The sequence below is a fragment of the Mustela erminea genome, chromosome 9, assembly GCF_009829155.1.
Source record: "Mustela erminea isolate mMusErm1 chromosome 9, mMusErm1.Pri, whole genome shotgun sequence".
NCBI lineage: Eukaryota > Metazoa > Chordata > Mammalia > Carnivora > Mustelidae > Mustela > Mustela erminea.
Window position 1 is genome coordinate 90,563,696 of NC_045622.1, and position 72,089 is coordinate 90,635,784.

At 35.8% G+C, this 72,089-nt stretch overlaps 1 pseudogene; it reads left to right on the forward strand.

Moving 5' to 3' along the window:
- Positions 1 to 4,431: 4,431 nt before the first annotated feature.
- LOC116599857 lies at positions 4,432 to 4,676 on the forward strand (annotated as a pseudogene).
- The last annotated feature ends 67,413 nt before the right edge of the window (positions 4,677 to 72,089 follow it).

The following is a 72,089-nucleotide window of genomic DNA, read 5'->3' on the forward strand; positions in this document are numbered from 1 at the left end:
CTTCTCTTCCCACAAACACAGGGAAGTGGTTTTCAATATTCTCTAAAGAAAGAGAAAATTGACTGCCATTGCCTTGACATGACTATAATCAGCAAAACAGGTAATGTGGAGGCTCACTGCACAATTCAAACTTTCAAATTTACAACCAAGTTAGAAATTTGGTGAAAGATATTTGAAACTTGAAATGTTGAATTGTTATGACTAGCAAAAAGACTCAGATTAACAATCAATATTTTAAAAGATTAAAGTTATTAAACTTGGGTTTGTGCTCCCTAGACAATGAAAAAACTTTACTCTTTTCAAAGGGTCAGTAGAAAGCAGCGGAAATAAAGTGTCATTTGTAATTAAAATGAGGGATTTGGATGTTGTTTGAGGATAAAAATGCAGTACCCATCTCTTCAAAATAACTTAATTACAGAGATCATACAGGGGATTAACTGAGTTTTCAGGACATTCTTTCAGAGAACAAAATGACAAGAATGAAATATTGCAGATGTGCAGATAGTAAAAATGTCCATGGAAACAAATTATCCATTGATAATCCAATTACCTGTTGTTTGCAGATCTCCAATCTGTTAATTATCTCCATTTATTTTGAATCTGCTTTCAGCCACTGGGATTCATTATGGTCCATTCAAGTCTCTGCCATAATCAACACTTTTTACTCTTTTTTTTTTAACATAAAGAAAATGGTCTATCATTTCTTCACAACTTTGATTTGTAGTGTTTTCCATTCCTTCAAATTGTTTTGGATTAGTATTATGTTTCTTTAATATGAAAACATGGTCAATCTGAGTCTCAAATGGAACATCAGGTACTGAATGTATTAAGCTAGTATTGGCATTATTTATAGAATTCCGTAACTGTATATGGGACTTTATAGAACACATAAAAACATAACCATCTCTCATCATGTTAGTATCCATTCTCATTTTAGTTCATATCACCCTGCTATTTCTCTACATCGGTGAGGCATCATTAAATATTCATGACATGACACTGAAATAGTGCAAATAAAATGGAAAGAACTGAGTTGATTTCTCTTTTTTATTCACTCACACGATCTTTGCCATGATTGTATAGGCTGTCATTTTTGCTACTCTTTCTCCTAGGCTACCCAAAAAAGGCACCATGGGAATCTTGAAAACATCAGTGCAGTAAGTCTAGGAGATCTATATGGCCAGAATAAATAGTGCCATGCTACTAAATGGAAATGATGTTGAAAGGAATATACTATTCTCTGTAAATGAAGACAAAACTACTACATAAACCTTTAGTTCTTTTTCCCCCTCACCAGATATGTTTTTTGTTGTGTCACCAGTTTGCAATATGAGTGTCCATGTTTCCTAGTTCTAATCCTCAAAAAGCAGATCTGGGGAATCTAACTAACACATCCAAACCTGGCCCAGTTAGTCAGGGTTCTGCCAGGAGATGTAAAGTACAAGGGGTTCATCTGGTATAAATGTGACAGCAAAACTCAATCCTCCAGTAGAAGGCATCAAGTGCTCCAATGGAGAAGCATATAAAAAAGATACATGGGCCAAACATCTTATACTACACTGCCTTGGGGATTTTGTGACTTTGCACATGCTCTTTCCTCTGTCAGTGATGCTATTGTCATCATGCATGGCCAACCTTCTTCCTTTGCTCTTCAAGGGTGAAACCAAATACTGTTTCCCCTGAGATGACTTCCCTCCTCTCTAGTTTCTGTGTTCACTTGGCAGTTTGTTCCATAAACAACCATCACTCCAGTAAGGTCACATTTGTTATGAAAATCCCAACTAAGAGACAGAGATGTCCAGAATGGATTCATAAGCAAAAGCTAACTGTCTGCTATCTACAAGTGAGAAACTAGAAATATAGAATACATGGAAATGTGAATGTGAATGAGTAGAAAAAGATGTAATGTGAAAAAAGGAAGCTTATGAAGGCTGAGCTGGGTGAACTTAGGAAGTTTACCTCACTGAGTGTCTGTGAAAGTAGGATGATGATAGTAACAACCCATTAAATTTTTGTGATACTTAAATGCATAAACATGTAAAATGCTTAGATCAGACATAGTTCTAAAAATGTGGTTGGAGGGGCGCCTGGGTGGCTCAGTGGGTTAAAGCCTCTGCCTTCGGCTCAGGTCATGATCTCAGGGTCCTAGGATCGAGCCCCAAATTGGGCTCTCTGCTCAGTGGAGAGCCTACTCCCCACACCCACCCCCGCCTGCCTCTCTACCTATTGTGATCTCTCACTGTGTCAAATAAATAAATAAAATCTTAAAAAATAAAATAAAAATAAAAATAAAAATGTGGTTGGATATTTTATTTTTGGCTTAGAAAGGGTTATAAATGTTTTCAGAAACTTTTGTATAAGAAGCTGTGGAAACACAAAGATGATGTGATTTTGCCTGTAGTTCACTGAAGGAATTCAAAGGAGAGGTCAGTGTACACAAAACTTGGAAGAACACTGGGAATATAATTAGTAAACAAAAGCAGGAATAAAAATTCAGGGTGTGAGTAAAACATGTTGGAAAGTAGATGGTGTGTTTGGGGAACAGTAAGTGGTTTGTATAGCTAGAAGATTACAAAAAAAAAAAAAAAAAAAAAAAAAAAAAACAGTGAAGGGGAGAATGGAGATTAGATTGGAAATGTAGCATGATCTCCTTGGCCTCATTGAGGTTCAGACCACTCTAGTATTAGGAGATTGAGATCTATCTGGCAGCTATAGGGGTCTTGTCTCCTAATTTCTCACACTTTAGCTATGTGATCCCTGGAAAATGATTTAAACTCTCTGTGCTTCAGGTTTTTTTGTTGTTTCAATGATTAAATTAGATAATGTGAAACATCAGAATATTTGTGGAATAAGTATGAAGCCATCACTTAGAAAGTTTCTACATGTAAAAGCTGGAGAAAATCATCTAGCCTCTCAGACTTTCAGGTTCTTATATGTAAAAAAGGGAAAGTAGCAAGAAAATATCACTCCATACAAAAACAATATTTGTAAACTATAGTGTGTTCTAATACCAACAAAATTAATATACCATTTCTTGAATACCTACTAAAGTGCTATCTACTGTACAAAATAAATAAAAATATACATATGTTCAAAAATGTATATGTTCCCTTATTTTTTCACCTATTCTCTACAACAAGGTAACATAAATTTTATTAATTCTATTTTAAGAACGAAATTGAGGCCAAAAATTTCATAAATTTTCATAAGCTCATGCAAGAAATTTAAATATCTTGGTTATTTCAAATTCCGTACTCTGCTCCATTTTATGTTTTCAGATGATTGTTATTATGAACATCACTTATTTTCTATTTATATTCTGATTTTTTATTCTGTTAATATGTCTAATACTGTGAGAAAAGAATTGACTGAACAATGATATTATATAAGTAATGTTCTTAATCTAGAAATAGTTCTTTATCTGTAATTTACTCGTGTCTCTGTTTAAACAAAACTAGAAAGGACAAACATTTTTGAATGCTAAATACAGTAAAAATTAGATAGATTTACTTCCTAAGGAAAATGCTTCAAGAATGCATTGAGAAATTCTCAAAGTAATAACCCACATGAAAATAAATTAGCATATGATTAGAAGCAAAATGTCCATCTCTACCTCTGGAAAGTCTATCAGACTATGGCACCTGAGCTTTTTATAGCCCCTTGGCAAAAACTGAGACATGTAACATATTATGTAAAATCTCCCATTCTGGACAACCTTGAAGTATACTGTAGTGATATAAAGCTACCGAATTTGGTCCAAAAAAAAAGGACAAACTCACTATTATCTCAGGAGAGCCACTGACTCTAAAGATCACACTGAAAATAATTTCTCTAATTTTCATTCATAATTATATAACCAGACTTTTTTTCTCTCATGTGTATTTTCAAAAAAATCTTCAGAAATATCTTCACAGTCTAAGAAAAGTCTATTTTTCCTAGTAGGAGACCCAATTATAGTTAGTTATTAGAAGATGGCATGCCATGGTAGGTACAGACTGATTAAAGTGTGTACACTGTAAATTCTTTCTTTCTTAAAGATTTACTTATTTATTTGAGAGAAAGAGAGAGAATGGTGGGGGGGAAGAATCTTCCAAGCAGACTCCCTACTGAAGCGTGGAGGCCACCAATCCTTGATCCATGAGATCAGGACCTGAGCTGAAACCCAGAGTCAGATACTTAACTTACTGGGTCACCCAAGTGCCCTGACAATGTAAATTTATATGAGTTGTCTCCCCTAGTATGTGATTACCAGTGCTTCCAGATGCCAATCTCAAAGGGTGTTTCAAGCATCTTAAATTTAACCTAGGTATCAAAAGGAGACAAGCATCCTGAGGAACAGTATAAAGCAGAACCAGAAAAGACCCCCGGGCCCACTAGAGCCCACCTCCACTGCATCCCTACATCCAGAGCCTATGTCTCTCCAATGCCACTATGCCAAAGAGAAAGGCTAAAGGGGATGCTAAAGGAGATAAAGCCAAGGTGAAGGATGAATCACAGGTAAGATCTTCAAAGCCAGAGCACAAGACTAAAAAACCTCTGCAAAGAAGAGAGAGAAGATACCTAAAGGGAAAAAGAGGAAACATGGTGCTGACAAGGATGGGAATGACCCTACAAAAAGTGGAGATGCCAAAACACACTAGACACAGAAAACTGAAGGTGCTGAAGAAGCCACATGAAGTGTGTGCATTTTTGATAACTGTGTACTTCTTGTGACTGTACAGTTTGAAATACTATTTTTTATCAAGTTTTTGAAAATGCAGAATTTTGCTTTACTTTTTTTTTTTAAGATTTTATTTATTTATTTGACAGACAGAGATCACAAGTAGGCAGAGAGGCAGGCAGAGAGAGGAGAAAGCAGGCTCCCCACCGAGCAGAGAGCCCAATGCGGGGCTCGATGCCAGGACCCCGAGATCATGACCTGAAGGCAAAGACTTAACCAACTGAGCCACCCAGGTACCCCAGCTTTACTTTTTTTTTTAAAGCTATGTTGTTGGTATACAGAACAATTTATTGTTATTTGGAGGGGAAGGGCATATATCACTAATAGAATATCTCACAACTGAACTGATGTGGGGGAAAACAGTTACCCCTTCTAGTTTTGAGAAAATTCCTCTTGATGTTGACAGGCATTAGCCACCTTGGAACAAATTCCTTGTGGTGTGGAAAAGGGAAAATTCTTCTTCTTTTTTTTTTTTTTTTTTAATGTCTTCTTTTCCCTCTCTGTCTTCAGCATAGACTTGACTCCCTTTAACCCAGATGCTTGTTGGAACCTGACCCCCCAAAATGGTTCCCAGTATATCAAGCAAACTACCATTGAGCCTGATGCCTTCTAAGACTCCCTTTTTAGCTTGTGGGTCTTCAGATTGCTAATGCTGCCGTTAAGTCAGAGTCAACTTACGAAAAGTTGTTGAACAATATTCTAAGCATGAAATGTCAATCCTCACTCCAAAATTTCCGTATTCATAACACAACATGTAGACTTCACTAGGATTTATAGTGGCTATCTGATTTTAGTAGTCCACTGAAGTATGGACTTTGGAAGTTTTATACGGTTAATGATTGTTTCCTGGTATCCTGCCTGAACTACCATGGCTGTTTATGAAAAGTATCTTTAATAACTCTGGATACAGTTTGGCTAGGGAAAAAAGCAAAGAAAACAAAATCCTTGGATTAAAAAGTACTATTCTATTTTCTCTTGGTTTACCAAGAGCACAAAAAAGAAAACCAAGCATCTCTGTAGTTTTTCACCAGGGTATTTAAGAACATCTCTTTAAGATATGTTGAAAACCACAAGCTCTTTGGAAATAGTGTTTTATTACCTACTTGGTATTTGATATTTGAAGTCTCAGGTTCTTAACTGAACTTTATTTTCCTCTTTGTCAAGCTTTGTTGGAGCTGTGGAAATATTACATAAGTTAATTAAAGTAATACCTTTGAAACAAAACTTTTACCTTTATCATGTATTCCAAACTTATATCAATATGAAGAATATGGTGAGTATACTCTTTCTACAGGATGCTCAGTTCAAAGGACAGGCTACCCCATAAGGTTATTTTCCCTTGACTAGTGTCATTAGATGATTTACTCAGTCAGTTGTCAGATGGTACTTTATGCCAAACAAAATAAAATAAAAATACAGTTAATGATGCTATCATTTATAATATAACAAATTATTATTACTGATCTTCCTACCTCCACCTCTATTAATTCAAACTACTAAGTTCTTTACCTCAAGAAATGGTGAGATTGGGGCACCTGGGTGGCTCAGTGGGTTAAGCCTCTGCCTTCAGCTCAGGTCATGATCTCAGGGTCCTGGGATCGAGTCCTGAATCAGGCTCTCTGCTCAGTAGGGAGCCTACTTCCTCCTCCTCTCTCTCTCTCTACGTACTTGTGATCTCTCTCTGTCAAATAAATAAATAAAATCTTTTAAAAAATGGTGAGAGCATGAATACCCAACTTTTGTATCAACATGGACAGGACTGGAAGAGATTATGCTGAGTGATATTAGTCAAGCAGAGAGAGTCAATTATCAAATGGTTTTACTTATTTGTGGAGCATAAGAAATAATATGGAGGACATGGGGAGATGGAGAGGAGAAGGGAGTTGAGGGAAATTGGAGGGAGAGATGAACCATGAGAGACCATATATGGACTCTGAAAAACAATCTGAGGGTTTTGAAGGGGTGGAGGGTGGGAGGTTGGTGTAGCCTAGTGGTGGGTATTATGGAGGGTACATATTGCACGGAGCACTGGGTGTGGCGCATAAACAATGAATTCTGTTACACTGAAAAGAAATTAAATTTTAAAAAAAAGTTTAAAAAAAGGTGAGATTATTTTCTAATAATTGGTTAATATGCAATATTCATTGCAGGGGAAACTAATTGATGTACATTTTTCCTGATTTTCCTTTGTTCTGTGATGAGGATAGAATAGGCAGTTTACCAATATTTTAGATTAAATTGGATATCAAATTAAATACCAATTTATAACTGAATTTTAGCTGTAGCCAAAGTATACTGTAAATCCAGGTCATGAACGATAGAATAAGACATCACCAATTAACAAACGTGGGAAACATTCAATTTAGGTAAATTGAGGTAATCAGATGCAGAATAAATTTTGTCTTTTTCTTCTTCTTTTCCAAAAGAAGTAACTGTACCTACTTCACTTGCACTTGGTCTTTGACTAATGTGTCACTGTGCATCACATTGTCTTTGTCTCTGTAATTCATAATATGAAAATTCATTTATAGCACAAAAATAATGGGCACATTTTACCTCTAATTAAGATTACTCATCAGTTCACACCTACCAAGAATTCTACTGTGCTTTCAATTCATCACTGCTTACATTAATGTACCTAGTTTAATCACAGCAATGCCAGGAATTATTCCATCATAACCAGAGATGTACTAATTTATTCTTCTCAAAAAAGAAAAATTTTAACATTGAACATTTGAAAAATTATATGTGCATATGTTTAACAGTACACATGTACAAAATATACATGTGAAAATTTTGAAATTTATATGTGCATATGTTTAATAATATACATGTATAAAATTTATATGTGCATATATTTAACAATACACATGTATAATAGTTTTTGTTATCATGCAATCTAAGAAGAATGTTAGAAAGTATGTTTGCTTTCACACTGAGAGTAAATTCATTTCTGCTTCAATATTCTATTAATACGGGCATAACATAAAGCCTGCGGATTTTGACACAGCCAATTACAAAAAAATTCTCTATTAAAAAGTTCCTCATCCTAATCTCCCTTACCCCCTTATAAAGTGAAGAAATAATTTGTAAGTACATAAGCCACAAGTCTTGGTTCAAGAATTAGTAAAAAATAAACACAAGATCTCTCATTCTCTTCAGAAGATAATTTCCTAAATGGGTATCTTCTGAATGTGTGCTTATCAACTAAAGTGCTTAGTGATTCAGACTAAAATCCTATGGTAATATTTGGAGAAAGACCATTGGAAAGTGTTGCCTGCTTGTCTTCAATCCAATTTAATTCACAATTGGGCTTCATTAGTATCCTACAGTGCTGGCTCCAAGTTCTGCTGTTTGAGAATTAGAGAAAATTACAATGAGCTTTCAACCTAAACAGTAGTACAGAGATTCTCTACCAACTCCAGAAAAGGTTAGCATAGAACCCTGTAAAGTCTACGACTAGTTTAAACACTGAGTTTTTCTTGTTGGAGTGTTTGGTGTATCGTAGTCAAGGAATATGTTTTATGCAAAAGAGATTTTAAAGATTATCTTGTACCTTCAAGCATATTAAAATCAAAATTGGGAGAGTATATATGTCTATGTGTGTCTATTTGCAGTTGTGTTTGGGTAATTGGATGAGTCACACATTTTCAAACAAAACACATTTTCAGAACAAAATTCTATATGACGAACATAAACATAAGTAAATAAAACCTCTGTGTGGCCTAGAAGTTTATAATAGAAATAAGGAATTTGGAGAGAGAAACAAAGGGTAGATAAGGTTTGAGATTAACCTTGAGGGTTGTACAGAAGTTGAACGGGTGATGAGAGGTATGGAAAGCAGGGTTCTAAAGATAACCCCTTAGCTATCCATTCTCTGTTGAAGCTAATACTAGTCAAGGTACTTGCTATGAAAAGATTTTGCAGATGTAATTGAAGTCCCTCAAAAATGACTTTAAACTACTAGAGATTATCTGAGTGGGCCTGACCCAATCAAGTAAGCCCTTTACATGCATAATTTTATTTTGCTGAGGGCAGAAGTCAGAAAGATGTACTCCTGCTGTCTTTAAGGAACAACACAGTTATGTTGTGAACTTCTGAAGGACAACATCTAGAAGCTCAGAGCAGTCCCCTGCTAGCAGCCAGCAAGAAAATAGCCATATACCTGCAGGGGAATTTCATCTTTCAATAACCAGTATGACTAGAAGAGGATCCAGACCCTCAGATGAGGATCTCAGCTCAGCCAACACCTTGATTCACCCTGTGAGATCTTAACAGAGGATCCAGATAGCTGTGCCCAGACCCCTGACATGGAAAACATGAGATAATAAATGTATTATCTGAAGTTGCTGAGTTTGTAGTAATTTTTTGCTACATCAATAGAAGCTAACACAACAAGGATACATGGGAATAGTCAGGAGATGAGAGGACTCTAGTACACACACACACAGGTGTATGTATATTTACATGTATATATATATTTATATGTATATATATATATTTGTGTATATATATACACACACACACACACACACACACACACACACACACACACACATATACATTTGCCTGGAGTAAGGGGATAATAGTGGTAAAGAAGAGTAGTTCATTTCAGAGTACAACAATAGCTTACTGAATGTCAGACTGAAGTTTAGACTGTCCCCTGGAGAATCAATGTAGTATGGCAGTCTCAAGATGAAAATGGTCTACTTTATGCCAAGTATAACATACTTGAGGGTATAAGAGTGTGAAATAGGAGGGCTCTATGAGGCAAACAGGAAGACGAGGGAAGAGGACAAGTGCAAATGAGTGAGAAAAAAACAGCTGTTAGAACAAGAGAGTCAGAACAAGACAGGTCAGGAATTAGAACACCCAATCAATTGTAGGGAAAGAAACTGTGGAATGAAAAGCTACAGGAATAAAGAACAAACTGACCTGAAATATAGGGAAGAGAAAAGTAACAGATTCTTTGTGAAAATATTCAGGTACTCTCTGATAAAAAGGTACTAATAAGAAAAGAATTTGATATTAGAAAGTGCCTGGCTGGCTCAGTTGGTAAAGCATGCAGCTCTGGATCTTGGGGTCATGAGTTCAAGTCCTGCATTGGATGTAGAGCTTACTTAAAAGCAAAAAAACAAACAAAATACTTACTCTTCAACAGACATTGTTCAAAAATATGAAAAGGAAACACTAGGCAAACACCCTGATAAAGAGACTCACGTTTATAAGAAAGTGGAAAGAAAATGCAATAAGAGAAAGGAGGAACTTAGCAATGTACTTTAAAAGATGGAGTTAAAGTGGTAGGTTTAAACAATCTGAAAAGCTTTTCAATCCATTGTGAGTATGCACTAGGATTTTTATCTTTATGTATGGGTGAGTAGAGCCAATAAACGACTGGTAAAAATTAGAATTTCATGTTAACTGACATTTTCCTTAAAGTTTCTTGAAAATGTATCAGATTCTTGAATTGTCAAGGGAGGAGAAGAAAATTAATACATTTTCTTTGTTAGACTATGGGTTATCCAATTAGTAATAATTTTTTATACAATGGAGAACCATCTGGAATACAAGTAAGCTTATTGAATCCATGATAATAATTGAACATAAAATATAAGAGTATGCAAAAAGAAGTTTGCTTATATTTAAAGAGAAACCAGTCTTACAAGTTCACAACTAAAGCAAGTTCTTATTTGAAGTTATGTGAGGACTACAATTTTTTCACAAGCTCAATAAGAAAGAAAACAGACTCAGTATTAGGAGGTGCTCATAGAGACTGTTCTTATCACTTTCATATGACTGATTCTTATAAATTCCAAGTGAAATGTTATTTTTATCTTTTTCTTGTTTCAATTCAAGTTTTTTTGTTTGTTTCTGTTGGGTTTTGGGCTTTTTGTTTTGTTTTTGTTTGTTTTTTAATTCCAGTGTGGTTAACATACAGTGTTTCTATTAGTTTCAGGTGTATAATATAGTGATTCAACACTTCCATATATTACTCAGTTCTCATCACAGTAAATGTACTTTAATCTCATTCATCCATCTACCACACACCTCCCCTCTGGCAACCATCTGCTTGTTCTCTATAGTTAAGAGTCTATTTTTTGATTTATCTCTTTTTTTTACTGTGTTCATTTGTTCTGTTTCTTAAATTCCACATAGGAGTAAAATAATATTGTATTTGTCTTTCTCTGATATTTCCCTTAACGTTATATTCTTTTGATCTATCCATGTTTTTGCAAATGACAAGATTTCATTCTTTTTTATGACTCAGTAATATTTCATGGTGTCTGTGTGTATGTGTATGTGTGTGTGTGTACACATCATAACTTTATCCATTCATCCATTCATTTATCTACAGACACTTGGACTGTTTCCATAGTTCAACTTTTGTAAATAATTTTGCAATAAACTTAGGAGTGCATGTATTCCTTTGAATTAGTGTTTTCATATTCTTTTACAGAGGAGGAAGGATTATACAATGGGAAAAAGAGTCTTTTCAACAAATGGTGTTGGGAAAACTGGACAGCTGCATGCAAAAAAAAAAAAAATGAAACTGGACCACTTTCTTACACAAAAATAAACTCAAAATAGATTAAGCACTTAATGTGAAAGCTTAAACCATGAAAATCCTAGAAGAGAGTACAGGCAGTAATCTTTGTTGTAGCAACATCTTTTTTGATATGTCTCCTGAGGTTAGAGGGAAAAAAAAAGGAAAATAAACTATTGGGATTATACCAAAATAAAAAGCTTTGGCACAACAAAGTAAACCAACAAAACTAAAAGACAACCTACTGAACAGGAGAAGAAATAAGCAACTGACATAGCCAAAAACGGGTTAGTATCCAAAATATATAAAGAACTTCTGTAACTCAACACCAGAATAAAATAGTCCAATTTAAAAAATGGGTGGAAGGGGTGCCTGGGTGGCTCAGTGGATTAAAGCCTCTGCCTTCGGCTAGGTCATGATCTTAGGGTCCTGGGATCGAGCCCTGCATCGGGCTCTCCACTCAGCGGGGAGACTGCTTCCCTTCCTCTCTCTTTCTACCTACCTCTCTGCCTACTTGTGATCTCTTTCAAATAAATAAAATCTTAAAAAAAAAAAAATGGGTGGAAGACATGAACAGCTATTTCTCCAAAGAAGACATACAGATGGCCACAGACACATGAAAAGAGGTGTTATTTATCTAATTAAAAAATAAATTTGGAGAACTTAATTAACAAGTCTCTAAATTCACAATGCTAGAAACTGGGGCATCTGAGTGTATAATCTTATCATTTCTGACTCCAAATCTGAATCTGCTGTTCATTTTTTTTTTTATCTTACTCCCTCTTGGCATCTGTCCATTGGCATTCTATGAACTGGATTTTTTAACAAATGTCATATACATAGTTTGATTTAAGGAAATAAATCTTTCTCCCTAGCTATCCAAAAGTCTTAGAAAACACAACCAGGTCAAAGGAAAATAAACTGTAATCATTAAAATTGAGTAGTATTTCAGATGTACGGCACTACTATAAAGTGTATATCATATACTGGGAAACATAATTGAAAATGTGTACACACAGACTTTTGAGCTACAAAAATCTAGGTTGATATATTATCTTCACCATTTACTGACTGTATTACATTAGGCACATTATTTACCCTTTCTGTGGTTGAGATTTAAGTATACATTGAGAACTTAACTTAAATTCATAATTCACATCATATAGAAAGCTTACAATAATCACTGATTTATATCAATCTGAAATATGATTTAAAAACAAGAGATTGGGGGTGCCTGGGTGGCTCAGTGGGTTAAGCCTCTGCCTTCGGCTCATGTCATGATCCCAGGGTCCTGGGATCGAGCCCCGCATTGGGCTCTCTGCTCAGCGGGGAGCCTGCTTCTCCCTCTCTCTGCCTACTTGTGATCTCTCTCTCTCTGTCAAATAAATAAATAAATACAAACAAGAGATTAGATGAGATAACTTTAAGTTCTTCTCTAATGTTACAGTTGTCTTTCTCTTTCAAGTGTGCACTCAATGATTACTAGTAAATACATAGACTACAAGCCATGTTTAGAACGGTTCCATCATTTTCTTGTGTCCATTTGCAGTCAATCTCCACTCCCACACCAGCTCCAGGCAACTACTGATCTACTTTCAGGGAGTATAGATGTTTTTCCCCCGAACATTTCACATATTTGGAATTATAGAATATGTAGTCTTTTGGTCTGGCTTCTTTCATTTAGCATAACTTTTTTGAGATTAACTCATCTGATAGCATATATTTCCACTTTTTAATTGTTGAATAGTATTCCTTTGCATAGGTTTATCTATCCACCATTTAATGAATATTTGGTTTTATTTTTAATAATTTGGGGACTATTTTGGATAACATTGCTGTAAGCATTCACATGCAGGAATTTGCATGCACTAATTTCTCTTGGGTAGATTCCCAAGGATTGGAATTATTGGCCATAGAGTAAATTTATTTTTAACTTTTAGAAAAACTGTCAAACTGATTTCCAAAGTGATTGCATCATTTTACATTCCCACCTGCAATGTATATTGGTTCTACTTTGTCCACATCCTCACCAGCAATTGTTATTGTCTATCTTTTTATTATAAACATTCCAGTGAATGTGAAGTGTCATTTCATTATGATTTTCACTGCATTCCTTAATTATTAATGTTGAGCATTGATTCATGTGCTTATTTGCCACTTACATGTTTGATGAAGTTTCTAGTCAATTCTTTGCTCATTTTTAACTGGGTTGTGTGTCTTATTATTGAGTTGTAAGAATATTTTATATATTCAGGATACAAGTTATTTATCAGAGAGATGGTATACATTTTACTCCAAGCTGTGGATTTTTTAAAAAAATAATGATTATTTTTGAAGCATCAAAGTTTTTAATGTTGATGAAGTCCAAAAATTCATATTACAAAATTGGATTGATCATGTTTTGGGTATTATATGTAAGAACTCTGCCTAATTCAAGGTCCTCAAGATTTCCTCTTATATTTTATTCTACAAGTCTTAGAGTGATAATCCTTACATTTATATATATAATCCATTTTGTGTTTATTTTTGTTAATAGTGTGAAGTAATTGTCTAAATTCATCCTTTTGTATAAGGATATCCAAAATCTCAGCACCATTTATTGAAAAGTATGTTGTTCCCACTAAAATGACTTCATTGTCAAAAATCAATTAACCTTAAGTATAAAAGTTTATTTTATACTTTTAATTCTTCCTTTGCTTTATATGACTCTCCATAGGTAAACACCATGTTGTCTTGATTACCATATTGATTACTATACATTTATTTTAAGTTCTGATATTGAGAAGTATGTTATCCAATTTTGTTCTTTTTTTTTTTTTTTTTTTTTGACAGAGAGAGATCATAAGTAGGCAGAGAGGCAGGCAGTGAGGCAGGCAGAGATAGAGGAGGAAGCAGGCTCCCTGCTGAGCAGAGAGCCCGATGCGGGACTCGATCCCAGGACCCTGAGATCATGTCCTGAGCCGAAGGCAGCGGCTTAACCCACTGAGCCACCCAGGCGCCCAATCCAATTTTGTTCTTAATCAAAATTGTTTTGGCTATTGCATTTCTATACAAATTTTAAGATCAGTTTGTTAATTTCTGCAAAAAAAAAAATCTGTTGGACATTTGTAGCAAATGTATTGAATATATACATCAATTTGAAGAGAATTACAGCTCCAATAATATTTAATTTTCAAATCCATGAAACTGGAATGCTTCTCCATTTATTTAGATCTTTAATTTCTTTCAAGAATGTTTCATAGACACCAGTGCATTTTGTTGTTGTTCTTTTTATGTAAAACATTTCATTTTTTTATTCTATTGTGAATAGAATAACTTTCTTAATTTCATTTGTTGTGTGTTTGTTACTAATATATAGACGCATACTGATTTTTTTTATCCAGTGACCTTACTGAGCTTGTTTATGAGACATAAAAGAGAGAACACATGTGTGCATGTGTGTATTCCTTAGGATTTTCTAGATAGATCACAATGTCAGAGATTACAGACAATTTTACTTCTTCCTTCAAATAGGAATGATTTTTTTTTTCTCTTACTACACTGGCAACACAATATTGAAAAATAATGGCAAGGAGCAGACCTTTCTGCTTTGTCCTGATTTTAGAAGAAAATCATTCATCTTTCACTATACGTTTACCATTTTGCTATTTATTGTCTATATGCCTCATTATTCTCTTTTCCTTTTTCTTTTTGTATATGTTTGTAAAATAGGTAGTTTGTTGTGTCATTCTTGAATGTAGTTATTTTATTTATTTTTGTGGCTGTTCTAAGGATTAAAATATGCCTCTTAATATACCACAAGCCATCGGATGTGGGAGGTCATGGGGAAAGATAGTGAATTTTAACTATGTTAATGTCACAAAAATACGTTCATTCATTCATCAAGCTGCTGTTGTTAAATCTCACCCATTCATCTCATTTTGATAAGTGGAATAAACTAGTTTTCCTATGAGTGCACCTCTGTAGGGGCATGAAATTAAAATCAAAAGATGAGCAATTTCATGGTAGCTTAATGTTTGTTATGAATATAGTAATGTCCTCTCCTTTGTTCTCAGTGGAAAACTATCTGTCCCTCCCAAATCTGTATTACCAAAAGGAGAAACTGCCTTCAAATATATTCAGAGCTTAGTATGGTCCCAGAGCTGCAGGAGATCCCCTTGAGAACCATGAAGAATCTAAACCCACCAATGTCCCTGACACTCGCATCAGCTACCCTTTTGATGTCCCATGAAAGATAAATGGCAAAAACATCTTTTAAGATCTTTCTAAATACCAGGTCCTGAGATGGTAGCTATAAATATGGTGGCATATCCTTGAGGCCAACAAAATTGTTATTATTCTACTACCAATATAAATTAGACTCCTTTGGTGGAGTATTTACCATGACTTCAGCACAAAAATAAGAACTTCTTGTTACTTCATTTAGACTTACTATTACCTTAGTTGTTAACCATTCCTCAATTAACAGGGCCCCACTCTGGCCCTTCTCCTAATCCACTCTTACAAGGAAAGGAGCCAATAGACTCAGAAAGAATATGCCTGCCATAATCCTGAAGCATCCTCTAATCCTGGATGCTAAAGTGAGTAAGTAAGTAAGTAAGTAAGTAAATAAATAAATAAATAAAGTAATAAACCCAAAATGGAGTCCTTTGTGCTAAGCCCTGTATCCCCAAAATGAGACTTAATTATAGTCTTAGCTCTTACAGAAATGGAAACTTAAGCTGATCAGCCAGAAATCACTTCATCAGCACTAACTGGGTAATCTGCCCGATAAACCCCTGTTGTCCAGGAAAGGAAAGTAGCTGCAATGACTAACCCACTTTTTCATGGTATGCCTTCCATTTTCCTACTCCCTTACATCTATAAAAGTTTTTCATCTTGTTCAGAATCTCAGAGTTCCTTTCAATCTGCCAAATGGGATACTGCCCTCTTTGAACTGATATTTCCCCAAATTAACTCAACACTTTCAATAGGTCTCAGTTTATCTTTCAACCTGGCCAATGCTCTGACTGCCAGAGATCATGGAAACCCTTACCCTCCTTCCAAGCCCACTTTCAGAGTACCCAAGTGCATGTTTCTGAGGTCTATTTCCTCCAGGTACATTATAAGCTTGGCACATGCACATTTAGGCCAGGAGGTGATCAAGGGATAGCTGTTCAGGGGTTACAGATGGAACCTGGATGGGTCGTTCATGGTGAGCCAGTGACCTGGGAATGGGCAGAAAAGAAAAACAATGAGCTCTGGGCTAGAGATTACAGACCAGACACAAGTGCTCTATGTTCAAAACTTTGAGGAATTCAAGAATTTTAAATTTTAAATTGGACTTTCAGGTCATTATGAAAATATTAAGGTAAGAGTAAGGTTTTTTATTTAACAGCATGTTAACCTGCCTCCTACTTTTTAAACAGTTAGATATAGGGTGTGATGGACTACATACATACCGATCTTAGCCCTATAATAGTCTGGGATGAGGTGGGGTAATTTCACCTTTGTGCAAGTGAGGAAATCTGAGACTCAAAGTAATTGAATAATTTGGCTAAGGTTACAAGCCAGAAAGAGAAACTAGATCTGTCTGGTTCCAAAGGCTATGAAACAAACATTACATTGTGCTTCCCTTATATTGTAACATCACATTTCTACTATCTGTGGAAACTTCAGCATCACTGGTTTCAAAGATTGCAGTGTTTTGGTGACACCATTCTACCGTGATGGAGTCCAAAGAATATAAAATACAAGCTTAAGGATAGAAAAATATGCTATCTTTTTTGCTTACTCTGCATTTTTAAGAACTCACAAGTAGGTACCTACAAGCATATAGTAGGCATTCAAGAAACCTCTGTTGAGGAATGAATGAATTCAATAATGTTGGTGTTCACAGTCACACTGGTGTGACCTCATATATAATGTATAACTGTCATCCCCCCCACTGATAACACCTCAAGAATAGAGGAGCAATATAATGATTAGAAAATACTCTAATGGGCGATCCATTCTAGGTGTGAGCAAAGGACTTGCTTTCCACAAGGTGATTTATTTTTAAAAAGAAAAAAAAAAGAAGAAAAAAAGAAAAGAAAAGAAAGAAGTACAAAATAATGTCACCCGTTAATATAGGCTTTCATCTGGGAAAGGAAGAGGAATGCCTTTTCTTCGGGTCTGTCAAAGCAACCTATAAAACAACAGAAAACAAAGCAAAAACAAACAAAAAGCCAACTCTGTCAATCATCAATCACTCTGCAATTATAGCATCTTCTCATGACATACATCCTGGGTGATTCAGCAAATGGCAAAATTAGCGCCTCAATTGACTATGAATTATTCAGGTAAATGGTTCATAAACTGAGATTAAAGAGGTGAAAAGGAGCTAGGGCTACAACTTGCCAAAGGGATATGATCTGCTCTGGAAAGTGTACTGCAAAGGCAGGCTCTTCCTTCAGAGGACAAGTACCTGGAGACAGAAGCTATGAACCATGTCAGGAAAATAAATTTGAATCCTGAAAAAGATCAGCATGTCTATGGATAAAAACCTCCACTCACACAGGGCGGTGAGCAATTGGAAGGGTCAAACTGAGGGCTGGCTCTATGGCTGGTGCACCCAAAATGGCTAGTGATAAATAACACCTGAGCTTGGCTCATTCCAGTACTGGTGGGGCTGATTTAATACAAAAAGTTACATTGGTTGTGAAATGAGACTTCACCAGAAGCACGGCATTAATAATCCTTTGTTTTTATGCAGGAGGATTGTATTATCTTTACTATGGGTTTAAAAATCTCCTCTAGGATTTCTGTTCCTTAAGTGTCTCTTGCTAACAGGAGCTTGGTTAAATTGCTTATAAGAACAGAGGAGAGAGGTTGTAAATTGCAGACTTCCCAATTCCCAGAGCTACTCAAGAATCTTGTACAGTTGAGGGACATTAATATCTCATACAACCCTACAGCAATCTTGGGGAAAACACACACACACACAAACCCTTCCTTCCTCCCTACCACATTTTCTGCTGTATTATTTTATCTCAAATAAAAACATTTCACCCCTCATTTTCTTTATGACCTTGGTCATAAAGGATAGGCAGGATAATCTTTTATCACTATCCATTTTAGCTCTAACCTTTGATGATTTCTGGGCTTTTCTGGGAGAGTAAATACTTCTTAATGACTCAGAAGTCTTCATATTCCTGTTTCTCTTCTGATAAGGGTCTCAGCTCCCTACAGGCACCTATGTATGCTAATGGGACAACCAAGAAAACAGGTAAGACAGTGACATATAGTTCCTGACAGTTCAACTAGTTTTGAACAGAGTTATTGTAAGTTTAATGAGAGGCTATTGTCTGGGAGAGTATGCAAATGCAAAGTAGTAGGAGGCATTCTTGAGATCAAATCTCTGCTGCCTTTGGCATGGGACGGAGTCTTCAAGTCTCTAGACTGAAAAATTTATACGACTTGAACACGGGACTTAAACTTCAGAGAACCAGATGCTCCATACTGCTGGTATTTACCAAAGTAGCTGCTGGCCACTGACTGTCCCGGGGGAGCTAATGGTTAATTAAAATAAACAAGCTGGTCAGTTTCTGTGGCAAGAAATAAAGAACTTGGAATAACCCAGAAAAAAATATATCAGAAGGTCATCAGCAATGTATTTACCAATTTTTAAACTTCCCTCAGGGTTTTTCATGTTGACATAATCTCTTATTTGTTCAACAAATACTTATTAAATGTCAGCTTCATGTCATTAATATGCTAGGCACTTTGGAATCAAGGAGAGAATCTAATTCCTGACCTCAGACAACTAATAGTCTAAAGGGGAAAGACCTCACTTTAGCTTAATTACCTCCATAAAGGTCAAATTCTGAGATACTGGACTTCTTAAGACTTCAGCATATAAATTATGGGCAAACACAATTCAGCCCATAAAACCAGATGATGGTGTCCTGGCCAATGAAATACAGGGAAAACTCATATTAACCCCTTATACCACTGGTTCATTAAAAACTACCGTATATGAAATCCAAGCTCTTTCTCCTTCCTGCCATCTTGAGCAAAAATAAACACAGTAATCATGGAAGCCACAAGTTGAAGTAACTAAAACCACAAGAGAAAAATACTGGGATTCTTGATCCAACCTTGGAAGGAGATTAGTCAATCTGCCAGGATCATACACCCTGGACATTACACAAACAAGAAATTAAAAAAAAAAAAAAAGGCTATCCTTAAGCCATTGTACACATTGAATATGTTCAGCAACTAGCTTTGTAAAATAAAATTGTCTTGGGTTGAAAACATACAACATACATATATACATACAGAAATGCTTAAAACTGAGTTACTTATCTTCAAAATAATACTCAAAATATACATTTTCTTCTTTTAACCCAATGGGCTTATTTACTTTGATTTTTAAGACATATCAGGGTTATAATTCTAAGCAAATTCTCTGAAAAAGAGGCCAACAGGGTCCTCAAAGTATTGAGAAAAAGTGTCCACAAATCTCATCTTAGGGATCCCTCGATCACCAAACTGCTCAGCTGTCCTAAGCTTCAAACCATAGCTTTAACTACACCACATCTTTTAAGATAAATTTGTAAAACTTGAGTTGTAGAGAAATGTTGATGAAATGTCTCTAATATTATTTTATAGACTTAACATTTTTGAAGGCTTAACTGGAACCAAACTCTAAATGTCTTTAAAATATGAAATATTTCAAGTTGTTCCCCACTAATTTAAACTAAAATTGTAGTGAAATATTATATTGAGTCATTAAATATCTGCATCTATGTGAAGTTAGGTAGGTCTAGAAAATATAGTCTGAAGAAATATTTCACCAAATTTTCTGACACTGTGACTCATGTAAGTTTTGAAATTTGAATTTTAATACCAAAATTTTGAGATTATAAAAGACAGGCACTATTGATGAGTCATGGGATATTAGGTCTAGGCTATTCCAATTCAATTCAAAGAGCTGGCTTCTAAGTTCTAAATATCTGTTGATGTGTACACTAAATTGAATAGACAAGGAGTCTGAATTATACACATTTAGTGAGATACAATAACAGTATGTATTTTTTGATGTGTCATATTTATTACTTGTCACCTGTATTAGTGGAGATAGGAAAAACATCAAGCTATAAATCAAGTTGTAGGATGTTGATGCCTGGGATAAAATAACTTGTACCTTAGGATAAAGGCACAGGAAGAGAACAATGTAATTGCTTGGAGAACTTTATTAATAACCCAAGGATCAAATGATCAGAACAACTTTGTTATTGCAATGTTCTATGCCAAAAGGCATCTGGCCATATATTTGCCAATTTCCATTTTGCCCAACAGTTCACTGAGTTCTACTGCTGAGTTGTTTCATTTTACTGGAATGTTTAGGACATTGCCAAATCACAAAAGTAACTAATTAAAGAATTCAAACTGGATATTAACTCTTTATAGTATATACAGTTTACAAATATTTTCTCACATTCCATAGGTTTGCCTTTTCGATGACTGTTTCCTTTACTGTGCAGAAACTTTTTAGTGTGATGTAGTCCCACTTGTTTGACTTTTGTGGCCTGTGTTTTTGATGTCAAGTCCCAAAAATTATTGCAAAAACCAATGTCAACAAAACCTATGTTTTCTTCCAGGAGTTCTACAGTTTCATGATATACATTTAATCCATTTTGAGTTGGTTTTGTGTATGGCATAAGATAAAGACCAATTTCATTCTTTTGCACATGAATATCCAGTTTTCCCGACACCATTTAGAGAAAAAACTATCCTTACCCTGTTGTGTACTCTTGGCACTTTGTCAAAGATTAGTTGACTCTATATGCTTGAATTTACTTCTGGGCTTTATTTCATGGGTATATGTGACTGTTTTTATTCCAGTTCCATTCTATTTTGATGATATAGCTTTCTAAGGAACTCCTACAACTCAATAGCAAAATAATTATAATAATCCAATTAAAAATGGGATAAGGAAGACCTACAAATGGCCAAAAGGCACATGAAAAGATGTTCAGTGTCACTAGTCATTGGAGAAATGCAAATCAAAACCATAGTGAGATACCACTTCACAACCATATAGATAGCTATTATCAAAAAGTAAAAGATAATAAGTGTTGGTGAAGATATGGAGAAAAATAACTTTTGTACACTAGATGGGAATATAAATTGGTACAGCCATTATAGAAAACAATATGAAAGTTCCCCCAAAAATTTAAAATAGAACTACCATATGACTCAGAATTCCATTTCTGAGTATATATCCAAAGGAAATACAACCATTATTTAAAGAAATATCTATGCTCCCATGTTTACACAATAGCCAAGATTTGGAAACAACCCAACTGTCCATTGACAAGTGAAATTTTATATATATAAAATTATTATCCAACCTCAACAAAGAAGGGAATTCTGCCATTTGCAACAACATGGATTAACCTAGAGGACACTAGGCTAAGTGAAATAGGTCAGACCCAGAAAAACACATAGTACATGATCTCACTTTATGTGGACTCAAAAAGAAGTCAGATAAGAAAAGAGAGCAGGATAATGGTTACTATGAGGTGGGAGTTAGAGAAAAAAGAGATATATTGGTCAAAGATAAAAGTTTTCAACTGTAAGATGAATACATTCTGTAGCTCTAATATACAATATGGTGGGTATCATTAATAGTAAAGTATTGTGTACTTGAATTTCCAAGAGTAGATCTCAAGTGTTTTCACTACACACACACACACACACACACAAGGTAGGACAGTAAATATGTGAAGGGGTAAATACATTAATTACACTGATTGAGGTAATCATTTTACAATGTACACATATATCAAGACATTATATTGTAAAGCCTAAATATATACAGTTTGTATTAAATAATTCTGGGGGGAAAGTTAAACTGGGACCTCTTGGGGATTGTCAATTTTTTTTTCTGTTGATTTTCTTCTCATCTTTTAGAATAACTTTGTTTAATGAAATTCTGCATGTATTCTCCTCCCCTAGAGTTCATTTGTTTATTAATTTGATCGACAAATACTTATTGAGCCATCTACTATATATTTATCTTAGTAAACTGTTTAGGATACAATTATTAGTAAACCAGGAAAAATCTCTACCTCTGTATAAGTCAGATTATAAAGGAGATAGATAATTAAACAGTAATAATGTAGCTTATATTAGAGTACAAATTTAAACTTGACTGGTTTCAGATCTTTTGAGTTTGTGATGTTCTCTAGCATAAAATAGCAACTGCTTTAGGTTCCTTATTAGTCAATATGGTAGTAGTTATGATTATATATTGCTTAGAAATATGAGAAATGTGTTGCTAACTGTAAGACATTGCTACATCACCTTGTCAATCATAATTTAGAATAATAGGCATCACAGGGTGTCAGAAAACCTAAATTCAAGCCAGATTTAGAAGTTGCATTCTCTTTGGGTGGAAAAATGGATCTCATCTCTCTTTTATTACCTTTTAAATAGGGACTGCATTAGCAGACCCATAAAATGGTGGCAGGAAAGTAATTCTTTTGATAGGTAATTTTTAAAAAATCTCTCTCACCGGTGTGCCTGGGTGGTTCAATTCATCGAGCTTCTGCCTTCGGCTCAGGTCATCATTTCAGGATCGTGGGACTGAGCCCCACTTTGAGGTCCCTGCTATGCATGGAGTCTGCTTCTCCCTTTCCCTCTGTTTCCTCCCCCTTGCTCCTGCTTGTTCTCTCTCAAATATATAAATAAATAATCTTTTAAAAAGTATTCTTCACTAAAGACATTAGGAAAGCCTTCAGATATTTTAGCACATGTCATAAACATGTTAGCTAGTATATATATATATATATATGTAAATATATACATATGTATGTATATATTTACATATATATATATCCACTTATTTTTCTAGAATTATTGTGGTATTTCATAATGCTAACAACTAATTCAACTCTAAAGGTTGCTTTTGTTTGTCGACTTACACAGGGTACGAAAAATAAAGAGATGACCAAAGTAAGGACAAAGGAATAGCTATATGCTTTGACTATTCAATGGCAGTATTTGATTTTCCATTCCTAGACACCTTGGTGGTAAGCAGAGCTGCTTAAGTTGATATAATTTTCAATAATATAGTCATAATATATACTAGAAATTTCCACAGCACAATTTCCTTTGCATCATCTTTTGGATTTGAGGGGACATCAAACATGGGAGCAAAATGAAGAAAATAGGGTTAAATAATTTTGTCCCCTTATAGTTGCTTTCTTTTAAAAATGAGAAAATTGTTCAAAATAATATTAGGGAAATTTAATAACCCTTATTTTATATACATTATGGTCTTTCCCTGCTGTTTTGCTTACTTCTAAATCATGGTAAAACAGGGCTTCTGGGTGGCTCAGTCAGATAAGTGTCAGACTCTTGATTTCAGCTCAGGTCATGATCTTAGCATTGGGAGATCTGGGCCCCACTTCAGACTCTAAGCTGGGCATGGAGATTGCTTACGATTCTTGGCTCCATGCAAGGCACTATATAAGGAAGCATTTCTATTTTCTTTTTTCTTTTTTTTTTCTTTTTTTTTTAGATTTTATTTATTTATTTGACAGACAGAGATCACAAGTAGGGAGAGAAGCAGGCAGAGAGAGAGGAGGAAGCAGGCTCCCTGCTGAGCAGAGGGCTCGATGCGGGGCTCAATCCCAGGACTCTGGGATCATGACCCAAGCTGAAGGCAGAGGCTTTAACCCACTGAGCCACCCAGGCGCCAAAGTTGGATGTTTCTAAAACTTAAGTTGTCTGAGAAACTAACTTACATCAATAAATCTGAATATAGATAGTCATGGCCCATAGGTATTATGATGGTTAAATTTCAATTATGTTAAAAAAAAAAAAGACTTTATTTAGTCACCTGAGATAACAATGATTTTCCTTGTTTCTTAGGGTCTAATAATTTGTGAATACATTCACCATCCATTACGGTGATTTTAAATGTGTAAGTTCCCCAATCCATTAAAATTGGTACTATAGTCTTAAATTCACCTTTATTTCAAGATGAAGTAGATCAGGCTGTAAATGTTACCTGAAAATTGTTTTATTTTCAAATAAAAATAGCTTGAAAATATTTTACAGGTATTTCAGCATTGCCATGAGATATGTGTTGAGATATTAATGCTTGTTCATAAATATCTTTGTGCTGAAATATACAGGGTTATGGTTAAGCTACTATAGGCATAAAACAAATCATTGACCATTTATTTATCCATTCAGACTTCTTCTCTCAAATGAGTGATGGCCCTACATTTGGGCATCTTTTACAACTCTTACATTAAGCTCTTCCATGAGGAGAAAGCAATAAATTTGTACAAAACCCATCTGAGGTATTATTGTCTTCGTAAAAACATTCATTTATGAGTCCCAAACTATAAGTGCTTCTCTCTACCCCCACTCTGAAGTTGCTTGGTGTCTTGAGTCATAAATATGTACAGAAATTCAGTGCCAAAATTAATTAATTTACACTCAAATAAATACAAGTCAGTGAGCAATATGACAAAGTTAGACAACTGTTGCTTTGCAGTAGACATAGTTTCTTCTAATGTGGTGCATATTATAATAAAAAATTGAATTAACATAAGTTAGCTTATTTGATACATAAATACTGAGAACCTACTATGTGTTTAGATGTGTAGACAACAGTGATAAGAAAAATAGACTCATATATAATTTTATCTTCATGCAGAAAGTGTGTGTGTGTGTAGAAGAACTAGGCATTATTCAAATATCACATGCAAAGTAATTAAAATACTAGTTTTAATCACAGATAAATCTAATCTTGTTTGATTCTTCCATTATACACTTTAATTTTTATATTCTCTCCTCTAAATATTTTATAAATGTCTTCTTTTTGAAATTTATTAGTTTTGCATGGTGTTTGTGAAAAGAAAGTAACACAAAAATGAAGCAAGTCAAGGTCTCTGACCCGAGGGAACCTGTAAGCACTTCTAAATATTGGCTTCATTGCTCTGGCAACTTTGAAGAAATTTGCACCTAAAAGCATTGTTGGGAATAAACCAATAAATGACAGAGAATAAATTAAGTCTAAGTATGGTAGCAGCACCAGTCAATGACAGAGAAGTAATAGGACCAGTTCCACTCCCCAATGCCTGGTTAAAGAAACAATAGTTTTCCCATGACTAGGATTGATGACCTATAATTTTACGAAAATATAGCTAGTTTGTCTTCTCCTTTTCGTACAATTCACCCCCTTTAAAAGATAAGACATTTTAAGATGAGGTGGATGTGAAGAATTGAAATCCTTGTGAAAATGACTTCAGAATCAAGCTATTAAAAAAGCAATCACAGAAATAATGACCTTGAATGATGTGCCCAAAGTGAACTTGGAAGAAGGTCTTTGATCAGAACCTAGCCTGAAGGTATGAAGATTCAGGAGAACCTAAGGACAAGCTTTTCATAGCAAGGTCATTTTGAGGTTGCTTTTTAAGGTTACCAATTGAATCTGTTGAAGGGAGGAAAAAAAAGGAGTAATAATACACATTTGTATCATGAAATGTTTTTGCTTTAAACAGTAGCTTTTTAAAATATTTTAGCAATGAAACACTTTCTTGAAACAACATCCAAGTCCAGTACATGAACCAATAATTAATGAAATATTTTGGTGGAAGCTGAGATAGAAGACCCAGCATGAGTCTTGGCATTACCTGCCCTCCACCTTTTCCAGCTCTAGGGGCTCTCAAGTCACCTCTCTATAGTCTCTGTGTCTCCAAGAATACAGGTTTTGGAACCAGGCACAACTGGATTTGAATATCAATTCTTGTATATTATGTATGGAACCTAAATCAAATCAATGCAAAATTTTAAGCTTTAATTTAGTCATCTGTTAAGAATTAATGGCACTAATTTAGTGGGATAATAAAATGAAAAATATTTGCAAAATACTAGGTATAAAGTAAGTCTTCAATAAAGGTGACTTATTATTCTTTTTACTAATACAGTGTGCACTACATTTCACCCTTTGATATACTATCAGCATTCATGGCCAAGATATCAAATTTCCAAAGTTTCTTTTGTTCTGTTTTCTTTTAGGAAGTGTTGAATATATTTATTTGTATCTAAATCTACAAACTCAAATCCAAAATTATTGAACAGTTCTAAATGGATAGGTACATATAGTTTTATTCAGATTATTGATTTTTTGGCAAGGTGATTAAGGAAAACTTGAAAAGCTAATTGATTAGATGACGCTTACTAGCTCAAAAGATTTCTGTGCCTCTTTTTCTCCTTTATTCTTTTAATGTATATTTTTAATGATAGAGAAAATTTCACACATATTCAGTATTTTCCTACTTTGAAGAAAACATTCTCTTAGTTGTTTGTGGCCTCTTTTGACCCCTTTTTAACTAGATATAGATTATAAAAAGTGAAATTGCGTATTTGCCCTTTTTACTATATAAAATTAACATAATTTAGATTTTACTAAAGGAGGATCAATTATGATTTCTTATAACCTATACCCACATTACTTACAGGTCTAAAATTGTATGGTTTTCACCACTCTAGGAATATGTCTGGGATTATAGTGTTCATAATTGTCCCCCATATTTTTATTGTGGCAAAATATTCATAAAATAAAATTTGCCATCATAGCCATTTTTAAGTATACGATTCAGTGACATTAAATAAATTCATAATGTCATATAACTATCACCACTATCCATCTTCATAACTCTTTCATTTTATAAAATTGAATTTGATACCCATTAAATAAAAACTCCCCATTCCTCTTACACTTAAGCCCCTGATAACCACCATTTTACTTTCTGTCTCTAATTTAACCACTCTAAGTGCATCATATAAGTGGAATCATACATGTGTCTTTTTGTGTGTGGATCATTTCACTTAGCATAATGTCCTCAAGGCCCATCAATGTTGTAACATATTGAAGTATTCCCCTCCTCTTTAAGGCTGAATAATATTCCATTTAATGTATATATTCTGCTTCTTCATAGATATGTTCCCACATCTTTTGGCTGTTAATGTCACAAAATTACATCTTTACACCTTCTGTGCCCAAAAACATGAACAAATACTGTTTTAAATTATGCAGAAAAACAACATGTAGCATTACAACCCAAAGCTACAATAACACTAGGTTTTAGGCTAATAATTTTTTAAATAATCTCTTAAATCATGTAGAAAACAAAAAATGGAGTCACAAACTATTGTTGCAATAATATTAGATTTTATAATAGTCCATGTATACCCTTATTGAGATCTTTCATTCTTTATTGCTTCTAGTTACAGTCTAGTATCCTTTCCTCTCACCCTGAAGGCCAGGTCTAAAGGTAACAAGTTCACACAGCTTTTGTTTATCTGTAAATGTCTTAATTTCTCCCTCATTTTTAAATAGCAGTTTTGCCAGATATAGGATTCTTGGCTAATTTCTTTTTTTTTTTTTAAGATTTTATTTGTTGGGGCATCTGAGTAGCTCAATCATTAAGTGGCTGCCTTTGACTCAGGTCATAATCTTGGGCTCCTGGGATCGAACCCCGCATTGGGCTCCCTGCTCAGCAGGAAGCCTTCTTCTCCCTCTCCCACTCTCTCTGCTTGTGCTCCCTCTCTTTCTTATTCTCTCTCTGCCAAATCAACAAATAAAATCTTCAAAAAATTTTAAAAAAATAAAAATTAAAAGATTTTCTTTGTTTTTTTGAGAGAGAGAGTGAGACAGAGAGAGAGAGACTGAGCATAAGCAGCAGGGGCATAGAGAGAGGGAGACATAGACTCCCCACTGAGCAGGAAGCCCAATGGATCTGGAGCAGGACTGCAGGATCATGACCTGAGCTGAAGGCAGCCACTCAACAGACTGAGCCACCCAGGCACCCCCTTGGCTAACTTTTTTTTTTTCTTATAGCATTTTGAATATATTAAGCTATGGTCTTCTGGCCTCCAGTGTTTCTGAAAAGAAATCTGCTGATAATCTTGTGGAGGAGCATTTCTCTATTGGCTGCTTTCAAAATTCACTGTTTTTGGTAGTCAAAAATTTGATTACAATGTGTCTTGGTTCGGATCTCTTTGATTTCAATTTGGTGTTTGTTGAACTTCTTGAATGTTTATGTTCAGCTTTTTCTCAAATTTGTAAGGTTTTCAGCCGTTATGTCTTCAAATGATCCCTCTACCTCTTTTCCTCTCTCTCCTCCTTTTGGGAGTCCTACAGTGCATATGTTTGTCTCTTGATGCTGTCCTACAGATCCTTTAGGTTCTGTTCAGTTTCCTTCAATGTTTTTCTTTCTGTTCTTAGACTTGATAATTTTCATTGTCCTATTTTTAAGTTTATTGAAATAATTCTTCAGCCTACTCAAATCTGCTTTGAAATCTCTCTAGGGTATTTTTAATTTTGGTTATTGTACTTTTCAGCTCCAGACCTTCCAGAGTTTCTACCTACTTATAAGAGTTTCCATTTTGCTCATCCATCATCTTCTTGACTTCCTTCATATCTTCCTTTAGTTCTTTGAGGATCTTTAGGATAACTGTTTAAAAATCTTTGTCTAGTATCTCTGACAGCAGGTTTATTTCAAAGAGTTTCTGTTGTTAATTTGTTTTTCTTATAGTTTGAATGGGTCATATTTTCCTGGGTTTTTTTTTTTATGCCTTGTAATTTGTTGTTGTTGTTGTTGTTCAATATTGGACATTTGAATCTAATAATATGTTAAGTCTGCAAATCTGATTATTCCTTTTCCCCATTATCCTGTTGGTAGTGGTGATGATTATTTCATTTATTGCTTTTGTGCTTTTGATTCTGTGAGCTATCTCTGTGTCATGGATCCGCGTGATGTGTAAACCAAGGTCATCTCATGTTTTGAGTCTGAGCCTTTCCCTTGCTAGACATAGTCAATTTCTAATTTCTCCCAAATATACAGTTGCTTTTGAATGTCCTCATCTTTAATGTCTGGCTTCTAAAAGAGGAAAAAGAGAAAAAGAAGGGTTGGGGTGGGGGGTGCTGGCTCTTTACATCTCCTGGCAATCTCTTCAGACAGAGAGGAAGGAACTAATAACAAAGGGGGGAGGTGTAACAACAATGGTCACCTGCCTCTGTCTGTACTTCAGAGATCAGAAGAAGCAAACAGCAATCACAGCACAGATACTCTATATTGGAGAACAGGTTCTTTTTGGCACACACTGATTTCTGCAAGCTGTGTGCAGGTTGCTCCAGAAACACATGCACAACCGTCTGCCAAAAGTCAGCTGGTGGAGGATGAATGGCTGCTAGACTGCTGGGATGAAATTGATCAAAATTAAGTCTGCTTTACATCCAAGTCTTCCCCTGGAATTTGCAAGCCTTTGATAAATTGCAGAGTTCCAAAGTAGTTATATCAGACAGATTCTGCCAGTGTACTTGTTGTCTAGGTGGGGAGACAAATTCCTGGTGCTTCTTATTCCTCCATCTTGTGGTGTCCATAGTCTTCAGCCCAATTTGGCCATTGAAAGCTTTTTTGTATAGTCCCCATGATGTTGAATAATTTTACTTTAAATAATTCTAGAGGGGAAATTTACCTCTCTCTTTCTCAATTCTATTCTTATACATCTTATATATCTTTATTCTTATTATTCTCTTATTACTTTTATATGTCTCTTAACTCTACAACAGCAAACAATAAAACCACATAAGTTTGAGACTATAATAGTATATTGATATTTAGTTAATAAAATCAAGCTCCAGTGTTCTTGAGTGATATTGCAGATCCACTGAGAGATCTTTACTGTCCAATTCTTCCTTTCCAATACTCCTTGTTAGTTATCAATAGTACCTGTCATCAGAATCTTTAGGACATACATGTAAAACGCTGCTAGTCTCTTGAAAGGCCACCATATTTAAAGGTGATACTTAACTTTGGATAAACTTGAAGGTGAATATAAATATTATCTGTCATATAATTAAAAGCTATCTTTTGAGTGGGTTTTCTGAGATGATTTGTACACATTTTTAAGGGTGTCATTTTATATTTAAATCTTTGTGTTGCTTTTTTTTACTTTATGTGATTATGTAGATTAGCATCCATGATTTCATTACTGCAAATATGATCTTGAATGAGTTAATAAAGCAATAACTTTGTATTATTGTCTACAACATGACCATGAGTTTCATTATTACCACTTTATAGATGAGAATATTTCTTTAATCCTAAACACATTTAACAATGCTGTCATTGTAGCCTCAGTCTTTTTTTTCTTTTGATCCTTACAGCTTTGTGGTAGCACATAGTATGCTTTTGAGAGAAACTTGTTGAAATAAATTAAATCCTAGTACCAAAATAATTTATCTGAAAAAGTGATGCATCTCTGAATCCAAATTAATTTATTTTTACCACTGAAGAATTATGAATCCTGTACAATGAAGAACAGACTAAAACAAATTTGACAAAGATTGCTCTTTGAGCAATAAAAATGTATATTTTTAGGAATATATATCCTGCCTAAGAATAATAATGTATGTTTGTTGAGAATATATTACATACCTTACAAGGTACTTAAAGTTTCCTCATATATAACACAATTGCTATAAGACAGGTGTTACTCTTATCCACATTTTACAGATGAGAAAATTGAGATTGAGAAGTCAAATAACTTGTTCTACATCATGCAACCTGTAGATGGCAAAGCAAGGGCTCTAATTCACAGTAGTTAGTCTCCTTGTACTGTCCCCCAGTGCTCTTACTTTGTATTTATCTCACTGTTGATATGATAAGCTTTTTCCTGAACCATTTCAATGACTAAAAAGAACACAATAGAAGATTTTATAATTATTTTCTATTTTCTCACTTGTGCAATCTGCCATTTTCCTAGGTAATGCTTTTTTGAAATTGAGAGGCATTGTGACTAACTATAGCAGCCCCTGCATTAGAGAGATAAAGGGTGATTTAGATAAGTAGCTAACAATTTGCATTTATCTTAAGAAAAATTATAGCAATGATCTTAATGCAGTTTCTATCACCTCATTGCTCAGAGACCCCTTGCTCAGATAGAGCCTTTGCTGTAAAAAGAGTCACAGACTATGAGTCACAGAAAAAGCAAACACAAAACCACGAGAATCTCTCCCTTTTGTTGCTATTACTTCATTTCTCATCTAAATGATTTGATCTCTTCTTGCTATAGCCAAGTGACTCACAAAAGCTTATAGGATTTACATGACCAATGAAAGTGTTTCTACTGTTATATACAGGTGACAAAAATGTTCTCTAGCTGAAATGATCAAAGAGGGAATCATATTTTTATGCTGATAAAAGATGAAGCTATTTTCTTCAGCTAAACTACACATTAATTTATGTCAACTGAAGAAAGGAAGAAACATCTCCTGATCTTTATCAAATTACTATGGAATTAAGCTTTAGACTTTTTTTGATTGACACATTAATGTGAAAGTAGAGTAAGTTCTGAACTTGATAATAAGAACTTGAGAATAGAAGAGTAAGAACTTGAGAACAGAATTTTAAGACATTTAATACTTAATAATAGATTGCAAAATAACAATATCAGCAGATTATGCTCATACAAAGAAATGAGAAATTAAATTTCTCAGCTGGACAATAAAGAAAAGCACAAGGGCTTAAAATCCTGCTGCCAGTACCTGAAGTTTACTGACAGAGTATATTATATAAATACATGGTTATCCAGATATCCATGAAGAGAATTCAAAGAAATGTTGATGACCTTTTCATTTTAATTTAAATGCATTAAAATATTACAGTAATAATGGGATATAGACTGTTGGAGCTGATCATCTACATTAAGAGAAAAAAAGAAAACTTATGTTATAGATAATTAAAACTCAAAGGGAAAGCTAAAGTAACTTCTGCAAAGTTATACCATGAATTTGTTACAGAATTAGTTGTGATCCAATTCAACGTTTAACTTTTGTGAAAAGATATCTCAAGAGAGACATTCTAATAATACATGAACTTAAGTTCTGGACCAAATCTTTCAGTCATTCTTATCACCTATTGTCACAAATTTATTGCCTTTTGCCATAATTTTCACATACATAGGAGAGATTCAAATTCCATAAATTACTCAAGGTCAGGGAAAAGGCTGCACTTCAGGGAACTATATTGGACAAATTGTAAAACATTAAGCAAGATACATTTCAGTAGAGTCTAGTAAATCTCAAAGTGTAGACCCTGGAAAAGCAGCATCAACATCACCAAAGAACTCATTAGAAATATAGGTTATTAAAATTTAATCTAGACTTTGTGAATCAGATACTCTGGGGATAGGCACAGCATTTTGTATTATATAAAGTCCTCCAGCTGTTTTTTTTTTTTTAAGATTTTATGTATTTATTTGACAGAGAGAAATCACAAGTAGATGGAGAGGCAGGCAGAGAGAGAGAGGGAAGCAGGCTCCTTGCTGAGCAGAGAGCCCGATGCGGGACTCAATCCCAGGACCCTGAGATCATGACCTGAGCCGAAGGCAGAGGCTTAACCCATTGAGCCACCAAGGCGCCCCCCTCCAGCTGGTTTTGATGCAACAATGTTTGATAACACCTGGCAAATAGGAGGAAAAACACCATACTGAAGAATAAAGATATAGATTGCAACTTTAGTCCTAGCATCCAGTAGATGTGCTACCATGGGTAATTAACTTCTCTAAGATTCATTTTCTTCATTTCTAAAATACATCATGTGAAGTTGGAATGAGATAAATTATAGAGAAAATTATAAAGAAACACTTAGGAAAAACTATCAAGTTCTAAACCAGTGGGTCTCAATTCTGGGTGAGAATTTAACCTCCAAAGAACATTTTGTAATGTCTAGATACATTCTTGAGAGTCACAACAGTGGAAGAGGTTGCTACTGACATCTGGTGGGTAGAAGATAAGGATGACACCAAACATACTACAATGAACAAGACAGCCCCCCATAATAAAGGTTCATCAGGTTCAAATGTGCTAAGATTCAGAAACCTTGTACTGAGCCGAAATAATATATAAAAATTATACTCTTATTATCTAATTTACCATCACTTCTACCTCTTTCTCTTTATTTTTCTCCAATTTGTAAATCGCTAAATGGATACTAACACCACCAACATTTATTTTTTAAAAACGTATCATACAAATAAAAGATTTAGGTTAAAAGTTTTTCTGTTTTTTTGTTTTTATCTCTGGAAGTTATTAAACATAAAAACATAAAACAAATGTTTCTTCTGGGGTACGTGGGTATCTCAGTTCTGTTAAACATCTGCATTTGGCTCATAAAAAATGTTTCTTCTGGGGTACCTGGGTATCTCAGTTCTGTTAAACATCTGCATTTGGCTCAGGTCATGAACCCAGGGTCTTGGAACCAAGCCCCACATAAAAAAAAATGTTTCTTCTGGGGTACCTGGATATCTCAGTTCCGTTAAACATCTGCATTTGGCTCAGGTCCTGAACCCGGGATCTTGGAACCAAGCCCCACATGGAGCCCCACCTAAGGTTTCCTGCTCAGCTCCCTCTTCCTCTGCCACTCCCTCTGTCTCTCCCTCTGCTACCCACCCCCACTTGCGCTCTCTCGATCTCTCTCTGTCAAATAAATATTTTTTTTTAGATGTTTCTTCTATCACATGTTTAAAATGTACATTTTCATCATGTGGAAAAGAGATTAAAGTAATTTGAAGAACTTGTTTCAGTTCAGTTCACTGAACTTTTTCATTTGGTTCCCTTCGAAATCTTGGGAAGCAGGCAGACCAATAAAAAGTCTTAGAATCAGAAAAGTTATAATTTTCTAAAGAACCCAGAGTTCCTAGCAAAATTCCTTTTTTCCTAATACATTTCACAAGTTTCAATCAGCTGTTTTGGAATTTGACATGTTAGGCATCATTTATTCCAACTCAGAGATTTCTTGTGGTGATAAGGCAAAGATAGCATTAGTCAGAGGATTAACATATTATTATACCCAATTCCCAAGTCCATAGTCTCACAAGATGACACAAAGAAGGCAGGGGAGAGCAGCCCATTGTGTGTATTGGACTACAGCAAAGGAATTCTGAATTTAGAGCACCTAAGTCTTTTATAATGGGCAGTAAGCACACCTTTTCTTTGCTTCAGAGGAAGACATTACCTCTATCTACCAAGGCAGTTATTATACAGACATTCTTAAAAAGATGTCAGGAACAAAGGGCAGCAATTATCTTCCTTCCAAATGTGAAGAATTATAAAAAGACCATAAAGAATTGTATTCTAAGAGTGGGCAGTTGAGATTCATCTGTATAGAGGGGTACAATTTGGGCTTAAGCTTGACTGAAATTCAAACTGTTTGGTCATGTCTGACAAACTGGGTGGGAGGGACCACCATATGCAGTTCACCTGAGGAAATGAGAATATCTAGCTTAAAAAAAAAAAAAAACTCTTTATTTTAAAATGGCATATGAATCTGATCACAGTAAGGTATCACTCAGAACTGTCACTGGCCTACCTCTCAGGGACTCCTAAACTGCCAGCAAGACCTCGGGATTTAAAGATTGCTCTTTGGTGCGCCTGGGTGGCTCAATCAAAACCTTTGATTTCAGATCAGGTCACAATCTCAGGGTCATAGGATTGAGCCCTGCATTGGGCCCCATGCTGGGTGCGAAGCCTCCTTGAGATTCTCTCTCTCCCTCTCCCTTTTCCACTGCCTGCCCCATGCTCGCTCTCTCTCTCTCTCTCTCTCTCAAATAAATATCTTTAAAAAATAAAATAAAATTAAGTATTAGTCCTCAAGGCAGTTCTGCTTTTACTTCCTTCTAATAATGTGGTCCATGGAAATGCAAAAGGGCTTTCTTTTTTTTTTTTTTTAAAGATTTTATTTATTTATTTGACAGAGAGAGATTACAAGTAGGCAGAGAGGCAGGCAGAGAGAGAGAGGAGGAAGCAGACTCCCCGCTGAGCAGAGAGCCCGATGCGGGACTCGATCCCAGGACCCTGAGATCATGACCTGAGCCGAAGGCAGCGGCTTAACCCACTGAGCCACCCAGGCGCCCCGCAAAAGGGCTTTCTTAACTACAACTTTGCCACACTCATGCCTTAGCTTTGACATTTAAGGAACTTCAGTTGTCAATAACAGCAGCCAGAAGAATATGTAGGCAGTTCCAATGATGTGTCAGAGAGGAGTGGCACTACTCTTACTAAATGAATTTCCTGAAAAAATGTGCATATTCCCATCGGTCTTGTCAGCAATATCCATCTGAGGAACGAGGGTCTCAAACACAATGCACTAATAGTAATAAGGGAGGCCAACACAATGCACTAATAGTAATAAGGGAGGCCAGCTAAGACACCAAGGCCTAGGAGACACAGTAGGAATTACCTCAAGTGACACTTACTTAGAAAAATGAAGCTGATCAAAAGAAAAAGAAATGGTTGGTGACCAAAGATAGAAAAGAGAGACTGAATTCTGTAATAGTTAAAATAGTAATAGACAATAGTATTTAGCAAGTGCTTATGTTCTAAGTATTGTATCTAAGCCTTGTAACAATTTGTTAATATAGGTTATAATAATCTAAGTTTACAAATATTTAGGGTAAATAACTCGTTAGTAGCTAATTTCACTAACACTATATTGAATACCTCAGGAAAAAAAAAAATCTTATTTTACCATCCACTCAACAACCAATACCTTGGAAGTCATTGCCCTTACTCTCTACTGAAATTCTTTGGTAAAGGGCAATGATCAATTTCATCTTCCAAGCCAAAGCCCTTTTCCTAATACTCAGTCACTGACTTTTCTCCAGTAGTTGATAGTAGTAAAGAGCCTTGGCTTCTTTAAACTTATCTTTACATCCGTCTCTTTCTCAATGTTCCCAGATGACTGCATATTTAGGTTCTTTACAGCTTTGTATTCCTCCAATTGCCCATAAACTACAGGAACTCCTGAATTCTGATAGTACCTTCCTGTGCTTTTCTGATGTGCCTCCCTTTGATTATCTCTGCTGCAAGCAGAGGTTCTAATGCAGTCCATTTTACATCTGATTCTGTAGGCCTAGCACTTTCTTCTAGAGCCCCAGAGAAACATTTTTAATCTATACCCGGATATTTCCTCACAAATGACATGATGATATCTCAGTGTCAACATACCAAATAATGAGTCTACCACTTTTTCTATTTCCCAAACCTTTAAGCTAACATCCCTCTTCTCTTTTAAACTCATTTTTTTTATTATTTTCTTATTTTTGATTAATGATACCATTAAGGAAAACTTTGATCTTCTTCTCTTAAAATTCCATCAGTGTTGATCATTCTAAGTGATCATTTTCTTTTTTAATTTTTTTAGTTTTTATAAACATATATTTTTATCCCCAGGGGTACAGGTCTGTGAATCAGCAGGTTTACACACTTCACAGCACTCACCAAAGCACATACCCTCCCCAATGTCCATAATCCCACCCCCTTCTCCCAAACCCCCTCCCCCCAGCAACCCTCAGTTTGTTTTGTGAGATTAAAAGTCACTTATGGTTTGTCTCCCTCCCAATCCCATCTTGTTTCATTGATTCTTCTCCTACCCACTTAAGCCCCCATGTTGCATCACCACTTCCTCATATCAGGGAGATCATATGATAGTTGTCTTTCTCTGCTTGACTTATTTCGCTAAGCATGATATGCTCTAGTTCCATCCATGTTGTCACAAATGGCAAGATTTCATTTCTTTTGATGGCTGCATAGTATTCCATTGTGTATATATACCACCTCTTCTTTATCCATTCATTCATTGATGGACATCTAGGTTCTTTCCATAGTTTGGCTATTGTGGACATTGCTGCTATAAACATTCGGGTGCACGTGCCCCTTTGGATCACTACGTTTGTATCTTTAGGGTAAATACCCAATAGTGCAATTGCTGGGTCATAGGGCAGTTCTATTTTCAACATTTTGAGGAACCTCCATGCTGTTTTCCAGAGTGGTTGCACCAGATTGCATTCCCACCAACAGTGTAGGAGGGTTCCCCTTTCTCCGCATCCTCGCCAGCATCTGTTATTTCCTGACTTGTTGATTTTAGACATTCTGACTGGTGTGAGGTGATATCTCATTGTGGTTTTGATTTGTATTTCCCTGATGCCCAGTGATATGGAGCACTTTTTCATGTGTCTGTTGGCCATCTGGATGTCTTCTTTGCAGAAATGTCTGTCCATGTCCTCTGCCCATTTCTTGATTGGATTATTTGTTCTTTGGGTGTTGAGTTTGCTAAGTTCTTTATAGATTCTGGACACTAGTCCTTTATCTGATATGTCGTTTGCAAATATCTTCTCCCATTCTGTCAGTTGTCTTTTGATTTTGTTAACTGTTTCCTTTGCTGTGCAAAAGCTTTTGATCTTGATGAAATCCCAATAGTTCATTTTTGCCCTTGCTTCCCTTGCCTTTTGCGTTGTTCCTAGGAAGATGTTGCTGCGGCTGAGGTTGAAGAGGTTGCTGCCTGTGTTCTCCTCAAGGATTTTGATGGATTCCTTTCGCACATTGAGGTCCTTCATCCATTTTGAGTCTATTTTTGTGTGTGGTGTAAGGAAATGGTCCAATTTCATTTTTCTGCATGTGGCTGTCCAATTTTCCCAGCACCATTTATTGAAGAGGCTGTCTTTTTGCCATTGGACATTCTTTTCTGCTTTGTCGAAGATTAGTTGACTGTACAGTTGAGGGTCTATTTCTGGGCTCTCTATTCTGTTCCATTGATCTATGTGTCTGTTTTTGTGCCAGTACCATGCTGTCTTGATGATGACAGCTTTGTAATAGTGCTTGAAGTCCGGAATTGTGATGCCACCCACTTTGGCTTTCTTTTTCAATATCCCTTTGGCTATTCGAGGTCTTTTCTGGTTCCATATAAATTTTAGAATTATTTGTTCCATTTCTTTGAAAAAGATGGATGGTACTTTGATAGGAATTGCATTAAATGTGTAGATTGCTTTAGGTGGCATAGACATTTTCACAATATTTATTCTTCCAATCCAGGAGCATGGAACATTTTTCCATTTCTTTGTGTCTTCCTCAATTTCTTTCATGAGTACTTTATAGTTTTCTGAGTATAGATTCTTATCATCTTTGGTTAGGTTTATTCCTAGGTATCTTATAGTTTTGGGTGCAATTGTAAATGGGATTGACTCCTTAATTTCTCTTTCTTCTGTCTTGCTGTTGGTGTAGAGAAATGCAACTGATTTCTGTGCATTGATTTTATATCCTGACACTTTACTGAATTCCTGTATAAGTTCTAGCAGTTTTGGAGTGGAGTCTTTTGGGTATTCCACATATAGTATCATATCATCTGCGAAGAGTGATAATTTGACTTCTTCTTTGCCAATTTGGATGCCTTTAATTTCCTTTTGTTGTCTGATTGCTGAGGCTAGGACCTCTAGTACTATGTTGAATAGCAGTGGTGATAATGGACATCCCTGCCGTGTTCCTGACCTTAGCGGAAAAGCTTTCAGTTTTTCTCCATTGAGAATGATATTTGCGGTGGGTTTTTCATAGATGGCTTTGATGATATTGAGGTATGTGCCCTCTATCCCTACACTTTGAAGAGTTTTGATCAGGAAGGGATGCTGTACTTTGTCAAATGCTTTTTCAGCATCTACTGAGAGTATCATATGGTTCTTGTTCTTTCTTTTATTGATGTGTTGTATCACATTGACTGATTTGCGGATGTTGAACCAACCTTGCAGCCCTGGAATAAATCCCACTTGGTCGTGGTGAATAATCCTTTTAATGTACTGTTGAATCCTATTGGCTAGTATTTTGTTGAGTATTTTCGCATCTGTGTTCATCAAGGATATTGGTCTATAGCTCTCTTTTTTGGTGGGATCCTTGTCTGGTTTTGGGATCAAGGTGATGCTGGCCTCATAAAATGAGTTTGGAAGTTTTCCTTCCATTTCTATTTTTTGGAACAGTTTCAGGAGAATAGGAATTAGCTCTTCTTTAAATGTTTGGTAGAATTCCCCCGGGAAGCCGTCTGGCCCTGGGCTTTTGTTTGTTTGGAGATTTTTAATGACTGTTTCAGTCTCCTTACTGGTTATGGGTCTGTTCAGGCTTTCTATTTCTTCCTGGTTCAGTTGTGGTAGTTTATATGTTTCTAGGAATGCATCCATTTCTTCCAGAATGTCAAATTTATTGGCATAGAGTTGCTCATAGTATGTTCTTATAATAGTTTGTATTTCTTTGGTGTTAGTTGTGATCTCTCCTCTTTCATTCATGATTTTATTTATTTGGGTCCTTTCTCTTTTCTTTTTGATAAGTCGGGCCAGGGGTTTATCAATTTTATTAATTCTTTCAAAGAACCAGCTCCTAGTTTCGTTGATTTGTTCTATTGTTTTTTTGGTTTCTATTTCATTGATTTCTGCTCTGATCTTTATGATTTCTCTTCTCCTGCTGGGCTTAGGGTTTCTTTCTTGTTCTTTCTCCAGCTCCTTTAGGTGTAGGGTTAGGTTGTGTACCTGAGACCTTTCTTGTTTCTTTAGAAAGGCTTGTACCGCTATATATTTTCCTCTCAGGACTGCCTTTGTTGCGTCCCACAGATTTTGAACCGTTGTATTTTCATTATCATTTGTTTCCATGATTTTTTTCAATTCTTCTTTAATTTCCCGGTTGACCCATTCATTCTTTAGAAGGATGCTGTTTAGTCTCCATGTATTTGGGTTCTTTCCAAACTTCCTTTTGTGGTTGAGTTCTAGCTTTAGAGCATTGTGGTCTGAAAATATGCAGGGAATGATCCCAATCTTTTGATACCAGTTGAGTCCTGATTTAGGACCGAGGATGTGATCTATTCTGGAGAATGTTCTATGTGCACTAGAGAAGAATGTGTATTCTGTTGCTTTGGGATGAAATGTTCTGAATATATCTGTGATGTCCATCTGGTCCAGTGTGTCGTTTAAGGCCTTTATTTCCTTGCTGATCTTTTGCTTGGATGATCTGTCCATTTCAGTGAGGGGAGTGTTAAAGTCCCCTACTATTATTGTATTATTGTTGATGTGTTTCTTTGATTTTGTTATTAATTGGTTTATATAGTTGGCTGCTCCCACGTTGGGGGCATAGATATTTAAAATTGTTAAATCTTCTTGTTGGACAGACCCTCTGAGTATGATATAGTGTCCTTCCTCATCTCTTATTATAGTCTTTGGCTTAAAATCTAATTGATCTGATATAAGGATTGCCACTCCTGCTTTCTTCTGATGTCCATTAGCATGGTAAATTCTCTTCCACCCCCTCACATTAAATCTGGAGGTGTCTTCGGGCTTAAAATGAGTTTCTTGGAGGCAACATATAGATGGGTTTTGTTTTTTTATCCATTCTGATACCCTGTGTCTTTTGACAGGGGCATTTAGCCCATTAACATTCAGGGTAACTATTGAGAGATATGAACTTAGTGCCCTTGTATTGCCTGTAAGGTGACTGTTACTGTATATGGTCTCTGTTCCTTTCTGATCTACCACTTATAGGCTCTCTCTTTGCTTAGAGGACCCCTTTCAATATTTCCTGTAGAGCTGGTTTGGTGTTTGCAAATTCTTTCAGTTTTTGTTTGTCCTGGAAGCTTTTAATCTCTCCTTCTATTTTCAATGATAGCCTAGCTGGATATAGTATTCTTGGCTGCATGTTTTTCTCGTTTAGTGCTCTGAAAATATCATGCCAGCTCTTTCTGGCCTGCCAGGTCTCTGTGGATAAGTCAGCTGCCAATCTAATATTTTTACCATTGTATATTACAGACTTCTTTTCCCGGGCTGCTTTCAAGATTTTCTCTTTGTCACTGAGACTTGTAAATTTTACTATTAGGTGACGGGGTGTGGGCCTATTCTTATTGATTTTGAGGGGCGTTCTCTGAACCTCCTGAATTTTGATGCTCGTTCCCGTTGCCATATTGGGGAAATTCTCCCCAATAATTCTCTCCAGTATACCTTCTGCTCCCCTCTCTCTTTCTTCTTCTTCTGGAATCCCAATTATTCTAATGTTGTTTCTTCTTATGGTGTCACTTATCTCTCGAATTCTCCCCTCGTGGTCCAGTAGCTGTTTGTCCCTCTTTTGCTCAGCTTCTTTATTCTCTGTCATTTGGTCTTCTATATCACTAATTCTTTCTTCTGCCTCATTTATCCTAGCAGTGAGAGCCTCCATTTTTGATTGCACCTCATTAATAGCTTTTTTGATTTCAACTTGGTTAGATTTTAGTTCTTTTATTTCTCCAGAAAGGGCTTTTATATCTCTCGAGAGGGTTTCTCTAATATCTTCCATGCCTTTTTCGAGCCCGGCTAGAACCTTGAGAATTGTCATTCTGAACTCTAGATCTGACATATTACCAATGTCTGTATTGATTAGGTCCCTAGCCTTTGGTACTGCCTCTTGTTCTTTTTTTTGTGTTGAATTTTTCCGTCTTTTCATTTTGTCCAGATAAGAGTATATGAAGGAGCAAGTAAAATACTAAAAGGGTGGCAACAAACCGAGGAAAATATGCTTTAACCAAATTAGAAGAGATCTCAAATCGTGAGGGGGGAGAAAGGGGATAGAAAGAGGTTCAAAAAGGAAGAAAGAAAAAAAAAGAAATAAGAAAAAAAAGAAAAGAAAAGAATTTTAAAAAAGAAAACAAGAAAAATATAAAAAAGAAAAAATATATATATTGGATAAACTAGTTAAAAAACGTTAAAAAAGAAAAAGGTAAAAGTTAAAAAAAAATTTAACCAGAAGGCGAGAAAAGAAACAAAAAATGAAAAAGAAAAAAATTAAATTAACTGCAAGACTAAAAAAAATCACAAGGAAAAAGCCATGAGTTCCGTGCTTTGCTTTCTCCTCCTCTGGAATTCTGCTGCTCTCCTTGGTATTGAAACCGCACTCTTTGATAGGTGAACTTGGTCTTGGCTGGATTTCTTGTTGATCTTCTGGGGAAGGGTCCTGGTGTAGTGATTCTCAAGTGTCTTTGCCCCAGGTGGAAACACCGCCCTTATCAGGGGCCGGGGTGAGTAATCCGCTCGGGTTTGCTTTCAGGAGCTTTTGTTCCCTGAGCGCTTTCCGTAGAGTTCCAGAGGACAGGAATACAAATGGCGGCCTCCTGGTCTCCGGCCTGGAGGAGCCAAGAGCCCAGGGCCCCACTCCTCAATGTGCCCTCAGAGAACAGCACCCAGTTACTCCCATCTGCCTGACCTCCAGCCGCGCTCCGAGCTCACCGAGCCTGCGACCGGTTCAAGGTAACACCGAGCTGTGAGCTTACTGTCAGCTCTGTCTCTGTAGCCGGCTTTCCCGTTCCAATACCCGCAAGCTCTGCAACACTCAGACACCCCCGATCCTTCTGTGACCCTGCGGGACCTGAGGCCACGCTGACCCCGCGTGGGCTTTGCCCTGGTTTAGCCTCTGGAGCGATGTCCCTCAGCAGAACAGACTTTTAAAAGTCCTGATTTTGTGTGCCATTGTTCCGCCACTTGCCGGGACCCGGCCCCTCCCCCCGGGGTCTATCTTCCCATCGCTTTGGATTCACTTCTCCACCAGTCCTACCTTTCAGAAAGTGGTTGTTTTTCTGTTTCCAGAATTGCTGTTCTTCTTCTCTTCGATCTGCCGGTGGATTTTCAGGTGTTTGCTATCTAGCTGATCTCCGGCTAGCTGATGTAGTCTCAGCCTGCTACTTCTCCACCATCTTGACTCCTCCCGACATTAACCCCATTCTAAGTGATCTTTAAAAATGTATTTGACTATTAGTATTAAAGGTAACAGCTTTCCAAGAGAAAAGGAAAAAAAATAGGAAAAGAAGATGGAGATTTGATGTGGGAACAACAAGTAACCTAATTAAGCTGAAACTGGGGGTCACTAGGTAGACCCGCTGTAAGGTAAAGCCCATACAATGAGTTGAGGAACATATTACAGTGGCTTTGAATGGCCTGCTAAACAATCACACTTTATTCTGTATTCAAAAGGGGCTCCTCGCACACATATACCAATTTGTTTGTAACTCATCTCACAGTATTTACCTCATTTTACCTGTATTTTTAGTGTTCTGATTTTTATCATCTCTATTTTTAAAATATTCTTATAGCAGAATATTTGTATTGTATTCCCATTTATGTAGTACTCATAGCCCCAGCAAGGGCTTGAAACTTACTGTGGTCATGAAATATTTGCACAGTTGGATGGACCCACAGAGAGTAGAAACAATAAAGAGATGGAAATATTGGCTTGGAAGTTGGTCACCAACTGACAATTTGTTAAATATGAGTTTGGTTAGGTTGCACCCTACAGAGTAAAAATAAGATCAGACATTGTATAATTGTTTGGTGATGTCCATCTACTTCAAGATCCACTTAAAACAAATTGAGGCTAAAACATTCCTTCTCTTCAATCATGTATAATTTTTGGATCTGGTCCAATGAGGATAATGGCCCAAATACAAAAGGCCACATACAAAATAGTTCTTATTAAATAATGCTATTTAATAGTCACAATCAAACTGAACTCATTATTTATTTTCCTGCTCCTGAGTCTGCCCTGTATGGTCTGATATATGAAATAGGAATGTTTTCATTATTGAAGAGTATGATATACCAGTGTGACCCAAACCAGGCTCTACAATTCAAACCAGAAGCACACAGTGTATGGAAAGATACATGGTCCTCCTGGGAAAGCATTAGATACATGGTCCTCCTGGGAAAGCATTAGCATCATGACCTCATAAGAGTTAATGGACAAGAAGAATGACTTCAATGGTCTGTGTAGAAAAACCTGCTGTTTCCTCTCAACACTTGCAAACCCCAATGAAACTTCAGTGATTAATAGTGATTGGATCCAATAATGATTAGGCAAAGCATCTGCCATGGGCAGCTCCTGGGCACTCACATGACCTTCTATGTGTTAATTAAAGACATCAATGATCCAAATAGCATGGTCTGCAGTATATAACCCCACGATATGCAAAAGACACTGCCCTGCTTAGGGAGCCATAAAGAAACAAATCGAGACAGGTTTTCTCTTCAAATCAAAATGTAAATGTAATTTAAATCTAAAAATGACTGTTAGGTTAATTGTACCTATGCTGATGTTGGGCTTATTAATAGGCACAAGTGTATATTTAATTGGGTAAGCCATTCAACCTGTATTGGGGCATAAATACAAATATATATATATATATATATATATATATATATATATATTTGCTTATTTGGGGGCTCTCCCAAAGATTAGTCAATCTTCAAATGCAAATAAGAACATATACAAAGTATTAATAATTCTAAAGAAATTTTGACTCCTCCAAAACTTAACTAGTAGTCTACTCCTGACCAGAAATCTTACTGATAACATAAAATCAACTGACATATAGTTTATATGTTTTATGTATTATCTACTGTATTCTTATGATAAAGTAAGCTAGAGAAAAGAAAATGTTATTAAAGTCATAAGGGAGAGAAAATACATTTAAGGTACTATACTGTATTTATCAAACTAATCTGCATATAAACAGACCCACACAGTTCAAATCCATGTTGTTCATGGGTGAGCTGTATTATCATTATTGCTGTGACTTTTTCTGAATAAAATCTCTGAGTTTGAATTTAGTCCTTAGAGTATGTAAATTCTAAGGTCCAATCTTAAATAATAGCTTTCTAAAAATATTGTAAGAAAGTGGGGTCAGAATAGTGTTCGTACAAGATAGTAGAATGCAGGGGCACCTGGGTGGCTCAGTGGGTTAAGGCCTCTGCCTTCGGCTCGGGCCATGATCCCAGAATCCTGGGATCTAGCCCTGCATCGGGATCTCTGCTTATTGGGGAGCCTGCTTCCCTCTCTCTCTCTACCTGGCTCTCTGCCTACTTGTGATCGGTGTCTGTCAAATAAATAAATAAAATCTTAAAAAAAAAAAAAAAAAGATAGCAAAATGCAGCTAAGGCTAGGGAAGAAACCATCTTCTGCATCTACCTGGAAGGCAATGTTTCTTCATCAAAAGACTTTGGATAACACGGTGCTGCTCTGGGATCTGGAGGACTCTGGAAGCTCTGCGGCAACCTGCTCTGTACCAGATTAGCCGTCGTAAGTGGCTACTGTGATAATGAACAGAAGCTGCAGAGAAACCTGAGAAGAACCCATGCCAAATGAGATTCAGCTGCAGAAGTAATTTACCTGCTCATAATCAAGGTAACAGCAGTGAAATTCACAGGAGAGTAGGAGGCAGGGAAGTAGAAGAGATACATATATCAGCTTCTTGAAATAACTGGGAAGTTATGGTCATAAGAGCCACTAATGGCAAGAAACCACAAAAGATGGGTCATGTTTATTTTGTTTTGTTTTGAAGGGCATGAATGAGAGAAATAGGGAAAATAGGGCATACAGAGATACGTCTTTAATTATGTAAGAAATATGGTAATTCACTACCTATATTTTTGGAAAAATGAAGGACCATAAATTCTCTGATGATCAGCTTCTTAGTGATTTTTCTGAGTTGAGAAATTATATGCTTATTTACCATCCAATAATACATTAATATCCAACCACTAATTCATCTCTGCAAACACGGATTGAGAGGGGGAGCAGAATGTAACCCTGAAACATGCCACTTTGACAAGTGAATCATTTCAAACTGAAAACAATCAAGAGCTGGTTACCTTCCCTTTAACTGCCTTAAAGAATTTAGATAGAGGGTTTGTACCAGGAAAGAACTAATAGCAAAGATATCTTTTTATTACAAAGACTTATCTGCATGACACGACAAAGATTTGTTTACCAAACATTTGTTCTTCTCATCTTCCTATGAATTATTCTCCTCCCCTGTGAAGCCCCAGACCCCTACCGCTTCTCAGGATGGCAATATAAGACTCAACTGCCTAACTGTCTTTGGGTTTCATGTCTTTGGGTTTCCCATATCTAAGAAGAAAAATAAATTTCTTTTTCTCCTGTTAATTTGTCTAATATCAATGTAATTATTAAACCAGCCAAAGAACCTAGGACGGAGGAAGGAGTAAGTTTTCTCCACCTGTACTTACTCTGGCAGAAATTGTAAAACAAAGATGACGAAGACATTGCCCCTTGTTTTTAACAAGCTCATGGTCTAGTCAGGTGTACCCAGTCCTTTAATAGGCCTTATCCAACATGTTTAATGGACTATGTTTTAGACTATGCTAAAAAAAGTACATAATACTTTGAAAACTCAGCATAATGATGAAGGAAAATGAAAATTAATGACGTTTTCCCAAGTGTTTATGTACGCTTTTTTTTTCATTTATATATTTAAAAAGTTACCCATTTCTAGCAGAAAATAAGAACATATACATATATGTCTGCTAATCTAGATTCCTGTCTTGAATTTTATATATATATATATATATATATATATATATATATATATATATATGGCACATTTGCAGGTCTGAAAATGTGTATATTTTGTTTAAATAATCCATTTTATGATATCCAGTTATGCTCTTCAAAAGGAATTATTTTTTGAAGACAGACCTTAGGTAATCATAGATTAAATAAAATGAATCTAGCTTGAAATTGTTACTATAAACATGGAAAATTCAGATCTATTGGGTCAGTTTTGGCTTGTTGATAAATGGTAAATTCAAATGAACAAATCCTTATCAGAAATCTGTAGTATAGCATTGTTTTATCTCTCCGATAGTTTCTTCCCATTCTGCTAGGGCAGAGCCCTGCAATGCTATTGCCTTGTTCCTTCATATTGGAGGTGACAATCAAAACAACCCATCCCTCTGTTCTCATGCATTTTCCAGTGGTAAAAATATGACCAATCCACATCAATCAGGGGTCTTCCTTAGGTCCTTTTTCTATAATGGAAACTAGCAAAAAAAAAAGTGTTCTCTTTCTGTTCATGAGGCTATATTGTATAAAAGCCAGAAACAGCATGTGACCATGGTCTTGGATGTGTGGAGACAGCTGATCCAAGAGAATAAAGTTGAAGCAAAAAGAAGTGGCGATAAAAGACAAAGAAAGAAAAAAAAAAATAGGCCAGATCCAGTGCAAAAACAACAGGCCTGAGGATATCGATATTCCTGCATCCAGTCAATAATGAAACCAGTTTCATCCCCATCTCTTTTTGAAATTTGTTTCATGTACCTTTTCCACTTAAGGCTAATTGAACCAGTTTTCTATTACCTGGTTCAAAATGAGTCCAAATATGTTATTAAAGATATTATAAATTTACAGAATCTGCTCAACAGTCTTTGTTCAGAAAAAGACTGTTTCCATTGACTTCCCTAAGCCTGTGGTAGAATACAGCTGCTCTAACTTTCCAATTGTTCAAACCCTTAAATATCAATTATATAAAAAATCTAAGACAAGTAGTTTTCGTGGAATATGAGACAAAAAATAAATGAAACTTAGAATATTTTATTTGAGGCTATTCTATTAAATAGATATATGAGGTAATAGGATTTTTTAAGAAAGTTAAATGCATTATTTTTGATATTAAATATCAATTTTTTTTTTTTTTACTTTGACTTCAAATTTTACCTAAACCACTATGGGAACAAAATCCCATGAATTTCCACTGACCAAGTAATTATAGCAACTTCTTTTTATATAGTAATGTCTATTTCAAAGTGCTTTAAAATATAATTTGTTTAACTTCATCAAAAAGCTGAGAAGCATATATCATTTTTTAAAGATATTATTTATTTATTTGGCAGACAGAGAACAGAAGTAGGCAGAGAGGCAGGGTGGGGGGGGTGGGGAAGCAGGCTCCCTGCTGAGCAGATAGCCCGATGCAGGGCTCAATCCCAGGACCCTGGGATCATGACCTGAGCTGAAGGCAGAGGCTATAACCCACTGAGCCACCCAGGTGCCCTAGCATATATCATTTTTAATCAGAGTAAGAACACCCTTGTCTAAAGACAAAATACTGGCAAATGGTTTCACAAAAAGGGAGTATATTTCCAAGTCCAGTGTTCAATAACAACAATCTCGAAGCATGAAGTTGTGGTTACTTACATAGATGTTAATCAGCTAGAGAAACTGAAATAACTGCAATGATAATTATAAAAGCCTGGAATGATAATGTGTATACATTGAGATTTAGATCACCTGCCATTCATACCACCTATACTATGCAAGTACCATTTGAAACCAGAGCTGAAGATCAGCTACTAAAGGTACTTCAAGTTGTCAATGTTTGTTGAACAGAATTGCATTAAAGGAAGCCTGATTTGTTCATATATATCTACTTAAGTATTTTATAAGTGACACAGTACCTATACATAAACATTCTAAGCAATTTTGATATGATGGAAAAATTACAATCTGAGCTGAACTACTTAATAAATATACAATCAAGGTAAATTGTAACATGTACTATAAGAGAACAATTGCACTGGACACTTGCTAAAAATATCAAAAAAGACTTTATCCCAGAGGATTATAATAGAGGTCAAGATTATTGTAATTGGGGAGAGAGATTGAATTCAAATTAGCAGAAGAAAAGGCTGAAGAAGGATTTTTTAAAAGCTGGGGTGAGCTAATGGAAAAGTTCAGGAAAATATTAGGGGAGATTTGTGAATGGGACTAGTCCATTATACTTGCCAAATCATCCCTTATCAAAGTTAGATTCCTATCATTTCAAAGACCAGAAGACAGGGGATCTACATTTATTGATGATTACATTTCAAAGGGTGGGCTGCTGGGTCCTTGAGAAAGACGTTCCTGGGTTGTAAAGAATGTATCACATATTCATTGGAAAATTAAATGAAAAATATGAAATTTCTTAATAAATTTATAAAATACCAATGTGAAACTAATAAAGCTTATATCCTATAACAATCGAAATTACTGCAATATAGAAGTAGGATATAAATCAACAAAATTACTTCTTTTCTCCCACATTTCCAACCCTTTGGCCATCTTCAGATTTTTGAAGTTTTATTTTATTTCCAGTAACAATATATTATAGAAGAAATAAAATAAATATTTTGGAATTAGTTGGAACTGAGTTTGAATTTAATTTTTGCATCTACTGGTAACTTTACATAAGTGGATTAAATTTTTTGAGATTTTCTTTTTCATATGTGCTATGTGGCAGGATAAAAATATTTGGAATAAAATATATACCAGATATTAAACAACAAGCATATAATAGGCAACGTACTTCCACATATACACAGGGTTTTATAAATGGTGTTCTTCCTGAAATTCCTTTCCCTGCCCTATTTGTCTGGCTGTCTTCCTGATCTTTACAAGGTCAGCATTTTTTTTCTCATCAAAGCCATACCCTTCTTACTTTTCATCCTGTGTTGGTTTATATGTCCCTGTATATACCTCTATCCTGGCACAGCATTGTATAATAGACTAATAACTCTAACAAACAATGAACAAGTTTTTAGTAAACGTGCTGCTGAAGCGAGCACAACAATGAACAAGTTTTTAAAGAATTATTGTTTAAGTGTTTCCAGTCCAAAATTATTTCATGGACAACTTAGTTTTTCAAATAATTAAGAATAAATAATTCACATGACATGTAAAAATGATGAAGAGTTTTTCAATTCATGTAATGACCCTGGCATAATCCTAAAATCTAAGTAAGAAAAATAATAGCAGAAAATAAAGGAAAATTTCACATGTCCACCCTTCTTATAAGTAGATATAAAGTATCTCAAATAAAATACTAACCTATAACTGAAATAAATAATAACATATGAGACTCAAAAAAGGGTTATTTCATAAATAAATCTGATAGGGAAATATCTTATATAATTCATCACATAAATACGTTAAAGTAGAATAAAAGACATACAAACTTTATAAAAATGTTTAAAAAGCATTTGATGAGATGTAGTGTTGTTATTACTATTATTATTAAAAGTTCTAACTAAACTTGGAATAATGGACACTTAATATGTTGTTTATCTGAATATGTCATTTATCTAGCTTAAAATGATTATCGAAATCAAGATTAATTGTAATATTTTATAGGGGGTATATGAGTAAAGAACAAAATCAGTTACCCACCATCATTGCCATTATAGGGCTGCACTAATTTTCCATTGTCAAGTAACAAATTAGCACAAATTTGGTTGCTTAAAATGACTTCCCTTTATTAGTTCACAGCTCAGTAGATCAGAAGAGTCGGGGGGCTTGGATAGCTTCTCTGATTGGCATCTTACAAAAGTAAAATCAAGGTGACTGGACTCTTACCTCGAAGTTCTGAGGAAGGATTTACTCCTAAATGCATCCAGATTATTGGCTGCATTCAGTTCCTTGAGTTTGGAGGTCTGAGGTCTTCAGCTCTTTGTTGGACGTTCTACAAATTGAAAAGAAAGGATAAATTTTAGGGAGGATATTTTTAATATAAATAACTTTTATACAAAACAAACTAGCAAATACCCAGCAGAAAGCAATTCACAAGTTATAAGCTATTTGGTTAAACTATAAAACAGAAAGAACAATGAGACTCATAAAAATAAAAAAAGAAAAAGAAACACGACATAACTTATTTTCATACCAATAAAAACCAACTTAAAAGAACAAATTGGGCTGTATGTTTCAGGTGTCTTAAAATTATGCCTAGCATTTATTCCAGGAATTTTATCTATTTGTACTTATTCTAAGGGAATGATTAAATATCATGCAAAACTTTATAGTAACAATCAGCCTAACATTTTCTTTTATAATAACAAACTTTGGTGATGTAAAAATGTCCAACACTTCAAGGATGGTTAAATAAATTCAGTACACCTCTCTATGAGAATACCATTAAAACTGGTGACATGGAGGCATATTATTCAATAAACAAAGAGTAGATTCAGGGCGCCTGGGTGGCTCAGTGGGTTAAGCCGCTGCCTTTGGCTCCGGTCATGATCTCAGGGTCCTGGGATCGAGTCCCACATCGGGCTCTCTGCTCAGCAGGAGCCTGCTTCCTCCTCTCTCTCTCTGCCTACTCGTGATCTCTCTTTGTCAAATAAATAAATAAAATCTTTAAAAAAAAAAAAAAAAAGTAGATTCAAAAAGCAAGCAACCAAGAATTTTAGATAGTATATCCCCACTTGAAGAAAAAAAATTATATATATATTATACATATACATATATATGTTATATATATATATATAAATAGTAATTTTGTTCATGCCATAAGATAATTAGTAATATTTATATTATTTTGTTTATTTTCTAAATCAACAATATAGACTGGCTGCAGAACTGTAATTCTCTCCACTAGACTAGGAGCATTTTATTTAAAGATTTAATTATTTACTTGAGATAGAGAGAACATGAGTGGAGTGAGGAGAGAGGGAGAGGAAGAGAGAATCCTCAAGCAGGCCCCCTGCTGGCCAGGGAACTTAATACAGGGCTCCATCCCAGGTCCCTAAGACCATTACCTGAGCCTAAATCAAGAGTCAGATGCTTAACCAACTGAGTCACCAGGTGCCCGTAGAGTAGGAGTATTTTAAAGGAAGGATTTGAGTCTTATTCAAAAACTTCCTTCAGGGTCTGGTTCTGAAGGAGGTGTTCAGTGAATGTGTGCTATATAATTGACCACACTATCAAGCACTTCTTAATTACTCCTTTGCAGTGAGAAAAATGAATTCTGCAAGATTTCTGGATATTCTGTCATTAAATATCTAGCCATTTTATTGGAAAACAGCTCATCTCCTCAAGTATGAAAAGGGACACTTTCAGACTACATCAAAGTAAAATTGTATAAGGTACTTCTCTGTAGCGTGCTAGGTAGAAATAAAATAAAATATGTGACAACATTTGTTACTTGGCAGGGTTCTAAAAACAGTGTTTGACCTAAATACTATGAAACCCAAATTACATTAGTACACATATTGATTAGATGCAGTGGAAAGATTTTTGGGTTTTCTATGTTTTGAAAGGAGCTGGAACAGGACCACTTTTTTTCCCCTTCAATTTTCAAGCAACACTAAATAAGTGTTTTGCAATGAACCATATTCACCTTGTTACTCATTTAGCTTATTTTGTTTGAAAACATTTACATAGTGAAAAGCTGTTAATGGCATACTGATAACCTTGGTGCTATGAGTAAAGAGATTGCTGCTTTGTGCTAAATGTACACTTTACCCTTTTACTTCTTCTAAATACCTCTATTGCTAACGATGTTTTTCCTCCTGAAATTCATATCTCCTAAGTAATCTGCAAATGTAGGAGAGTCATGGCGAGACAATCTCTATTAAAATGAGCTGTCTTCCCCAATCAGCAAATGGAGAGAATTTCATGCAAGGGAAAACTTTGTACTATTAAAGGAAATTGAACTAGAAGTTTTTATTGTCTGATGGGGTATTATCTTATAGGTGATCTAAAGGACAGTTTATTCATCTAATGATCTGCTTTTTTAAGTACATGGACATTAAATTGGCCATTTTTAAATGGATTTTGCAGTGAAAAATACAGGGGGAGACTAAATGTAAATGTTACATAAAATTAACATGTCGAACTAATGTGGATATATATTCTGGTTTTAATATCTACCAAAATGGGCATCTGGGTGGTTCAGTCGGTTAAGGGACTGCCTTTGGCTCAGATCATGATCCCAGGGTCCTGGGACTGAGGCCCGCATCAGGCTCCCTGCTCAGTAGGAGGCCTGCTTCTTCCTCTCCCTCTGCCTGCTACTCCTCCTGTTTGTGCTCTCTCTCTCTGTCAAATAAATAAATAAAAACTTTTAAAAAATATATGCAGCAAAACTTGGACAAATTAATTTAAATTTGGGGTTTTTTTACTGCATTTTACTCTAATATGCAAATTAAATAGTGATGAAATTTATGAGAGTGCTATTTATGAATGCCTCAGGAACTGATGGCTGTGGTGTATTGGCTATAGAAACATTCTTTCTTAGGGCGCCTGGGTGGCTCAGTCGTTAAGTGTCTGCCTTCAGCTCAGGTCATGATCCCAGGGTCCTGAGATCAAGCCCTGCATCAGGCTCCATGCTCAGCAAGAAGCCTGCTTCTCCTTCTCCCACTCCCCTGCATTTGTCCCTTCTCTCACAGTGTCTCTCTCTTAAAAAAAAAAAAAAAAAAGAAAGAAAGAAAGAAAGAAACACTCTTCCCTGACATCCATTGAGATGTGCATCACCTGCTCTGAGCCATGTTATGGGCTAATATCGATTCCTAAATTATAATCCCACTCTTATCTCTGGTTACTATGTCTATCACAGGGCTCTAGCCAGAAAGGGTGTTCTTTTCTTCTTATTTCCCAAATATATTTGAGGTTCCTTGTGGGTTTTATTTGGTTTTGTTTTTGTTTTGTTTTTTAGGATTTTATTTATTTATTTGGAAAGAAATTGGGGAGAGGGGTAGGGTCAGAAGGAGAAGCAGACTCCCTGTTCAGCAGGGAGCCCAGTGCAGGACTTGATCCGGGGATTTTGTGACCTTGACCTGAGCCAAAGGCAGACATTTAACTGACTGAACCACCAGTGTAGCCTATTTGAGGCTCTTTTAACTATTCTTTTCTTTCTCTGATTTAAAAGTTAAGTGAGGAATAGGCCCCAGTCCCTTTTCAGGTATTCACGGCAATGACCAAATTCAAGCATTTAGGTGGAAAGTACTCCCTAGCAGTCTACCCTAGGCTCAGTGAGAATAAATGTTTTCTTATGGTATCTATAAAACACTAGTAGTTCCGGATGGGTCATCAAATAATCTACATGTCATTTTGTGTGCATGTGTATATAAATAATACTTAAATTTTAACATATTTAATATTATAATATATAACTACAAAATATTATCTTTTAATATATAAAATAGATAAATTTTATGTATATACTATGTGTGTGTGTATATGTGTATGTGTGTGTGTGTGTGTGTATATATATATATATATATATATATATATATGTTTGTATGTATAATTTTCCAAGTATCTCACAAATTAGAAATATAAGACAGTTAAATGATTTTTTACCCAGAGAGCCCATTACAGTTTTCATGGTCATTCAAGTTTGGTTTTTTTTTAACTCTCTTAACCATTTTTTAAGAGTGCAGTTCAGTAGTGTTAACTATATTCACATTGCTATGTAAGAGATTTTCAGAACTTTTTTTGTCTTGCAAAATGGAAATTCTATACTCACTGAATAACAAACCTCCCTTTCCCCTTTCCTCCAAATCCTGGCAACAACGATTCAACTTTATGTTTCCAGAATTTGACTACTCTAAATATACCATATAAGTAGGTCATATATTATTTGGGTTTTTTTTTTGTTGTTGTTGTTTTTGTTGTTGTTTTACTTCACCCAGCATAATATCTTCAAGGTTCATACATGTAGTCTGTGATAAAATTTCTTTCTTTTGTAAGCCTGAGTAATACTACATACAGATATAGATAGATAGATGATAGATATGAGAGAGAGATGTATTCCATATTCTCTTTATCCACTACCTGTCAATAGATATTTGAGGTGCTTCCACCTCTTAGCTATTGTGACTAATCCTAGAGTTTAAACGTGCATGAGATTGGAGGCCCCAGAGTGTTCTATGCTGAGGTAGGAGGTGCCCAAGCAAGCTCTCAGAAGACAAAGTGGTATGGACCTGGAGTGTCCCAAAGTGCTTTGGAACTATGTCACCTTGTCACAACAGCTGGAACTACAGTGAGCACTGGCCAGGGAAGTCCTGGTATGCATCATAAGGGAACTGCCTTGGTGGGATGGTTGGGGCTGATATGGCTCAGGCATCTGAGATTTGTTGAGATAGTAGGCCAGGTATAACACCTGGACCCTGCTCTAGTCTGCACTATCAAGGTGCAGGGAAAGTGTAAATCATGGTACTCACCAACCCCTCCACCCAGAGAGAGAGTTCCAGCCACCCATCCAACACCCCACTCCACCTTTACCCTATTGCTATTTCATGGAAGTCTAGGGAAGGATCTTTCATATTTTAGTTCCCTCTTAAACCATAGCTTTTTTTTTTTTTCTTGTACCCCAGAGCAGATAAATCTGCTCCTAGTCTCTCAGTCTTGTCCTTTCCCACTGCCCTTCACAGCTGTGGGTAAGTGTTCCCTTCCTTATGGTATCTTCCATCTCTCTTGCATTCTCTATGTGGCCTCTCTATTATTTGCTGTGCAGAAGCTTTTCAGTCAGACCTCAGTTCTTCAGAAGGAATTTCTCTATAAATATATAGGTTTGGTGTTCGTGGAGGAGTTAAGTTCAAAGTCTTCCTATGTTGCTATCTTGGACCAGAACCCCACAATCATTTAGCTTTTAAGTGTTGTTAATCTACATTGGCAATATTAGAATTATTGGGGTCCTAGAAGAAGAAAAAAGAGAGGGAGGGACAGAAAGTATATTTGAGCAAATCAGAACGGAGAACTTCTCTAATCTGAGAAAGAAAACAGGCATTTAAGTCCAGGAAGCACAGAGAACCTCCTCAAAGTCAGTAAAAATAGATCAACACCCAGACATATTATAGAGAAGCTTGCAAACATCAGAGGTAAAAAGAAAATCCTGAAAGCAGCTTGAAACAAAATGTCCTCAAAACACAAGGGTAGGAACATTAGACTGGCAGCAGACCTATCTGCAGAGACCTGGCAGTTCAGAAAGGACTGGCATGATATATTCAGAGTACTAAATGAGTAAAACAGGCAGCCAAGAGTACTTTTTCGAGCAAGGCTGTGCTTCAGAATGGAAGGAGAGTTAAAGACCTTCCAGGACAAACGGAAACTAAAAGAATTTGTGATCACTAAACCAGACCTGCAAAAAAAATTAAAGGGGATCCTGTAAGCAAAGACAGAGCCCAAAAATAACATAGACTAGAAAGAAACAGAGACAGTATACAAAAACAGGAACTTTATAGGGAATACAATGGCACTAAATTCTTATCTTTCAGTATTACTCTGAATATAAATGGACTAAGTACTCCAATCCAGACACAGGGTTTCAGATTGGATAAAAGAGCAAGATGATTCCATATGCTGTCTATGAGAGACTCATTTCAGACCAAAGACACCTCCACATTGAAAGTGAGGGGTGGAGAAAGATTTATCATGCTAATAATCAGTCTCTGACCCTTGTCTCTCTCTGAATATTCTCCAGACAGCAACTAAAGTAATCATATTAGAATAATTCCAGCAACAAATTGATCATGTCAATTCCCCAGAAAAAAACAAACAACAGGAAAATCTTCATTGGCTCTCTAATTCAAATATAACATTTTTAAAATATTTAATACACCTCAAGACTTTATAGGATATGCACTTTGGCTACTTTGTCATGTGACTCTGATGCCAATCATGCTCTGTAACCTCAACTGAACTGTTCTTTTTTTTCCTAATTCCTCAAACATAGCTGACTTATTCCAAGTTCAGTATGTGTTCTCTCTGCCTATTACTTTCTTTGTCACATCATATTCCAGCTGTCAAAAGAAAGACATTTTCTGAGCCCCAATCTAAGGCACTTAACCCCATTATACCCATGCATAGTTTTCTGTATTTTTGCTTCACAATAATTAAAATTACACATTTATTTCTGTAGTATATATTTTTAAATACTTATCTCTCCACTCTATTTTTAACTCTATAAGGAAAAGAATCATGTCTATTTTATATGACACTTTATTTTTTTTAAATATTATTATTAAGTTTATTTTATTTTAATTCTAGTTTTGTTCCCATACAGTGTTATATTAGTTTAAGGTGTACAATATACTGATTCAGCACTTCTATACAACATTGCTCAGCGCTCCTCATAAATGTACTCTTAATCCCCTTCACCTATTTCACCCATCCCTCCACCAAACTCCCCGCTGATATGCTTTATTTTAAATGAGCTTTTTATCGTTAGCACCTAAGAAGGTACTCAATAAATTTTGTTGAATGAAAAAATAAACTTGTTAAAACCTCTATTTTTCAATCTCAGCATTTAATTGGCTGAGGAAGCCAAGAATAGTCCATTGGACCACTCTTCACTCAAATTCTCTGTTTTCTTTTAATTTAATATCTATGCTATTAAATTAGAGAAAACTCAAGTCTTATTTTTTACCACTGATTAGTCTGACTTGGATTAAACAAATATTCTATATGCTCCCCACTGGAAGTTGTCACTGCCTCCTCTTTTCCTATTTTTTTTCTAAAAGCACTGTTGTTTTCAGGCACTACTCTGAATTTGATGCAGAGGCAGATTTATTCTGTTATTCTAGTGAACATTAAAAAAATTAAAGAATCTCACTCAAAATTTTGATAACATTTAATTCTAATATATTATCATTATATATTAAAAAGTAACATATATATTAATACATATTCAATTAATCATTTCCTTAATAAGTAACCTATATGACACTATCTAGAAATCAGAGGAGTACCAAATAAAAAATCAATATCCCTGCTTTCAAGAAATTGAGAAGGCTGTGGGGATGGATTTATGTATATTTAATGGACCCTTGATAAATATATGAGAAATAGTATTTTGTGTTGTGGGATAGAGTTATTTGGTTTCAGAGGTGTTTTTAATAAGTTAATAAGTTAAAATTCAATAAACCTAGATTATGAATTATAAACAGGTTTCCAATTTTTTTAAATATATTTATCTCATTTTTCACATTTGTCAGACAGTGGATTTTTTTAATGGATACACATATATGTTCCTAAAATATTATGGAGGAAGGCCATTTATAATAAAGTGCCAAATTTTATGGTAAGAACAGATAAGTATAAAAACAGATAAAATGCTGCAAGTGTACACAGGACCAAAAACACAAAGCTGACAGCAAAAAATTCAATTAACATTAAAAGCTCACTACATTTGTTCTTAACAAGATCATACTTGTCTTGGCAGTCTCACAACATAGGTAAGTTAATGGAATAAAGAGAAAATCCTATTAATCACCTTATTTTCCAACACTTATTTAACTGAAAAGTTATTGCAAAAAGGAATTTATTTTTGCTCTAAGTAGCTAGCTCCATGAAGAATCAAGTTTTGGTCTCTGGTTCATCAGTCTTAAACAACATGTGAACCAACTAAGATACCCTGTGGACATTATTACAAACTAATGTTATTTCCTAAATTCACATTGCAAACTCTCAACTTCCTCCACTAAATCATTTCTACTTTTCTTAAAGACAGCTAACTGCTAAATACCTTATGGAAACATCCATATAAAACTAACAGCAGGTAATTTATTTGACTTTCTATATTAAGGAGAAAGCCTAATTGTCTTTTGTGAAGTTGAAAAGGGTGTTTAGAGGGGGAGGAGTCAATATGGCGGAGAAGTAGCAGGCTGAGACTGCTTCAGCTAGCCGGAGATCAGCTAGATAGCTTATCTAAAGATTGCAAACACCTGAAAATCCATTGGCAGATCGAAGAGAAGAAGAACAGCAATTCTGGAAACAGAAAAACAACCACTTTCTGAAAGGTAGGACCGGCGGAGAAGTGAATCCAAAGCGACGGGAAGATAGACCCCGGGGGGGAGGGGCCGGCTCCCGGCAAGCGGCGGAGCAACCGCGCACAAAATCAGGACTTTTAAAAGTCTGTTCTGCTGAGGGACATCGCTCCAGAGGCTAAACCGGGGTGAAGCCCACGCGGGGTCAGCGTGGCATCAGGTCCCGCAGGGTCACAGAGGATTGGGGGTGCTGAGTGTTGCAGAGCTTGCGGGTATTGGAACGGGAAAGCCGGCTACAGAGACAGAGCCGACAGTAAGCTCACAGCTCGGTGTTACCTTGAACTGGTTGCAGGCTCGGAGAGCTCGGAGCGCGGCCGGAGGTCAGGCAGAGGGGAGTAACTGGGCGCTGTTCTCTGAGGGCACACTGAGGAGTGCGACCCTGGGCTCTCGGCTCCTCCGGGCCGGAGACCAGGAGGCCGCCATTTGTATTCCCATCCTCCGGAACTCTACGGAAAGCGCTCAGGGAACAAAAGCTCCTGAAAGCAAACCCGAGCGGATTACTCACCCCGGCCCCTGGTAAGGGCGGTGTAATTCCGCCTGGGCAAAGACACTTTAGAATCACTACAACAGGCCCCTCCCCCAGAAGATCAACAAGAAATCCAGCCGAGACCAAGTTCACCTACCAAGGAGTGCGGTTTCAATACCAAGGAGAGCAGCAGAATTCCAGAGGAGGAGAAAGCCAAGCACGGAACTCATGGCTTTTTCCCTGTGATTTTTTTTTAGTCTTGCAGTTAATTTAATTTTTTTCTTTTTCACTTTTTGTTTTTGTTTTTGTTTTTGTTTTTGTTTTCTCGCCTTCGGGTAAAATTTTTTTTTTTTAACTGTTACCTTTTTCTTTTTTAACGATTTTTTACTAGTTTAACTAATATATATATTTTTTCTTTTTTACATTTTTCTTAGGTGTTTTCCTTTTTTTTTTTTTTAATTCTTTTCTTTTCTTTTTTTTTTTTTTCTTTTTTCTTTTTTTTTCTTTCTTCCTTTTTGAACCTCTTTTTATCCCCTTTCTCCCCCCTCACGATTTTGGATCTCTTCTAATTTGGTTAAAGCATTTTTTCCTGGGGTTGTTGCCACCCTTTTAGTATTTTACTTGCCCCTTCATATACTCTTATCTGGACAAAATGACAAGACGGAAAAATTCAACACAAAAAAAAGAACAAGAGGCAGTACCGAAGGCTAGGGACCTAATCAATACAGACATTGGTAATATGTCAGATCTAGAGTTCAGAATGACAATTCTCAAGGTTCTAGCCGGGCTCGAAAAAGGCATGGAAGATATTAGAGAAACCCTCTCGAGAGATATAAAAGCCCTTTCTGGAGAAATAAAAGAACTAAAATCTAACCAAGTTGAAATAAAAAAAGCTATTAATGAAGTGCAATCAAAAATGGAGGCTCTCACTGCTAGGATAAATGAGGCAGAAGAAAGAATTAGTGATATAGAAGACCAAATGACAGAGAATAAAGAAGCTGAGCAAAAGAGGGACAAACAGCTACTGGACCACGAGGGGAGAATTCGAGAGATAAGTGACACCATAAGACGAAACAACATTAGAATAATTGGGATTCCAGAAGAAGAAGAAAGAGAGAGGGGAGCAGAAGGTATACTGGAGAGAATTATTGGGGAGAATTTCCCCAATATGGCAAAGGGAACGAGCATCAAAATTCAGGAGGTTCAGAGAACGCCCCTCAAAATCAATAGGAATAGGCCCACACCCCGTCACCTAATAGTAAAATTTACAAGTCTCAGTGACAAAGAGAAAATCTTGAAAGCAGCCCGGGAAAAGAAGTCTGTAACATACAATGGTAAAAATATTAGATTGGCAGCTGACTTATCCACAGAGACCTGGCAGGCCAGAAAGAGCTGGCATGATATTTTCAGAGCACTAAACGAGAAAAACATGCAGCCAAGAATACTATATCCAGCTACGCTATCATTGAAAATAGAAGGAGAGATTAAAAGCTTCCAGGACAAACAAAAACTGAAAGAATTTGCAAATACCAAACCAGCTCTACAGGAAATATTGAAAGGGGTCCTCTAAGCAAAGAGAGAGCCTACAAGTGGTAGATCAGAAAGGAACAGAGACCATATACAGTAACAGTCAACTTACAGGCAATACAATGGCACTAAATTCATATCTCTCAATAGTTACCCTGAATGTTAATGGGCTAAATGCCCCTGTCAAAAGACACAGGGTATCAGAATGGATAAAAAAACAAAACCCATCTATATGTTGCCTCCAAGAAACTCATTTTAAGCCCGAAGACACCTCCAGATTTAAAGTGAGGGGGTGGAAGAGAATTTACCATGCTAATGGACATCAGAAGAAAGCAGGAGTGGCAATCCTTATATCAGATCAATTAGATTTTAAGCCAAAGACTATAATAAGAGATGAGGAAGGACACTATATCATACTCAAAGGGTCTGGCCAACAAGAAGATTTAACAATTTTAAATATCTATGCCCCCAACGTGGGAGCAGCCAACTATATAAACCAATTAATAACAAAATCAAAGAAACACATCAACAATAATACAATAATAGTAGGGGACTTTAACACTCCCCTCACTGAAATGGACAGATCATCCAAACAAAAGATCAGCAAGGAAATAAAGGCCTTAAACGACACACTGGACCAGATGGACATCACAGATATATTCAGAATATTTCATCCCAAAGCAACAGAATACACATTCTTCTCTAGTGCACATGGAACATTCTCCAGAATAGATCACATCCTCGGTCCTAAATCAGGACTCAACCGGTATCAAAAGATTGGGATCATTCCCTGCATATTTTCAGACCACAATGCTCTAAAGCTAGAACTCAACCACAAAAGGAAGTTTGGAAAGAACCCAAATACATGGAGACTAAACAGCATCCTTCTAAAGAATGAATGGGTCAACCGGGAAATTAAAGAAGAATTGAAAAAAATCATGGAAAAAAATGATAATGAAAATACAACGGTTCAAAATCTGTGGGACGCAACAAAGGCAGTCCTGAGAGGAAAATATATAGCGGTACAAGCCTTTCTCAAGAAACAAGAAAGGTCTCAGGTACACAACCTAACCCTACACCTAAAGGAGCTGGAGAAAGAACAAGAAAGAAACCCTAAGCCCAGCAGGAGAAGAGAAATCATAAAGATCAGAGCAGAAATCAATGAAATAGAAACCAAAAAAACAATAGAACAAATCAACGAAACTAGGAGCTGGTTCTTTGAAAGAATTAATAAAATTGATAAACCCCTGGCCCGACTTATCAAAAAGAAAAGAGAAAGGACCCAAATAAATAAAATCATGAATGAAAGAGGAGAGATCACAACTAACACCAAAGAAATACAAACTATTATAAGAACATACTATGAGCAACTCTACGCCAATAAATTTGACAATCTGGAAGAAATGGATGCATTCCTAGAAACATATAAACTACCACAACTGAACCAGGAAGAAATAGAAGGCCTGAACAGACCCATAACCAGTAAGGAGACTGAAACAGTCATTAAAAATCTCCAAACAAACAAAAGCCCAGGGCCAGACGGCTTCCCGGGGGAATTCTACCAAACATTTAAAGAAGAACTAATTCCTATTCTCCTGAAACTGTTCCAAAAAATAGAAATGGAAGGAAAACTTCCAAACTCATTTTATGAGGCCAGCATCACCTTGATCCTAAAACCAGACAAGGATCCCACCAAAAAAGAGAGCTATAGACCGATATCCTTGATGAACACAGATGCAAAAATACTCAACAAAATACTAGCCAATAGGATTCAACAGTACATTAAAAGGATTATTCACCACGACCAAGTGGGATTTATTCCAGGGCTGCAAGGTTGGTTCAACATCCGCAAATCAGTCAATGTGATACAACACATCAATAAAAGAAAGAACAAGAACCATATGATACTCTCAATAGATGCTGAAAAAGCATTTGACAAAGTACAGCATCCCTTCCTGATCAAAACTCTTCAAAGTGTAGGGATAGAGGGCACATACCTCAATATCATCAAAGCCATCTATGAAAAACCCACCGCAAATATCATTCTCAATGGAGAAAAACTGAAAGCTTTTCCGCTAAGGTCAGGAACACGGCAGGGATGTCCATTATCACCACTGCTATTCAACATAGTACTAGAGGTCCTAGCCTCAGCAATCAGACAACAAAAGGAAATTAAAGGCATCCAAATCGGCAAAGAAGAAGTCAAATTATCACTCTTCGCAGATGATATGATACTATATGTGGAAAACCCAAAAGACTCCACTCCAAAACTGCTAGAACTTATACAGGAATTCAGTAAAGTGTCAGGATATAAAATCAATGCACAGAAATCAGTTGCATTTCTCTACACCAACAGCAAGACAGAAGAAAGAGAAATTAAGGAGTCAATCCCATTTACAATTGCACCCAAAACCATAAGATACCTAGGAATAAACCTAACCAAAGAGACACAGAATCTATACTCAGAAAACTATAAAGTACTCATGAAAGAAATTGAGGAAGACACAAAGAAATGGAAAAATGTTCCATGCTCCTGGATTGGAAGAATAAATATTGTGAAAATGTCTATGCTACCTAAAGCAATCTACACATTTAATGCAATTCCTATCAAAGTACCATCCATCTTTTTCAAAGAAATGGAACAAATAATTCTAAAATTTATATGGAACCAGAAAAGACTTCGAATAGCCAAAGGGATATTGAAAAAGAAAGCCAACGTTGGTGGCATCACAATTCCGGACTTCAAGCTCTATTACAAAGCTGTCATCATCAAGACAGCATGGTACTGGCACAAAAACAGACACATAGATCAATGGAACAGAATAGAGAGCCCAGAAATAGACCCTCAACTGTACAGTCAACTAATCTTCGACAAAGCAGGAAAGAATGTCCAATGGCAAAAAGACAGCCTCTTCAATAAATGGTGCTGGGAAAATTGGACAGCCACATGCAGAAAAATGAAATTGGACCATTTCCTTACACCACACACAAAAATAGACTCAAAATGGATGAAGGACCTCAATGTGCGAAAGGAATCCATCAGAATCCTTGAGGAGAACACAGGCAGCAACCTCTTTGACCTCAACCGCAGCAACATCTTCCTAGGAACAACGCAAAAGGCAAGGGAAGCAAGGGCAAAAATGAACTATTGGGATTTCATCAAGATCAAAAGCTTTTGCACAGCAAAGGAAACAGTTAACAAAATCAAAAGACAACTGACAGAATGGGAGAAGATATTTGCAAACGACATATCAGATAAAGGACTAGTGTCCAGAATCTATAAAGAACTTAGCAAACTCAACACCCAAAGAACAAATAATCCAATCAAGAAATGGGCAGAGGACATGAACAGACATTTCTGCAAAGAAGACATCCAGATGGCCAACAGACACATGAAAAAGTGCTCCATATCACTCGGCATCAGGGAAATACAAATCAAAACCACAATGAGATATCACCTCACAGCAGTCAGAATGGCTAAAATCAACAAGTCAGGAAATGACAGATGCTGGCGAGGATGCGGAGAAAGGGGAACCCTCCTACACTGTTGGTGGGAATGCAAGCTGGTGCAGCCACTCTGGAAAACAGCATGGAGGTTCCTCAAAATGTTGAAAATAGAACTGCCCTATGACCCAGCAATTGCACTATTGGGTATTTACCCTAAGGATACAAATGTAGTGATCCAAAGGGGCACATGCACCCGAATGTTTATAGCAGCAATGTCCACAATAGCCAAACTATGGAAAGAACCTAGATGTCCATCAACAGATGAATGGATCAAGAAGATGTGGTATATATACACAATGGAATACTATGCAGCCATCAAAAGAAATGAAATCTTGCCATTTGCGACAACATGGATGGAACTAGAGCGTATCATGCTTAGCGAAATAAGTCAAGCAGAGAAAGACAACTATCATATGATCTCCCTGATATGAGGAAGTGGTGATGCAACATGGGGGCTTAAGTGGGTAGGAGAAGAATCAATGAAACAAGATGGGATTGGGAGGGAGACAAACCATAAGTGACTTTTAATCTCACAAAACAAACTGAGGGTTGCTGGGGGGAGGGGGTTTGGGAGAAGGGGGTGGGATTATGGACATTGGGGAGGGTATGTGCTTTGGTGAGTGCTGTGAAGTGTGTAAACCTGGTGATTCACAGACCTGTACCCCTGGGGATAGAGTATTATGCCTCCATCAGAAAGGATGAATACCCAACTTTTGTAGCAACATGGACGGGACTGGAAGAGATTATGCTGAGTGAAATAAGTCAAGCAGAGAGAGTCAATTATCATATGGTTTCACTTATTTGTGGAGCATAACAAATAGCATGGAGGACATGGGGACTTAGAGTGGAGAAGGGAGTTGGGGGAAATTGGAAGCGGAGGTGAACCATGAGAGACTATGGAGTCTGAAAAACAATCTGAGGGTTTTGAAGGGACGGGGGGTGGGTGGTTGGGGTACCAGGTGGTGGGTATTATAGAGGGCACGGATTGCATGGAGCACGGGGTGTGGTACAAAAATAATGAATACTGTTATGCTGGAAATAAAAAAAAAAAAAAGAAAAGGGTGTTTAGAAAACAGCTAGTCTACACAAGCAACCTACCCACTCTGTTGCCTGGTACTAAGAGGACACCCAGGATTCCACCATGACTTACAGCTAAACACACCGAATGCTGTATATTTCTATTTCTTAAATATGCTCTAAGGACAGTAGCACTGATTTAAAAGTATAGTATACCAAGTGTTCTAAAGTTACATAAGCACTGTGGTCAAATTTCATGCTGAAATATGACATTTCTAAGGTTTAAAATTTAAATGTAGTAGTTTCACCTGTTAAAATCACTAAGGGTAATAATAAAAACAAAAACTATTTTGTACTTAATGGAAGTTATTAATATCTTAAGAGTTGCAATAGAAGGTAGTTGTTCAGAATCTTATCAATAAGAAATTTAATTGTTAATATATTGTTGTTATTATTATTATTGTTGTTGTTGTTATTATTATTATTATTGTTATCATTTAATGCCAGTTGGGAGGCCAGGATTATTTGGCACCGGGTATTCCTTTAAATAAATTATTTTCTTGCCTTTCACAAAGCTGGAGCAGTGACAATTGTTTATAATTCAATCTATAGACTAGTTTCACACAAGGGAAGATCTAAATCTTCTTTTTATTTGTAACCTCATAAAACTGATACACCTCTTTTGAGGTAATTAAGCTCAAATCACAAAAGGATTTGGCCACGGGGCTCAAGGGAACTGGTAATAAGATATTCAGCCTTTTATCTCCATGCAGTTGGTGTGAGAGTGTCTTGGGCTGATAATGGATAAAAGCAGCAAGTGTATGCCAATGGATTCAGGGTTCCTGCCAGCCAAGTTCATGATTCCTTCTCTGTTTTCATGTTTCACTTGTGAACTGTCTTCTAATTTATCATTTGAAGGGCAGAATCATGCTATTAAATGCTTCTCTAGTTTAAACATTTGATGATCTTTAAAGTTTATGTTTATCCTCACTATCAACCTTTAGAGTAGTCAGATGTTATGATCCCCAGTGGCTCCACAGACCAATGACACATTCAAGGACACATAAATAATTGTTGACTGAATCAGTACTTGACTTAAAAATGAGCAAAGATGCTGTTTTAAGCCACCCTGATATGGGCAGTTGTAGTGTGAGAGGTTTCCTGGCAAAAATTTCAATGCTAAACTTTATTTTCCCAATTGGAAGATTATAAAGAAAAGGAGCGGGCTACAAGCAGAAAGGGAACTACTCCCTAATGCCTGTGTACAGCAAGCATTTAGTAAAATTTCTTAATAAAATTTCCTTTTATTCTTACAACCTCTGAAAAAGACATTATTAATTTCACTTTACAAACTGTTGAGCTTCAGGTGATGTACTCTGCTGCTTGCTAATAAGAGAGTCTTTCTCCTAGCATTTTGTTTCATAATTTTCAAAATGACAAGATTAGATACTTACAAAATTAACTGAAAGGTGTATCACAATTATAGAAAAAATGTACTTTATGTCTAAAACACAAAGAGGAACAAGAATGTTTTCTTCTCACCAAAGCTATACCTTTTATGCATTTTAACATATCAAAATGTTATGTCTGTACTAATCTTTTCTTGTTATTCAGGCTTATTATGAAAAACTACTCAAATAATATGGAGGTAGATAAAGAAGAATATAAAATTTCATCCATATTTATATAAGAGATAAACCATTTTTAGTGTTCCGATGGGTATCCTAGACCTTTTAAAAAATATTAGTGTATCATATGTGTTAATTTATGAGATTTTTCAACAAATTTAATAGTTAGTTAATAACACCTTTCTCTGTTAAGATACACAGACATCTTTCATGGCTGTATTACAATCCTTGGTATGCAGTGTCAATTTATTAAACTGATCTCTTAAAAAAAATAAACTGATCTCTTACTAGTGGACTTTTTTGTTCATTTCTTGCTATTATAATTAATGTTATAGTAAACATTCCTGCACATTTACTGTAGGTTTTCTTAAGGTAACCTGTTAAAATTGGAATTTCTGGGTCAAAACATATGAACATCACACATACAGCAATATTCATTTATCCATCCATCCATCTATCCATCCATCCATCCCTCATTCATTTAGCAATCCTGAGTATGTTGTATATGCCAGGAATAGTTTTAGATGCTTGTGTTTTATCAGTGAATCAAACAAGCTAAAATATACCTAGGATCTTGAAATAAACATTATATCGAGGGGAGAAAGAACATTAAAAAAAAAAAGTCAAATTAAGGCATTTTATATTATGTTCAACGGTGGTATGTTCAAGGCAAAAATCACCTAGAGTTGGGAGTTTAGGAGTTGAAGACTATAATTTTCAACAGGGTGGCTAGGGTAGAGCTCATTGAGAAACTGTTCTTGAATAAAGAACTGTACATTTTTATTAATTTATACTCCCAGTAATAAAGTACAAGACTGCCTATATTCCCAAATCTTTATTAACACATAGTGTTATCATTTGAATCTTATATACAAAAATGATACCTCACCATTTTTAGACATAATTTGCTTAAATTGAGAGAATGTTGAAGATCTTTTTATACACTTAAGGATCCATTCGTATTTTTTCACTTGAGAATTTGTTATCTGTTCTTTTAGCCCACTTTTCTACTGGCTTATTTACCTTTTTTTGCCTGACAATATTCAAGCATTATTTAAGTAGTTAGGACCTCAACTCCTTTTTTTTCATATATGTTAACATTTCTCCAGTGTATTTGTTTTGTCTTGTTATCTGATTATAATTGTGCCTGAAAACTCAGAAATGACTTCCCTTTCTATCCAAATGCATATCTTATTGCATGAAAGAGGATAAAAATCGTGTCTCACTCTGAAGCCTGTTCTGATTACTCCCACCCTACTATAGCACTACTCAAGATCTATAGTATACAAGGTAATATATTGTTTTCTAATTTGCTTATACATATTTTTGTTCTTCAACAAATGGCCAGCTATACATTCCCAAATTCCCTTGAAGTGATCAAACAATAAAGAATCAAAAGTTGTGTCACCACTTCCTCATATCACAGACCTGTACCCCTGGGGATAAAAATATATGTTTATAAAAAATAAAAAATTAATTTAAAAAAAAAAGTTGTGGAAAATAAAAACAATACAAATAAACAAAATCATGGCTTAAAACACAAATGAGAAAACAGCCAGCCCTGTGCTGTAGCAGTTCATTTTGACATAACCTAGATGTCATCACCAGCCTAGTATGAAATAATGCTGTGTGGGTCTTAGAGATGGCCAACTGCAAATTGATCATCTACCTCAAAGGCCTTACAACTAAAGTTCCTCACACTTCCCTCTCCTAAGGTTTCAGGACAGCAGGGAGTCTATACTATCTTGGCAAGCTCGGGCAAACACAGTCCAAAGCCTTTGACCTCCTGCCTGCTCTTCCCAATCTTAAACCTCCCTCATAAATGAATCTGATGATGAAACCAAACTCATCTTCATAATGAAATCTCAATCTAAAGTAGGAAGGTTGGGTCTGAGAACTAAACATTTATTCCAAGTTGCTCAGGGAACGGAGGTTAACATCACTCGGATGAATGGAGGTCTGTGTGCAACTTGTCCAGGTTGTTTTGCTGAAGACAGAAGAAGATTTCAAACTAGATGGGAATTTGTGTTTTTAATGACTCATTGTCATTCTAAAAGGAGTCAAGATAAGCCCAGTGAGCAATATGGCATTGTACTGAGTTTAAGAAGCTAAATTAGCATGGCATGCAACTTTCCATAATCAAGAGAGTACAATGGCAACACTTTACTAAAATACCTTTGCCATAGAATTAATCTTCTTTATAAAATTTAATTGGATAGAGGGAGATCAATATAACAAGGTATTAAATTACTTGGACGTGTTCTATTCATTCACTCCTTTCAGTTGCATTCAATCATTTACCCTATCTCCTCTCTAACTTGTAGGTGACTGATGCTCTTGAGACCATGTACTTCTCAAGTGGGGGTTATTTAATATGTCAAGTTGTGCCTCATTATTTCATAGACTGCTGATTCATGGTTTCTTTCTGTCATGCCTGGATACTTAACCCACCTCATCTAAAACCTTAGTAAGCAGAAGAGCCTCAAATATAATCATGGCTTTCTTTCTCTTTGCTGTGTTGTGGCACCCTAGAGCCTAGGTTTCCTACTTCTGTTTGTCTACCTAGGTATTTATTCATGCCTTTAAAAATATTATTGAGCTCCTCCCTATGAATCAAATGTTATGTAAGGAATTAAGGATACAGAATTGGTTCATAGAAGGTCACTGCCCCAGAGCTTTTACCATCTTGTGAAGGAGATGGGCATGTAAGCCCGTGTTTAGAGTACATTATGGAAAGATGATCTATGATGGAGTCATATGAGGAGTACTTTGAGAGCACAGGACATGGTAGGGTCCAGTGGGATAAATAGAGGAAGTGAAGCTGAAAAAAAGTACAGAACTCTAATAACGTGTTTGGAACATGAGCTAAATCATGTCCTATCCTCCTTATTCTCAATTACACTTTCTCACTTACTTACAGACTTCAAATTTTCTTGACAGTTATTATTTTGGGGGCTCTTTTCTGGATATTACCTTACTATACATGTCCTGCTTTTTGTAATCCTCCTGTCTTACTGCTCTTCATTAATGGCAAGGATATCACTTTCCGTGACTGTTTTTTCTTCTTTGTTCACTGGTTTGCTAATATATAGACCTAACCCACATTTAGCACAAACCTGACTTAATTTTAATCCCCCAGTGCTAGAATGGCAGATATATTTAAAATATATATCCTGACAAAAATGAGCTTGAGCTCTACTACCTCTCTCTCTGTTTTAAACACAGCTGGCATTCTATTAATAAATGTTAGGCATTATTTTAGTTACTTTCCTGAGCATAGACATTGACACATCTTGTATTCACATTTGGTGCTGAAGTAGTCTGCATTCTCATAATGCAAAAATTCAGGAGAAAAAAAAGTCTAATTTTTTTGCTACATTCTTACTTTAATACATGCCTGCATTTTTTAACACTTAAAACCTATTTGCTAGTCTACCATGAATAATTTTTAAAATGAAAGTATCAGAACATTACCTAAATCCAGAATCACCACCCAAGCCATATTAAATTGAAATTTCAGGGCGCCTGGGTGGCTCAGTGGGTTAAGCCGCTGCCTTCAGCTCAGGTCATGATCTCAGGGTCCTGGGATCGAGTCCCGCATCGGGCTCTCTGCTCAGCAGGGAGCCTGCTTCCTCCTCTCTCTCTCTCTGCCTGCCTCTCTGCCTACTTGTGATTTCTCTCTGTCAAATAAATAAATAAAATCTTTAAAAAAAAAAAAAAAAGAAAATACTTTCAAAAAAAAAGTTGAAATTTCACCAAAAGTTGGCTAATGTGTGTGTTTTAATATTCGCATCACCCTCTTACACTAATGACATTATGTTATAAAACCAAAACAATAAATTAATGATGAGCCATATCCTTTAAAGATAGATAAAAGTTCCTCATTTCCAAGCACTATATTTATTCTTAAGGTGATATATGATATAGGTTTTACACAACAAAAAATTTGAAACATACCTGCAGTAACCTCCATAGACTAAACTTTGTTCAGTTGCTCCAAGTGAATACGTCTGAGGACTTGAGTTGGAATTTTAGAGAATAGATTACATTTTTCACCTAAAATATTAATATATACAATCTCCTTTGCTGATGAGAGAGTAGTAAATTTGATACCACCTAGTTCCATAGTAATGCTAACCAAGAAAACACAAAACTTTATGGTGGTACAATAAGAAATGTTTATTTTTGCTTGCCATCTGTGGGTTATCTGGGCAGTTCTGAAAATAATCTGGCTCTCTGATGCAACTGCAAGTCAAAGAAGCAGTTCTGCTAAACTGGGCTGGACTCCCTTACATATAAATTTGATATTGGCTCTCTAGACTGGTCTTCAATGAATTTAGGGGAAAACTGAGTCTACCTGGCCTCTCATTCTCCATCAGGCAAGCTCAAGCTTATTATCATGGTAGAGACAAGATTTTAAGGGAGGACAGAGGCAAGCAGGGCTGCTTGAAGACTAATTTCAGAAGAAATACATTATCATTTCTTCCACATTCTATTGGCCTTAGCAAGTCACAAGATAAACTATTTCAGTAAATGGGATAGTAGAGCCTACTTCTTGATGGGAGGAGCTTCAGAATCACATTGCAAGGAAATTGTGGAGAATTAGGACCTTTTTCAAAAAGAAAAACTACCATAAACATGGACATTTACTTCTGATGAAAACAAATTAAAAAAAAATGATTATGTGAGACTAATTAAACAAAAATAGGCTTAATTTTTTATTATTTATAATCAATGATAAATTGATGTATTTTCTCTGAATATAATCAAATAGGTGATATGAAAACAAAATATTTTATGTGAAAATGTCATGTCACAATTGTTCCTGTTATTTAATAAAAGACAAATGATCAAGTGATCAATAATATAAAACTGATTAATCTCACTGATGGCATCCACTCTAGAATATTATGCAGTTTTAAAAATAGGTATTAGGTTTATAGAGCAACATAGAAAACAAGGGGAGAAAAGTAAAAAGTAACATTCACAATCAATTAAATATAGAATATCATATAATAATACAGAAAATATATCATAGTTCCCTATAATAATTATTAAAGTGCACTTAATAATAAATAACTCAACTATCTTTTGACTATCTTGCCAAAACTCTGTTTGTACCTTATTTTCTTTATAGGCATTTAAATTTATTTTTATATAAAAATGATAAAATATGGAATTCCTAATGACTTACTATTAAGAATACATAGCAGAGTATATAATTTTTATGAATATAATTAACAAAAAAACAAACCTATGCATGGAAAAAAACTTATGTGTAATAATTATGCAAAAACATTTAATTTTTATGTATTCAAAAGATCTGTTTTGATTTTTTCCATAAATATGTAAAGTAATTGCTCCTTAATCACATGCTGCCTTTACATAAAATTCCAGCATATGTATATTTCTATGATACCCACACAAGGA